Source organism: Strongylocentrotus purpuratus, unplaced genomic scaffold (assembly GCF_000002235.5).
Source record: "Strongylocentrotus purpuratus isolate Spur 01 unplaced genomic scaffold, Spur_5.0 spur5_scaffold_5, whole genome shotgun sequence".
In the NCBI taxonomy this organism is placed as follows: Eukaryota; Metazoa; Echinodermata; class Echinoidea; order Camarodonta; family Strongylocentrotidae; genus Strongylocentrotus; species Strongylocentrotus purpuratus.
The window spans coordinates 32903096-32975184 of NW_022145611.1; the positions used below are offsets into that span (position 1 = coordinate 32903096).

Consider the following 72089-nt stretch of genomic DNA (forward strand, 5'->3'; position numbering starts at 1 on the left):
TATAAATATATTTGTGGTTTAAGAATTTGTTCTGGATTTGTTTGCATGTTAGAGGGTTAATACATTAAAAGGAATATAGTGAGTAACATTTCTTACAAAAATTACATTTTTTCCAACAACCTTCAACAATGTTACCGAGTCATGCTATAAGCCTATTTCATGTGATTTTATTGTTATCTGAATGTAATTTAGCTAATTTAGCTAACCGTTCTCGTAAATAATCCTCGTCTGAATTCAGGTTCACCCCTCCCGCGCGAAGCGCGGAAACTTTTACGTTTCATTAAATAATTAGAGAAACAAGACGATTCGTTGTACAGTTCTCGACTCTTAATCCTCGTCTGAATACAGGTTCCCCTCTCCCGCGCGAAGCGCGGAAGCTTTTACGTTTCATTAAATCATTAGAGAAACAAGACGATTCGTTGTACATTTCTCGACTCTTAATCCTCGTCTGAATTCAGTTTTCCCCCTCCCGCGCGAAGCGCGGAAGCTTTTACGATGCATTAAATCATTAGAGAAACAAGACGATTCGTTGTACATTTCTCGACTCTTAATCCTCGTCTGAATTCAGTTGTCCCCCTCCCGCGCGAAGCGCGGAAGCTTTTACGATTCATTAAATCATTAGAGAAAGAAGACTATTCGTTGTACCGTTCTCGAAAATAATCCTCATCTGAATTCATTTTCACCGCCCCCCCCCCCCGGGCCCTCCTGCGCGAAGCGCGGAAGCTTTTACGATTCATTAAATCATTAGAGAAAGAAGACGATTCGTTGTACAGTTCTCGACTCTTAATCCTCGTCTGAATACAGGTTACCCCCTCCCGCGCAAAGCGCGGAAGCTTTTACGTTACATTAAATCATTAGAGAAACAAGACGATTCGTTGTACATTTCTCGACTCTTAATCCTCGTCTGAATTCAGTTTTCCCGCTACCGCGCGAAGCGCGGAAGATTTTACGATTCATTAAATCATTAGAGAAAGAAGACTATTCGTTGTACCGTTCTCGACTCTTAATCCTCGTCTGAATACAGGTTCCCCTCTCCCGCGCGAAGCGCGGAAGCTTTTACGTTTCATTAAATTATTAGAGAAAGAAGACGATTCATAGTACCGTTCTCGTAAATAATCCTCGTCTGAATTCAGGTTCACCCCTCCCGCGCGAAGCGCGGAAACTTTTACGTTTCATTAAATAATTAGAGAAACAAGACGATTCGTTGTACAGTTTTCGACTCTTAATCCTCGTCTGAATACAGGTTCCCCTCTCCCGCGCGAAGCGCGGAAGCTTTTACGTTTCATTAAATCATTAGAGAAACAAGACGATTCGTTGTACATTTCTCGACTCTTAATCCTCGTCTGAATTCAGTTTTTCCCCCTCCCGCGCGAAGCGCGGAAGCTTTTACGATTCATTAAATCATTAGAGAAACAAGACGATTCGTTGTACATTTCTCGACTCTTAATCCTCGTCTGAATTCAGTTGTCCCCCTCCTGCGCGAAGCGCGGAAGCTTTTACGATTCATTAAATCATTAGTGAAAGTGAAAGAAGACTATTCGTTGTACCGTTCTCGACTCTTAATTCTTGTCTAAATGTAGTCCCAACCCCTCAACCCCCTCCTGCGCGAAGCGCGGAAGCTTTGACGTTTCATTAAATTATTAGAGAAAGAAGACGATTCGTTGTACCGTTCTCGAAAATAATCCTCGTCTGAATTCATTTTCACCGCCCCCCCCCCCCCCCCCTGGGCCCTCCTGCGCGAAGCGCGGAAGCTTTTACGATTCATTAAATCATTAGAGAAAGAAGTCGATTCGTTGTACAGTTCTCGACTCTTAATCCTCGTCTGAATACAGGTTACCCCCTCCCGCGCAAAGCGCGGAAGCTTTTACGTTTCATTAAATCATTAGAGAAACAAGACGATTCGTTGTACATTTCTCGACTCTTAATCCTCGTCTGAATTCAGTTTTCCCCCTACCGCGCGAAGCGCGGAAGATTTTACGATTCATTAAATCATTAGAGAAACAAGACGATTCGTTGTACATTTCTCGACTCTTAATCCTCGTCTGAATTCAGTTGTCCCCCCTCCCGCGCGAAGCGCGGAAGCTTTTACGATTCATTAAATCATTAGAGAAAGAAGACTATTCGTTGTACCGTTCTCGACTCTTAATCCTCGTCTGAATACAGGTTCCCCTCTCCCGCGCGAAGCGCGGAAGCTTTTACGTTTCATTAAATTATTAGAGAAAGAAGACGATTCATAGTACCGTTCTCGTAAATAATCCTCGTCTGAATTCAGGTTCACCCCTCCCGCGCGAAGCGCGGAAACTTTTACGTTTCATTAAATCATTAGAGAAACAAGACGATTCGTTGTACATTTCTCGACTCTTAATCCTCGTCTGAATTCAGTTTTCCCCCTCCCGCGCGAAGCGCGGAAGCTTTTACGATTCATTAAATCATTAGAGAAACAAGACGATTCGTTGTACATTTCTCGACTCTTAATCCTCGTCTGAATTCAGTTGTCCCCCTCCTGCGCGAAGCGCGGAAGCTTTTACGATTCATTAAATCATTAGTGAAAGTGAAAGAAGACTATTCGTTGTACCGTTCTCGACTCTTAATTCTTGTCTAAATGTAGTCCCAATCCCTCAACCCCTCCTGCGCGAAGCGCGGAAGCTTTGACGTTTCATTAAATTATTAGAGAAACAAGACGATTCGTTGTACCGTTCTCGAAAATAATCCTCGTCTGAATTCAGTTACCCCCCCCCCCCCTCCCGCGCGTAGCGCTGAAGCTTTTACGATTCATTAAATCATTAGAGAAAGAAGACAATTCGTTGTACCGTTCTCGACTCTTAATTCTTGTCTAAATTCAGTCCCACCCCCCCCCCTCTTGCGCGAAGCGCGGAAGCTTTTACATTTCTTTAAATCATTAGAGAAACAAGACGATTCGTTGTACCCTTCTCGATGCTTAATCCTCGTCTGAGTTAATTTCCCCCCTTCCGCGCAAAGCGCGGGGGCTTTTACGTTTCATTAAATTATTAGAGAAAGATGACGATGCGTTGTACCGTTCTCTACACTAATCTTTGTCTGAGTTTTAAAGATGTTCTTTGTCTGCTCCTTTTTCTTTCTACGTCCTCTTTCTTTTCTCTCCTCTTCTTTTTTTAGGGGGGGGGGCGGTGATTGTTTGGGTACCGCTCCCACCGCCCCCCTGGCTACGCGCCTGCGGTCAGATTAACACATTTTGATACCTTGTCCGACCCTGAAGCTCAGACGTTTAAGGCAATAAATTACGGTCAGACAAGCATTCAGGGGCCCGCCTTAGGGCCCCGCCTTAGGGCCCCTGGTGGGGTCGAGGCGGTGGAGCCCCCGGAAGCTCGGGGTTTTTAGGCGTTTAATTACGGTCAGATGAGCATTTTTTTTATAATTCTTATTATTTTGTCACACTGGCAGGACACTTAGGCGTGGGGTCAAGGGGACAAAGCCCCCCAAAATCAGGGGTTTTAGGCATTAAATTACCGTCAACTGAGCATCGAAGGGCCCGTCTTAGGGCCCAAGGTGGAATCCAGCGGGCAGAGCCCCGGAAGCTCAGGGGTTTTAGGCGTTTATTTACGGTCAGATGAGCATTTTGTTATAATCCTTATTATTTTGTGTCACTGGCAGGACACTATTTGGCGTGGGATCCAGGGGGCGGAGCCCCCACAATCAGGGGTTTTAGGCATTAAATAACCGTCAGATGAGCATCGAAGGGCCCACCTTAGAGCCCTAGGTGGAATCCAGGGGGTAGATCCCCCGGAAGCTTAGGGGTTTTAGGCATTTAATCACGGTCAGATGATCATATTTTGATGCCTCTTTATTTGTTAACACTGGCAGTTAACTATTCTTTCTTTCTTGCTCTCTTTTTTATTTTTTTTATTTCTGTTTAATATACTTTTTTTGTTAAAGTGTGGGGGGGGGGGCTCGAGGCTCCCGATTCCCGCCGTTCCTCGGGCCCTGACATGTAGGAATCTCAAGAATCATATTTCTTGCCTGGCTGTAAATTTATCATTTGTCATTTTGTCATTTTCCAACAAACGCATAAAAAAGTATAATTTACTAAAAAGTGAGGAAAAATCTCGGAAATTATGTCATTTCAGCATTATTTGTAATCCACAATATTATGGAATTAGAAATAAAACACGTTTGAATTTGATTTCCCCCAAGCCCCCCCCCCCCCTCTATCAGTACGCCAATATCTCCTATTTTCCTTTTTTCTTTCCCTTTCCTTCCTTCTCTATTATTTTTTTGATGGGGGGGGGGGGGGGGGGGGGGGGGGGGCAACAGCCTGGGAGGCAAGGCCCTTTCGCCCCCCCCCCCGATCTCCTTCTTCTCCCTTTTCTTTTCTTTTCTTTCCTCTTCTTTCTCTCCTCTTTCCCTTTCCCTTCTTTTCCTTTCTTCTCTCTTTTTTTTTTTTTTTTTTTTTTTTGCCGGGGGGGGGGGGCCAAGGCCCGCTCGGCCCCCCCCCTGGATCCGCGCCTGGCGTATATACTATATGCTTTGTTTTGCATTTGTAATACACGTAGTTAGATGATGTATATTATCATTCTGTTATTTTTTTTTGTACATTGAAAGAGCAATAAAGTATCTTTCAAAAGAAAAAATACAACAAATTGAATTTAATTCAGTTTTTTTTTTTATTTATTTAAAACAAATTTAAAATGTTCCTTCCTGATACTATGTACTATGTCCCTTTTGCAGCCGACCTCAAATTCTGTAGAACTTTGCAGGAATTATGAATATGTCATGTATGTCCTATCTGTGACAAGTTCCTCACAGGCATAGGGTTCGAGAAAACTGTCCGTAGACTCTCACCTCTGACAAACTACCCTTAGGACAATTACACCCAGAGAGCTAACCCCAGACAAAAACTATCACTTTATTCAATTCCAACCCAAATAGTTGTCCTGGGGTTGAGGTGGGCCAATATTATTTTTGTGCCAGGGTTACTTGTCCTTGGATAGTTGCACAGTTGAAAATCTGGTGGGTTTTTTTTTTTGGGGGGGGGGCACTGATATTATCCTGAAACTGCCGACGGGTACGGATAGAAGTCAGTCTGCCGATAAAATAGCAATGGACGTTTCCAAAAATTCTACCCAATAATTTGATAATTTTCCGACAATTACCCTGAAAAGAAATTCTGACTCTGCTGAGTCTCCTCCATAAAGTCGCTCCTCCATTTTCGTATTTCAGCCTCTTAAATTCGTATCCGTATTGTACTTAAAATACAGAAAGCAACTGATACTATATTCATGATCTTGTCAATAGCAAGTTGTCTACTGCACATAGCTGTGGCCCAAAACTGATTCCGGATTGCAAAATTATGCTACATGTTTAACATTCAAGATATACAAAAAATGTATTACCTTTCAATTCAGTTGTGTATTATATTATATGTCTCCATTTTATGGTGGATAAAGAATGAAGAAAGAAATATGTAGCTTTATACAGATATTAACAAGTCGCAACGCAAAGTATATCCTAAACATATTGTAATACGTGGCGCTGCCAGGGGCGTCGCCAAAGGGGGGATGTGGGGGTGCGACACCCCTCCACCTGTCAGGATATTGTCGGTAAAATTGCGCTGCAGTCGGGAAAAAAGAGAAAAGGGGAAGGGGAAAAAAGAGCGAGAAAGGAAAAGAAAAGAAAAAAAAGAAAAGGAAAAGAAAAGAAAGAAAGAAAAAGAAAGGAAAGAAAGGAAAGGAAAAGAAAAGAAAGAAAAGAGAAGAAAGCAGGAAAAAAGAAAAAGAGGGAGGAGAGGAAAGAAAGGAAAAGAAAGAAAAGAAAGAAAAGGAAAAAAAAAAAGGAAAAAAGAAGAAAAAAGAGAAAAGGGAAACAAAAGAAACGGGGGGTGAAAGAGAGGAGAGAGAGGGAGGTAAGAGCCTGAGATAGGAGGAGTGGGAGTAAAAGAGAGAGGGGGGTTGTTGGGTGGACCCGGTGGAGTCGTCTCGTCGAGGGAGCAAGAAAGACACGGCTAAATATATTGCTGTGTCGGGTCAGCTGTGTCGGTATTCTTGCTCGATCCTCGTGTACTAGTCGGTGAGATGTACAAGTTTTTTTCCCTACGAACTGTGACTTTTTATCCGCTGTGACGACTTCGAGAGTGACTACAACTACATTAATTGTATTTTTCGAAGTTTCACTTTCCTATAATATCAGCTAAAGAATTCAGAGGTTTAACATTTTCGGCGAAACTAACTCAAGCAAGGATTAAGAGTCAACAACGGTATGAAACTCCAAAAATTCCGCGCTTCGCGCGGGAGGGGGAAACTTCATTTAGAAGAGTCGCGAACGGTACAACGAATCGTCTGCTTTCTCTAATAATTTAAGGGAACGTCAAAGGTTCCGCGCTTTGCGCGAGAGGGGGAAACTGAATTCAGATAAATGGGGCTTATTAAGAGTCGAAAATGGTACAACGAATCGTCTGCTTTCTCTGATAGTTTAAGGAAACGTCAAAGCTTCCGCGCTTCACTCGAGAGGGGAAACTTAATTCAGATAAATAGGGCTTAATAAGAGTCGAAACGGTGCAACGAATCGTCTTCTTTCTATAAGAATTAAATCAAACATCTAAGTTTTTCGCGCTTCGCGCGGGAGGGGGAAACTGAATTCAGACAAGGATTAAGACTCGAGAACAGTACACCCAATCGTCTGCTTTATCTAATAATTTAAGGAAACTTTAAAGCTTTCGCGCTTCGCGCGGGAGAGGGAGAAACTGAATTCAGACAAGGATTACGGTCGAGAACTGTACAATAAATCGTCTTCTTTTTATAAAAATTTAATGAAACGCCAAAGCTTTTGCGCTTCACGTGGGAGGGGGGGGGGATTCATTCAGACAAGGATTGACAGTCTAGAATGGTACAATGAATCGTCTTCTTTCTCTAATAATTTAAGGAAACTTTAAAGCTTCTGCGCTTCGCGCGAGAGGGGGAAACTGAATTCAGATAAATAGGGCTTTAAGAGTCGAAAACGGTGCAATGAAGCGTCTTCTTTCTATAATAATTAAATGAAACGTCAAAACTTGCGCGCTATGCGCGGGAAGGGAGAACCGAATTCAGACAAGGATTAAGAGTCGAGAACAGTACACCCAATCGTCTGATTTTTCTCATAATTTAATGAAACATTAAAGCTTCCGCGCTTTGCGCGGTAGGGGGAGAAACCGAATTCAGACAAGGATTAACAGTCGAGAACGGTACAGCAAATCGTCTTCTTTTTATAATAATTTAATGAAACGCCAAAGCTTTCGCGCTTTGCGCGGGAGGGGGGAAACTTCATTCAAACAAGGATTAACAGTCGAGAACTGTACATTAAATCGTCTTCTTTTCCTAATAATTTAAGGAAACGTCTAAGCTTCCGCGCACAAACCCAGTACATGGTAGGATGAAAAAGTCAGAAGATAGCAAAGGGGAAAAAAGAAAGAGAGAGAGAGAGAGAGAGAGAGAGAGAGAGAGAGAGAAAGAGAGAGGGGTAACAAGCTAGATAAATACATTCAGTGAGAGTCATGCGCAATCGAGAAACTTTTGAGATTACGTTTAAAACTGTTGTAAAATGAGATTGAAGTTATATTAGTTGGAAGCAAGTTCCAAATTGCAGGTGCATGATGTCTGCAAGAATATGATGCAAAATTTGTATTAACACACCATCGGTGATATTTCTTCTTATTTCTAGTATTATGGTTATTGTACTGTTTGTTATAAACATATCGGATAAGTTTTTAGGAAGCAGACTTTTTTCGTTCTTGAATATAAGTATAGCACACAAATATTCATTTAACTGGTATACATTCAATATATTAAGTTGTTTAAAAAGTGGTCTTGAATGAGATTTATAATGAGATAGCGTTATATTTCTTACAACCCTTTTTTGTAGAATATATAAACGATGCAGTTTGGTTGGGTATGTGTTTGCCCAAACGATGTTGCAATAACTAAGAAACGGTAATATAAGTGTATTGTATAACATAAGAAGAACAGATTGAGGTAAAGTATGGCGGAGTTTGCTGATGACACCAGTATTCCTAGACATTATCTTATTAATATGTGTTTTCCAGGATAAGTTTTCGTCAATAAAAATACCCAAGAACTTGGTATTAGCAACACGATTAAGAACATTATCATCCATTTTTATTTGATATGAATTGAGGAGCTCTGTAGAAACCGGTTTATATTTGGAATGAAAACATATAAAATTTGACTTTCCAGCATTCAAGATTAATTTATTGCATTTAAACCAATTTGATACTTTCCGCAATTCAATATTTAACGTGCTATATAAAGATCCAATGTCATTTGAGGTGTAGAGGAAATTGATCTCATCAGCAAAAAGAATGAATTTCAATTTATCAGAACAATATGGAAGGTCATTAATATAAAGTAAAAATAGAAGGGGCCCTAGGATTGACCCTTGGGGCACACCACATGAGATTTCCGAATAATCAGATAAAACACCATTAAATGATACACATTGAGTTCTTTTATGTAAATAACTTTTGAACCAGAGGAGTGGTAACCCTCTTATCCCATAAAAGGCAAGTTTGGATAATAATATAGAAAATCAATTGTATCAAATGCCTTGCTTAAATCTAAGAAAACACCAATCGCATGCAATTTTTTATTAAATACACTAATTAAATAATCTTGAAGATCAATAACAGCCATTTCTGTCGACACATGCTTTAAAAAACCATACTGACTATCATTAAAAATAGAATTTTTGCATAAATAGCTATATGTACGATTATAGACGAGCCTTTCTAAGATTTTTGAAAAATAAGGAAGTATAGATATAGGCCTATAATTATCAACATTATGAATATCATTTTTTTTATGAACAGGTACAACTTTTGCAATTTTCAATCTAGAGGGAACAACTCCAGTAGAAATCGATAAATTGAAAAAATAACACTATGGTGTAACAATAAAGTGTATTACATTCTTTATGACATCAGGATTGAATTCATCAATACCACAACTATTTGTACAATTCAATTTCTTTACTACATCAATAATTTCATTTTCAGATACAGCTTTAAAATATACAGAATTGGAATTTTGCTTTGGTAAAAATTTGGCAAAATTGTCAGTATTGCCTAAGGATAAGGAATTTTTCGGAGACAGACCAATATTTACAAAAAAATTGTTAAAATGATTGGCAATATCTTTAGAATTAGATATTTGTTTCCCATTTACATTTATGAAATTAGGTAAGGCATTGTGAGATTTACCCAGGATACCATTGATTAATTGCCATGTTTTTTTCTTCATATTTCCCTTTATTGCATAAAATTTCATCTTGTAGTAGTCTTTACGTGCAAGTTTTAATAACTTATTAGTGTAGTTTCGTATTTGAACGTATTTCCTCTTGTTATTTTCTGTAGGTGAGTGACAATACCTTCTACATACTTTATTTTTATTCCTTATCTTTTTATACAAGTCAAATGTAATCCACGGTTTTCTAATCTTTTTACGAACAGATTTAAAAGTTTTCTTTACAAATGCTCTGTTATAAGGAAAATGACCATTTGCGCATAAGCAATCACTATAGATAGTCCGTAGGAAAGACAATTTAGCCTTCGGCCCCGGGTATAGAGGGTTAAATTTGTAAATATTGGGACATTTAATTTTGTCGGTAATTGGGGGCTAGTTTTGTCGGAAATCGTTGGCCTCTACACCCCCCCCCCCCAACTGAAAAAGGTCTAGCGACGCCCCTGGGCGCTGCACTGTTTGTACTCTCGTGACATTGGACTTCGGTATTCCAACTCGCCATAAAGACAGCTCGACCCTGGACAAATCGACACAATACCCTGGACATCTCGCCCAGGTCGAGTTGTGCAGGGTGGGATGCCTTTTCGAACAGCTCGACCCACTTTTTTTCCCCTCATGATATCCCCGGATGATATCTAGATCTAAAATCCCTCATCTCTCAAAATACTCACAATTTCCCTGTTTTCTGTCATGGCTGTATTTATAAAAGCATAATGAATACATAAAATGACAATTTCATCTAAGATGAGGGATTTTAGATTTAGAAATCATGAGGTGAAAAAAGTTGGTCGAGCTACATCCGAAAACGCTCCCCACCCTGGACAACTCGACCTGGGCGAGTTGTCCAGGTATTGTGTCGAGTTGTCGAGGGTCGAGCTGTCTTTTTTGGCGAGTTGTCTGGGATTCGTCTCTGTAAACACAATGCCAAAATAGGCAAAGGAAATGTGGCAACAGACATATTTTATACAAGAAAATATTACGTTGACAATAATATCATCACATGCCATTGGACTCTTGGAAATTTAAAATTTAGACGCAATCCTTGAAAATTACTTTTGGGGAGACAGATTGGGGATATCTCTGTTTTTAGTGTAATGCCACTAAAAAATATGGAATCCACTCTCAAAACGGTTATTCAATCACTTTTTATAGAAAAGGTTTCAAATCCAAAGAATCGAGCCCAAATATGACTATTAAAAATATTGATTTCTACTCATCTGCACTTAATCATCCCTAAATCACTCACGTTTATGACTCGAAGTGTTAAAAGTTTTGAGATAAAACATTTCCATCACCTATAAGCCTACGCCAGAGGGGGCACCCGGAGCCTTTGACATAGTGTCCCTTTATAAAGGGACACTACTTTGACAAAGGGACACATCGGTGCTCCGTGGGTTTTACAAGTATCCCCCATTCTGCCCTTTAAAAAAACTCCAAAAATACTTTGCTTTTGATAGATGTAGAAAAAGAAGAAAAACAGAGCCAACAAAATTGAGTAAGATCGGATAACTAATAAGGAAGTTATGAATCTAAAAAACGTATGAACAAGTATGGAACTTAGGAAATCACTACACAAATTGCCAATTTGGTTATCAGTTTGTGACGTCAATGCCTCACTATTTATCAATTGCTTTATATATTTTATCCCATTAATTTCCCTTTTTATCCCCAAAACTTAATTTACATATGCCTTTGCCCGGGTTATATAGTTTGCATCATATTGGGTGCATGACATTTCACAAAATCTTTATGAACTTTGAAGAGTTGATACTAATTTCTGAATATTGTATATTCATAGTCATTGATTTTTATACAAATACAGTAGTTTATCAAAATTTCACATTTTCATGACTGAACTGACAAAAATTACTCTATATAAGTGCATTCACACAAAATATTACTATCAATATATAACTTGGATGCTGTTGTGAAGAAAACAGATTTTTAGGGGAAAATTGAAAATTTATATTATCAATATAAAGAAAACAATTAGTGGATAGTGAGGCAATGACGTCACAGACTCATGAGTTAGTTGCCAATTTGGCCCGGTAAATTGTATTTTAAAAAATCTTCCTATAGTCCTTGTCCCTTAGATTAAAAAGATGACGCGACTTTGCGGTTGAATAAGATACCAAAAGACTATTTTACTTGACAAATTGCGCAATTTGGGACGGTGGATAGTGAAAGAGAGAAATACAGAAACACTTGAAATAGCAACTTTCTAGAAATTCTATATAGGAAAGCCTGCTGGACCTATACGACCGCTCCCCCAAGAGGCGGCGGAGCGACTTCGAAATGGGGGGGGGGGGGAGGGGCACCTACAATAATTTAGACATTGGTATATATTGTGATTAAATTTATATCAGGGATGATTTCAATAATTGTTTCTCTTATACATCATACAAGATATTTTGCAGTTGGGAGAGATGGTATGAATATTCATTTGCGAGCGAGTGAAGCGAGCGAGGAAAATGTATTAAGAATTATGAGGTCGCAGTGCAAAAATTACATCTTATATGAAGAGGGGGAAAGCAATCCTGATGGGGGTGTAAGCACATTCTCATAACAGAAGACTGAAATGACCATTGATAAAGTAACATAAATATTTCATCTATACATGCGAGCAAGTTTTGGTGAATTTTCTGTTCCTCGCTTCAAATTAGGGGCACGTTTAATGATGAGAGGAAAAGGGGACACTTATCGAAAGGGATATTATTAGAAAAGAAAAGGAGCACGTGTCAAAGTACAAACGGTTACTATCAGAGGTGAACGTGAGGCACTTCTTACACCTGAAAAGAGGCACTGAGCAGATATGAAAATGGGCACTTATGAGAATGGAAAGGGGCACTTAAAATAAAGGAAAATCTGATTTTGTTGAAAGAAAAAGGGCACCGATAAGATTTTATTAGGGGCATTTATCGGAGGTGAAAGGGTGCTTTTATGAGAAGGGGGGAGTGGCTCTTATTAAAAATGAATAAAAAGAGGCACATGATAAAATAAACGGGGCACTTATCAAAGATGAAAAGGGGTAATTATGAGATGGACAGGGGCACTAATAAGAAGACAAAAGAGTTTATTAGAAAGGAAAAGGGGCCCGTGTCAAAATAACTGAGGGCAGTTATTAGAAATGAAAAGGAGTAAGCAAGTTCCTTACCTGAAAAGGGTCATTTACCTGAGATTAGAGATTAATAGAGCACTTATCAGGAGAGGAAGGGAATTGTCAAAGTAAAACGAACATCCCTCAGATTTGAAAAGGGGACAATTATTATCGGAGGTGAAGGGGCACTTATCTGAAGTGAAAAGGAGTATCTTCTCTTACCTGAAAAGGGTCAGTTACCAGAGATGGAAAGGTGCACTTATGTGAATGAAAAGGGATACTTTTCATAGGTGAAAAGGGGCATTTATATAAGCAGGCGCGCAGGAAGCAGTTTGGGATTGGGGAGGGGGGGGGGGCAAACATTCAAGGAGGCTCACCTTCCAGGGGCAGTGGCGTAATGAGCAAAAACGTTTGGAAGGGGGGGGGGGCTGAAGAAAAATCTGCATCACCACCACTCTTACATGTTACATGCAGACACCGCGGAACGTTTTTCAAAGTGGAGTATTAACGATCAGGTAGAGCGTAAATTGGCGAGGGGTCCAGGGGCAGAGCCCCCAGAAGCTCAGGGGTTTTAGGTATTTAATAACGGTTAGATGAGCATCCAGGTGCCCTCTTTAAGGCCATCGATGTGGTCCAGGAGGCTCTTCTGAAGCTCTGAGATTTTTAGATATTTAATTACGGTCAGATGAGCATCCAGGGCCCCGCCTTAGGGCCCTTGGTGGGGTCCAGGGGCAGAGCCCCCGGAAGCTCAGGTTTTTTTTTTTTTTTTAGGTATTTCGGTCAGATGAGCATCCGCAGGTGCCCGCCTTAGGGCCCTTGGTGGGGTCAAGGGGGCAGAGCCCCCGGAAGCTCAGGGGTCTTAGGTATTTAACTACGGTCAGATGAGCACCCAGGGCCCCGCCTTAGGGCCCTAAGTGGGGTCTAGGGGCAGAGCCCCCGGAAGCTCAGGGGTTTTAGGCATTTAATTACGGTCAGATGAGCATATTTTGATACCTCATTTGTGACATTGGCAGGTCACCTATTTTTTCTCTCTCTCTTTCTTTCTTTTTACTCTGTAACATACTTTTTCAAAAACTGAGGGGGGCTCGAGCCCCCGAGCCCAGCCGTTCTGCAGGCCCTGACATTAACGCTTCTAAATAAGCATGTTTTCGCCCGACTGTAAATTTGGGAATTTCTAATTTTCCAACAAACGCATAAAAAGGTATGACTTACAAAAAAATTGAGAAAAAATACCGGAAAATTATGTTATTTCAGCAACATTTGTAAATCACTGGTATCGAAAAAGAAATCCCCCCATCCGTACGCCAGCGTTCAGGGGCTCATGCGTTTTGCCCCCCCCCCCCCCCCCCCCCCCCCCCCCACTTTTTGGTTTGGGGCGAGTGCCCCCCTGCCCCCCAAGAGTTCCAATTAACATTATTCCTTGTATAAGCAGTTTATATAAGACCTTTATACACCCCTCCTCCCCCCTCTCTCTCTCTTTCTCTCTCTCTATCTCTCTATGTCTCTCTCTCTCTCTCTCTCTCTCTCGTAACTAAACCTACGGTACCATGGAAGGCTGTAGAAAATCCGAGTGTCGGCCAATAGTGAATTTACATGTAAATAATTGTACATCCGAATGGCTTGTTTTCCCAATTGAAGAGATGTGTATTGAGCGTTTTTTGACGGGTTCCATGGTAGAGCGACCAGGATAAAGCATGGGAGGTTTATAGTAACATAGATGTCACCATGCTACGATTGACACAGGAGATTTAGAGCCTAAATGATGATGATGATTGGATAAAATACAATAATGTTGATGTATGGACACCAAAGAAGATTCTACATGTATGATCGATTTGACGGAATCTCACAGGATTCGAACCTGTCCCATGACATCAACAAATTATGTGTATTTAATCACATGACAGAGAATTGATATTACTATTCTTTTAATTCGGAGTTTTCTATTTCAACTAAAATTATTCTTTGTAAGCAGTTTATAAGACATTAATTTTGTCCACTAATCATGTTTACAAGGCATTTTTGGCAACGACACCATGGCAATTTTAATGAGACTACACGATATTCCATTTTCGGGCTTTATTAAATATGGTAAATTGATTAAATCCTCACAGATAATTCATTATAACTATTCATATTGTTTTCTTACTATATTTCTCTTCCTTTATCCTCCTCCTCCTCCTTCTCTCTCCCCCTCCCCTTCTAGCCTTTGTCTCTGTCTGACCCTCTCCATAATTATTTCTGTCACATATTGTTACCATAATCGTTTATAACCAAGTTTTACCAGCAAGCAGGTCACTTCTTTATGAATGATAATGACGGGCAATGAGTAGGTACATCACCTATAATGTATCCAATAATTTGCTTGGAATGCATTCTTAGACAATGATGAAATGAATCTAATCTGAGAGTGAATAAGTCTTAGTCTGAGTTGACAATATCTCGAATGATGTTGTTAGCATCTAGGCCTCTATACTGAGATGATAATCATCAATAACATAGAATATACAGCTAAGATATAGCTCATTTACGCCCCCCCCCCTGGAATGGCGAAAAGAGGGATTAAAGAAGGAATTAAGAGGAAAAAGCAACGTGAAAAGAATATTTAAAAAAATATTACAAACATTACACTCAAACAGCATTGCCATGTATACTAGGAAAAATCCTACACCCTTCCGCTCTAAATAATTACCTAGCTTGTTCTCAATCCACCAAGGAAGAATGATGCACCCCTCTAAAATTAGTAATAGAACCCAATGGACAATCACCCCCGGAAAAATAACACCCCGGAAAACTACCCCACCCCCCCCCCCCGAAGACAATGCCCCGGAATATTATCTCCCCCCAGGACAATTACCCCTTAGGAACAAGACAGTGCCCTGTGGATGATTCCCCCCGAGGACAATTACCACCCCCTTAAAATTACCTCCGAGGACAAAATTAATACGCCCCATAAGGACAACCATCCAAGGACAAAATATGCACCACACGATTACCCCCCCCCCCCCCCCCCCTGTTCATTGCAGGGGAAGTCCACCCTGATAAAAGGTTGGTTTTTATAAAAGCATACATTTTTTCGGGGGTAATTGTCCTCGGGTGGGGGGGGGGGAGGGGGTTGTCCTCGGAGGGGGGGGGGGTGTAATTTTCCCGCTGCATGGTTATTGGCCGGGGGTGACTGCCCAGGGGTAATTGTCCTAGAATCAAACATAATTATGGTTATTAGACTTATTGGAAATAAGGCCAAATGAAAATTAAACCAAATAGCTATTAGCCTAAATGGTCATTAGACCAAATGATAAGTACACGAAATGGTTATGAGACCATGCATGTGGATAGTAAGGTGTTGACCGGCTGTGTGTAGACCATATGGGAATAGACTTATTGGGTAGTACACGAACTGATTGTAGACTAAACGGCAGTTCACTGTTTGTAGACGAAGACAGGGCTGACCAAGAGATCGTACAACTAGACCAACTTTGTTCTCCAAATGAAGAAATAAAGACTATCACTTCCTATACAATAAGTTAGAGAAAATTGAGATCGTCTTATCCCTGTTTTAGAAGCAATGTATTGAATATGATTCGTCTGTAAATTATTACTCTCTCTTTCCCAAAAAACAAAAATCAAATTTGACTTGAAAAACCATGGAAATCGTATTTAATTCGCTTATTATTTGCCTATTCGATTTCGAAGAAAATCAGTACATTATTTTCTTGTTTTGAATTTGTACTATGATTTTTTGTTCTCGACAAGCTACCTCACTGTAATCCTTGTTTTCCAAGGGTAATGTCACCATCCATGCTCAATAGCCAATGAACACACAGAACGCACATGGAATTGTTAACAATGATGACGTCGATTTTACAATCGCACACAGTATTCTCACTCACAGACCCTTATTGTGTGTATTTATTGAGTGAGTTAAATCAGTTGTGTTTTTCTTCTCTTAATCGATTTCTACGAAAAGGTAAAGTATCATCTCATCAAATTTCCCAATGATAGAGACAAAATATAAAATATAAAATATAGCATAATATTATTATTATATAATGGGGAAATATTACTGCACTACACAGTTGTTTCATCCAAAAAACAAAAAACAAGCGTCGCTTATTTTTTTTCAGAATTAAACTGAATAGGCTACTCTTAAACATTTTGATTTTCATATTTCTCCACAAAAATAATTGAAATTATGAGTTTTTCCACCATTCGAACACAAAATCTGCCCCATACCCTCTCCCTTTTTCCCTTTGGACTTAACCCCCTTCCTCTTCCTCTTCCCCTCCCCCCCCCCCCCCCCCCTCACTTCTACTTGTGTGGATATAAATATGCTCTTGCATTGTTGCCTTCGTTCCACCTCTACCTCGCTTTGCCTAAAACTTCCCAGTTTTCCCATTTTCTCAGATGCAGTGGAAATTTATTTTCATAAATGCCAAATTCTTTTCTGAAACTGAGTTTAATTTCACCCACGGCTATAGATGAACTCCTTTCTCTTCCCATGAAAATCAAATACTTTGCAAGAATTAAGAAATAATTTACCGATTGCTCCTTTCCTTGATCAATTAATGTCATTCCAATATATCTTCCCATATTATCTCTTCTTTATATGCGCAATGACCGATTGGATTTAAATTTATGAATCGATTATTACACAGCAGATGCAGTGTGTGGACAAGGAACAAGGGTTCATAAAAACTTGTTATTAATAATAAGTTACAATAGTTCTAACAATATACCAACACCGCTGCATTTGATAGATGAGACTAAATTTGTCATAGAAATTTAGTATTAGTTATTGATATCAAACTTTATGAAACAGAGCCTGTGTTGGAACACAAAATATATTAACCAAAAAAAGTATGTAAAATTGTAATGTACGATATATATATAACAAAACGTGTCATGAAAACGATTAATAACAGAAATGGGGCTTTTGTGAGCGACGCTAGCGGTTGTGAGCAAAGCGTTGCGTGGGCTGGGCACTGTACACTATTTAATTCCGGTTGAGAGTTGAGCAGTGCGTGGGCTTTACTGTTACGGTCATCAGGAATCTTTTTATTGTAATCTTTTATCTACTTTTGCTGCTGCCCCACTTGCCCATTGAATACGCATATAGCACATAGCAAAGTAGGTTACGCGAAATCTCTATGTTCTACTCTTTGAGATTTTTATTATAAACTTTATAGTACGGTCGATGTCTAACCTCTTCCAGATGTGCTTGATCTTCATTCATGACAATAGGACTTTAAGTGCATCTTTTGGGATCATATCAATTCTTTATGTAAGTATTTTGATTATTATTTTTTTTTCTTTTTAGTGTGAATAATACCGTATAAAAATAGGCTAAAATTGAAATCACTGATATCGACATCTTACCATCAAAATTGTGTGTTTAGTATACAATCACTTTCTGAATTATCTTGCATAATTATAGATACAGGTCTTAGGTCTTTATTTTATCCCTTCTCTTCCCCATTTCTCTCTTCATGTCTTTAAATTTTTGTTGATGTTTATTATGAGTTTAAAGTGCAAAATAATGAGCAATACCTTTTTACTCCTAATCACATTTTTGTTTCCTGTCCATTTTGGTGAATATATAGGATTCTTTTATACAATTTTAAACAGTTCAGCTATGTAATCTACGTACGTTTCAGTCTTTGGACTGTTCTTTTTTTACAAGGAATTTTCGTTATAAACCGAAATGAATGACGAATGAATGAATGTGCAATAGCTAATGTTAAATAATATCACGCTAGCAAATATGCACCAACTTGCTTTAACAAAAAATGAATGTGTGACTCGAAAAGAAAGCTAACACAAGGAACGCCATAGATTATTTTGTAGATGTCACACATCATTATTAATAAAAACGTATTATTTGGTAGAAATAACAGAATTCTGGAGATTTTTTTTTTCTTCAAGATTCTTTTATGTTTGTAATTTATTAGCACGAAAAAATGTAACCAATACTAGCTGTGTGATACAATTTTTCATATATATTCAGGATTAAAATAATTTTAAAAAATTATATATTATACAAATATTTGTAATATGTCCATTGCATTAGCTTGTACAGCTCAAACCGATAATGATATGGATAAGATAATAGTCACAATTTAACGAATGAAAATTGCATTGGAAAATTGTCCGAAATATTTATCACAGAAACGGACGCGTGCGAATACTATGTGCCTTCAAATTGAAATTGAAAGTTTTTGAAATCAATTAACTTTATTTTGAAATTAGTTTTTTGTTAACAATAATTATTCCAAATCATTACGAAGTATTAACACGGAGAGGCGTATCCATTACAGGTAGTGAAAGGGGGGCACGCGTCCCGGGTAGCAGTGGAAGGGGGCGCAAAAATGAAAAAGAAAGGGGATGCAATAATAATATTGCCCCCCCCCCCCCCCAAAAAAAAGAGGAAGACTTGAACTGAAGAGGCCGGAGAAATGGAATAAAAAGATCCTTGAAGGGCAATTTAAGCAGAAAATAAGATAAAAAGAATGGCGAAAATTTGAAATAAATCGGGCCAATAATAAGCAAGTTAAAAATGTTTTAAATATGAGATCACTAGGACTATGCGAATGCACTTAATAACCTGATAAGGCTAAATGATGAAGATGTAAATAATAAACTCATTATTGGCTATGGCGCCCTCTCTAGATATTGCACGGGTGAAATTCTGGAGGTTTTTTATTGGGGGGGGGGGGGGGCACTGATATTATCCTGAAACTGCCGACGGGTACGGATAGAAGTCAGTGTACCGATTTACAATAGCAATGGACGTTTCCAAAAATTCTAACCAATAATTTGATTAATTTCCCATAATTACCGTGAAAAGAAATTCTGACTCTACTGAATATCCTCCGTGAAATCATTCCTCCTTTTACGTACTTCAGTCTCATAAATTCGTATCAGTATTGTACTTGAAATACAAAAAGCAACTGATACTAATTCATGATCTTGTAAATAGCAAGTTGTGTACTGCACATATCTGTGACGCAAAACTCATTCCGAATTGCAAAATTATGCTACATGTTTAACACTAAAGATTATTATACAACAAATGTATTACCTTTCAATTCAGTTGTGTATTCCAATATATAATTGCATATGTCTCCAGTTGATGTTGGATAAAGAATGAAGAAAGAGATAGGTAGCTTTTTAGATAGTAACAAGTCGCAACGCAAAGTATATCCTGAACATATAACATGTAATACATGGCGCTGTAGTTTGTACTCTCGTGAAATTGGACTTCGGTCTCTGTAAACACAAAACCAAAATAGACAAAGGAAATGTGACAATACAGTTGGATACGTTGACAATAATATCATCACAATCATGCCATTGGACCCTGGGAAATTTAAAATTTAGACGCAATCCTTGAAGTTCACTTTTGGGGAGACAGAGTGGGGATATCTCTGTTTTGAGTGTAACGCCACTAAAAAATATGGAATCCACTCTCAAAGCGGTTATTCAATCAATACTTATAGAAGAAGTTTCAAATCCAAAGAATCGATCCCAAAATAATAATGACTTTTTATGACAATTAAAAATGTCGATTTTTACTCATCTGCACTTATCATCCCTAAATCACTCACGTTTATGACTCGTTTTTGTTTCAAAATTTTGTAAAAACACGTGATTTTTACCTTTTTGAGGGGTTGCCCCCCCCCCCCCCCCTGGCGCTCAAGGGGGGGGGTGCAAATTTTCAAATTTTCGAGGACCAAAAAAAAAATGTGCTCACTACACTACTCTTTTCAACGCTAATAAGTGCCCTTTCCAAAAAATAAATACTTTTCATGAAATTTGCCCATTTAAACTACCGAAGCGTGTCAAATCAAAATGGAGAGATGTGATGAGAGATGTGTTCTGAAGTTTTGTATTCACTAAATAACCGAAGAGGTTCATCTGGTTGGTGATGTAACTTGAAAATTGTTGATTTCTTCATGACAAAACGTATCTGCTCTCACATAATCATTGATTAAACATAAGTTCTATTATACTTATTGCAGCCATACAATGGCAACCTCCAAACATCAAGGGAGAGGCAATTCATCCCGTAACAGAAACAGAAGCGACAATAAAGGGAAATACAAGGTAAGAAATGAGGGGTGTCAAAATTCGAAGGATCGGAGAGCGGGAGGGTGAAATAATCCTACCAGATTCCAGCATTAGGAAGAGCATTAGTCCTTCGAGACTCACTTTGGGCAAGCCGTCGAGGGTTGGAATCGGGGGCGGCAGCAAATTTTTATTCGGGAATGTTTGAGAATCCGTGAAATCCCCTCAGCGCTCTCAGACTCGTTCAGTTATGGGGGTGGGTTCGCCAACACTTGCATGGAAGGAATCGTTTTGGGGAAAATATCCACGTAAAGAGGGGGGGGGGGTCTCTTATTGCCATTTAAATGCTTCCATATTGTTTGGTGAAAAAGTTGTCTAATCGTTTCTTAATTCTGTTTTGTTGGGCAGTTATATGTGAGTGGTCCCGGTTTTCCATACACAACTCACCCTCAATCCACCCAATCAATCCTCGGTGAAGTTTACAGATCAGCAAGGGAGACAAACAGAGATTTTGGTGGATGTCAGGTAAGATATCTGGAGAAAATGATACTCGAATGAATGTAAACACTCGAGATTAACTTCATGCAATAATACTAAATTTAAAGTCAAGGTTCGCGGAAATGACAAATAATGTTAAAACGAACGACTTGCTTGTTGAGCCAATATAATTCAAGGGGCAAAAATCAAAGCGTAGTTATTGGAGCAGTATCATTATCAAATCAAAACCAAGTTGTTAAATCTTAACTCTGTCATAATCATTATAGGAATCAGCTAATTACAGTCATGAATTGTTAATAAATCAATGATCATTATTTTGTGAAATTTTTAATACAAGTAGACTATTATAAAATTTATAATAGTCTATGATCATTCAGATCATTCAACGCAAATATATTTAATATATTTGCGTTGAATGATCTGAAAGAATCATTAATGCCTCAGCTAATTGCTTTAGTCATTCGATTAGAGGGATCTCGTGCCCCAGCCCTAAGTAATATTGGAACCTTTGAAATATTAAAATGATATGCATCGATCTCGATGATAATGTTCATGTCGTTATGTTTTGGTGTGGGAGCCTGTTCCGAAATAGTCACACATTGAGTCACACAATTTTACCCATAAGCTTTGACCCCTCAAAGTATGTAACTCATTGACAAAAAGGTTGTCAGTCTGACCGTAAGTGTCGGGTTCAGCCCCCCAGACCCCCCCCCCGGCTCCCACAAGGTGGGGGCGATGTTACCTTGCTAGGCCATGAGGTGACTATTTCTTAATCCCAGCTCATGACTTTATAGAGATAGTGCAGTTGTATACCATATGCGCCATTGCACCAAATGGATAACTGAATGAGATCTAACTCTTGGATTATTAACCTCTATACGTATAAAAAAATCTAATAATTTTTCTCTATCATTTCCATTCAATGTATTTAATTTTGTTGTCCAACGTCATTGCGTTATTTCTAGAACGTTCGATCACTCAAAGGAACAACATCATCAACCGGTGAGTAAACAATTGCAAAAACCTGTTAACAACCGCATGTATTGAGGCGGCACCCTCAGGGGGGGGGGGGGGGGGCACAAGTCCCCCTTCACTTTTTCAAATACCCCAAAAGTGCCGCTTGCCCCTATTACTTTGTAAAAGTGCCCTTCCCGTTCTCACCTCTGATAGGTGCCCCTTTTATTTTGACACGTGCCTCTTTTTCTTACTAATAAGAGCCATTTCCCCTTCTCATAAAAGCCCCATTTCTTTTATTATAAGTGCCCTTCTTTCATTCTCATAAGTACTCTCCTTTTCAGGTAAGATAAGTGTTCCTTTTTACCTCTGATAATTTCCTTTTTAACAATGATACGTGCCCCTTTTCCTTTCTAATAAGGGACCTATCCCCTTTTCATAAAAGCCCTTTTTCACCTCTGATAAATTCCTCTAACAAAATCCTTTGGGTGCACATTTTCCATTGACAACTGCCCATTTTCCATTCTCATAAGTGCCTTTATTCATCTCTGGTGAGTGCCTCTATATTCAGGTGTAAGAAGTGCCCCATTTTCACCTCTGATAATTACACTTTGTACTTTGACACAAAAAATGAGTTTAATCAATGTATTTTGCTGAGGGAATGTATCATGCTAGTGTGTGTGTTCTAGCTCTAATGATGTCTACCACTGATGAAAACTTCATCCTGGAGTTGGCTCAGTGTGATTCTTGATAATGGCACTTTTTTGTAATGCTTTCTTGAAATAGTGAAGATAATTTAATTTTACTGATGTGTACAACACGTACATTAGGAAGGGTCAGTAAAAAAAACTTAACTGGAGAAATTATTAGAATGTGGCATTACAAGAAGCTTCATCTCGGCAATGGTTTGTTACACAGCCCAATAGCACCGAAGAGACCGACACCATTAGTTGTCAGCTAATTACATAGGCTATAATGAATTTGAGCCCAGATGGAAACAAAAAAACAACATCGACCAGAATGGCTAAGGACCGCCATGTTTTGGAGTCGGTTTAGAGTCGGCTTGAATGAGGTATAAACAGGGGCGTACCCAGGGGGGGGGGGGGGTTCCCCCCCTTTGGTATTTTTATGTGTGTAAACCCCCCTAAAAAAAAAAAAAAAAAAAATTATGCCCACGGCTAACGTAAAGTGACCTTACCCCCCCCCCCCCCCCACGAAAAAAATTTCAAATTTTCAAATTTCGAGACAAAAAAAAAAAAAAAAAGTGTCCGCTTACCCCCCCCCCCCCCCCCCCCCCCCCCCCCCCACTGAGCGACTTTTCGGCCGGCGCGATTTTCAAAATATTTTGGGCCAGATTTTAAACCCCCCCCCCCCCCCCCTTGAAAAAATCCTGCGTACGCCCCTGGGTATAAACATGAGACACTTATTATCTCTGCAAATGAAATGAACATATCTCCTTTCCTTTCAAAGATACTGGGCAGCTTGAACTACCTCTAGCATCCGAAATGCCAGCCAAGCCACCAGAATACACCAAACTGATGCTCGATGTGGCAAGACAGATCGAATCTACTCCTGATGGACTCATGGACTTCAGAAACACTTGTCACGAACAGGGACACGTCGGTGCTTTCGATCTAGAAAAGAAAAGAGCATCTGACATCATCCAAAATCTTCAGAAAAAGATGATTGTACATCCGGGTCAGTATGAGAAGTTTGTGGAGTTCCTAGAAATCATCGGAAGAGGAGATGTCATCAAGATGCTTCCGGGTTACCAAGACTATGATTCTAAGGATGGAGGTATGATAATGTTGATGTTTGGTGTTGAATAGTGTGTCCCGATTGCAAGAAAAGAGAGTAAATTATTCTTGTATAACCAATGAACATAAGTGTAATGTTTAAAGTCTTGTAATATCCGAGTGACCTGTTCTTGAGGACTAATGGCTTATCAAAATACTGACTGAACCGACTTGATTCGAACCATGAACCATGCTTTTAAGGTTTTTATTCTTCTTATTGAGCCATCACAAGCGCTGTGTGTTCATTGCTAAACATTTCCTCTTTATTTGGCAGGGTTTAATACGAGTATGGAAACCTAGGATAAACATCAATTACTGTAATACCTAATTGAAGAGCAATCATGTTAATATGGGATGAAGGCTATAGAGAGCTTTGTTAAGCGGCTACAATCATAATTCTTTACATCAAATTACTTGGAAAATTGAACTGTGTTTGATTATGATAGTCAAAGTGTTGTATGAAAACGTTTGGTCACTTTGGTGCAACTTTACTTTACTTTTAGAGATAAAGGCTTAATTCGTAACAAAAAATTATGTTTGAATGTTGCTGTTTGCTAACGATTATGTGGCTACTAGATCTATAGATGAATTAAAGCTCCTACATTGCTTAAAACGATTGCATGATTAAATCTCATGTTTTCCTGTTAAGGGAATATTAACCAACCTCATTACAACACCATACTGGAGAAGGATGAAACCAAAAGTGGCACTTCACATTCTGCAGTTGATGGTAAGGTCACAGACATAGAAATCTCGAATCTCTCGGACAGCATCCCACCAGACTGCGTGCTTCGTCTCGGCATCTTCCTCGGCATACCCTATCCGGAGATTGAGACACAACGCCGACAAGGAGGAACTAGTAACATGCTGTTTCACTGGCGAAAAAATGTGCCTGAGCGAGACCAAATGCAACAACTTCAACAAGCACTGGAAGAGGCTAGCCTGGGTCATCTGGTGACTGATTGTTTTGGTGAGGATCCTCCTTACATATTCAAATTAAATTTTATCGTACGAATCTGATCAAATTTGGGACTGAACAGATCCACAAACGAAGCTTAGACACGACCATTTGGACACGCCTTACAGAATTGTACTGAACAAATATGCGTTGTTAGGATTTTCAGCAGGTTGATATTACACTGCCCAGCCATATACCAAACTGAGAGGGCACTGGATCTACTGGGGGCATCGGTCGGTGTTACTTCTAGTGTAGTTCTGGACCCTATATTGATTTTTGTTATTCGCCGACTATAAACGAGACCCCCACTAACCGCGCGGTTAGTGGGGGCTCGCAATCACTAAGGATCGCGCCATCACTCGGCTTAACGTTGTAGGGTCCAGAACTAGACTATGTTACTCCTAGAATTAAATATGAATTTACAGGTGCCTTCTTTTCTCATCGTTTCCCTCTTCTCTCTCTCTCCCTTTCACTTGCTTTCTCGCTTTTTCTTTCTTTTCAATTTTAGGGGCACATGCTCCCTGTAGCTATGCCAATAATAATAAAATAAGTCATGTTTTATCCTATGTTCATCGTTTTTCATGAATTTTATGGAATCATAGGAGATGGAAAGAATTCTTCACGCAAAGACACGGGACCTCTGAGCCGATCTTCAATTACATCTGACAAGGTTTTAAGCAAGCTATGTGGGAAGATTGGCGAAGGATGGTTACAGTTCGGCATCCAACATCTAGGCATGTCAATGGTCGACATTGATCATTTTAGGCACAACAGATCAACCGTAAGCAATTAATAATTGATTGAATTGGTAGCCCTATGCTGAAAATATTCAATTTACAAACTAGAATATACAGAATACATACAAATCAAGATGGAAATCAAGAAGTACCAAATATCAATCCTTATTTGGAAATAAAGGGATTGTGTAGATGAAAAAGGTCACACAGTCATGTATGTGGCAAAAATATAATGCACAGTTTTGGCATAGTCTCAAACATTTGCACAACTTTGGATGCACCTATGGCGGTTGAATGTTACCCTGTAAAGGCTCACTCTGGAACAATTATTGCATATTGCGATAAATTACATGATGAAATTTAATATTTTATCAAGGCTGATTAGGTCAGTAAAGTCACAGATAAAAACGAAATTTTCGGCTCAAATTACACAGGCAGTATATTATTAATACGGCCAAACTTAAAAATTTAAAAACCAATCAAAAGTGAATACCGTACATAATGATGATATCTAATTAGTCCAGGCAGCCCAATAAATCTAGGATGAACAGATTTTTGGCATTTGAAAATACAGGACTGGATAAAATAATTTAAAAGAATTACATCAGGCGCGTACGCAGGGGGGGGGGGGGGTGGGGGTTAACCCCACCCCTTTCATTTTTGTTTATGTGTGTGTTTTGGAGTAACCCGGCCCCCCCCCCCCCTTTGCGATTAAAAAAAAAAAAAAAAAAAAAATTATAATGGGTGACCCAGAAAAACCGACCTTACCCGAAATATCGATCGGCCCAATTTTTCAAATTTTGGTACCAAAAAAAAAAGTGCCCCCCCCCCCCTGCTTATTCAGCGGCTGGCTGAGTCGTTGCCCACTGAGTCGAAGAAACCCACCCTAACAAAAATGTACACCACAGTCTACATTCAATAGCTTATTTTCAACAATCAAAAACACGGCACTTGTTTCGTAAAGAACAAAATGGGTTGTTATTTTCTTGATCTGTATGATCCCTGGAATATATTGAATCATAAGAAAACAAAGAGTAATTGGTATAAAAATATACAAATCCAACAACGTCAAATTAAACCGATCCTCATTTATACGTCATAGAAAACAGCACAATTTCATGAATCTCTAGCATGTTAATTCAGAAAATAATTGCATGTTCAAAACAAGCTATCGGTTGTATGTTAACATCACGATTTTCCCCTTGTATTTTAAAACACGACTAGCTTACGTCAAATTTGACAAAATACTGCTATTTTTGGTTCTTACGATTTGGGAGTCATTCTCCTTCACCATTTATTTGCGTTATTATATAGGGGGTTATTTATTCATTTAATCTGTGTTCATTATAATACCGGGTAGTCTCTTCAGTACATAAAACCGATTTGCAAGTGAGCCCTGCAATACATAGTAAATTTAAAATGATATGTATTAATAAACAAATTTTAAAATATTAAAATACTACAATACATAATAGAACAAAACAAGACCAAGAACATAGATTGATAATGGAAACATGATTGTATTAGACTTTTGATCACGATACACAATTCAATTACAGCTTTATACTTCAGCTAAAATACACCCTTTTATTCTGGAATTTCACTTCTTTATGAAAATACAGATGGAGGATACGATATTTGGCATGTTGTATGAGTGGCGTCAACGTCACCATGACGATGCAACGATTGGTACACTACTCGATCTAATGGAGGAGAGTCCGAATATCTCACTGGACTCCTATAACTTTATTCTAGAAGAAATACAAAGCAGTGGTATGTTGTATTACATAACGAATGTTGTCCTTGTACAAGTCATGTATATTTTAAAACACGATCTTACGTTAAATAACAAACTGTTTTTTTGTTTCATTAAACAGTTTCCTTGTATTCAAATTGCGATATAGGCCTAATTATCAAACCTTTTGTAGAATGAGTGATTGAGACATTTGAAAATGTGCAAATGAACCGAGTCGGACACTTTCAATCATAAAGTTATTATGAATCAGAAATGACAATTCCATTGGAGATTGCACTGTACTCTCTATAGACTTTACCACTAATGGACACAAGCAAATTCATTTTTCATGGAGAGCATGATACATTTGTAGAATTGATTGTGTAAATTAGGCTCTGATGTAAATCTTTTAACGTTTTCTTAAGACAAAAGATATACAATCCATAACGAAAAAGTTTCATTTAAAGAAAAACATAAACTTTTTTGTATATTCTTGATCTTTTTTCAGATCTGCATCAGTGAGCATTGCGAAAGATGGCGACCTTAGTGACCATGTCATGACAAGAACGTCATCCAAGTGCTAAAAAACACAGGACTATTTTTTTTATTCGTCTAGTGAAACCAGTGGCGAAACCCCTTCCCTGGGGTGAAAAAACGTGTAAAAACACGTTAATTTTACTTTTTTTTGGAGATGGGCTCCCTCCACTGGCGCTCAAGGGGGGGGGGGGGGGGGGGGGGGGGGTGCAATTTTCCAAATTTTCAAGTAGTGCTGTAGTCAAACGTTTAACCGTCCGGTATCCGACCGCCCATGGCGGATTCCGTTTTCAATTGGACGGTTTCGTTTCCCCGATTTTTTTAAAAATTTTTTTTAAATATTTTTTTTTTTCTTTTTTTTTTTTAATAATTTTTTTATTTTTTTATTTTTTTTTTAAGTTTCGATTTATGCCCCTCCACCTGGCACTATGCCTGGCAATGTCTCCCAGCTCAGTAATCTGTGTGTTGACTCACCACTCCAAAACTAGAACAACACTCCAATTTGTCTGTCATCTTGGTTTGAAAGTAATCTTTGTAATAGATCTCATCATCTCAATATGTAGTTTATAATAATAATTCATCCAACTTTTACACAAGGTTCTATCCTAGGTCCTCTACTGTTTTGAATTTACATTAATGATCTTACACATTCTTCTAAAAAAAACATTGTTACTATTATTTGTGACAAGTTCACAAGCACAAATTGGCCCCTTTAAATGCACCTCGCAGTTAAATGAAAGTTGCCGACAGAGTCGAGTCGGTAAAAAAAAAAAAAAAAAAAAAAAAAACGATTTTTTTTTTTTTTTTTTTTTTTTTTTTTTTTTTTTTTTTTAATTTTTTTTTAAAAATCGTTATAAACCGAAAACCGTCCAGTTTTGACTGGCGGTTAAACGGAATTGGAGATATCCGTGATGTTACAGCACTATTTTCAAGAGCCCCCCCCCCCCCAAAAAAAAAAAAGTACTCACTACCCCCCCCCCCCCCCCCCCCCCCCCCCCCCCCCCCCCCCCCCCCCCCCCCCCCCCCCCCCCCCCCCCCTCTGAGCGAATTATCGGCCGGCTATTTCGCCGCTAAATATTTCCTCACGAATTTGGCCCCCTCCCCTGCCGCTGGCTGAATCTGCCCCTGAGTGAAACCTACATTCAAGTTCCGCCTCAACTCCTTGGAAATATCTCCCTTTTAAATAGTTGTATTTGTTATTTGTGTGCAAAGTCATCTCCAATCGAACTGAAGCGGCACGTGAAGGTCGTTGGCCATTTGTACATAATCTTGAGAGTTGTCTATATATAGTTTGAAGTTTGCTTCGTGTTTGCATCCATGTTCATTCAAATATTTTATTTATATTGTAAGTGTTGAAAATGGCTAGATCTTGAATGTGTATGCCAACTGCACACAGGGGCGGATCCATGAATTTCTCCCCGGGGGGGGGGGGGGGTAAATATATATATATATATATTTTTGGGGGGTCTCAAAAAAAATCGCAACGACTCAGCCGACCGCTGGATAAGCGGGGGGGGGGGGGGGGGGGGGGGGGTAAGAGGACATATATATTGTTTGTCCAAAAAAAATCACAACGACTCAGCCGGGGAGTGCCGCTGCATACAGTCTTGATTCTAAGCAATGGCCTCGTTACTGTGAGCCCCCAGGATCAAAACCGTGTTGATGTGCTATATTAGTGCCCTTTTATGAGGCATTAATTCCCATTACTGTCAATTATGACTGAAGGACAAAGGTCTCCTAGTTGATTAGCATAGTAGCACACACATGCTTTAGCAGTCTCGCAAAACAAACACTCCCCAATTGTCATTCAATAAAATCTGAGAATGTATACTGTTATCTAGATCTATTAGGAATAAATCATTGTCAAAATCATTCAATAAATTGGGGTAAAAATAATTATTCCACCATTATGACCAACAGTGTATATTAATGCAGTTTAATTACATTTTGTAAATCGTCACAAAGCAATGAATTGGCTCTATATACCATTCGTCATTCCAGACATTATTGTAAGCGTTGAAAGATTTTAAAAAGCCTGTCTTATGCCTTATTTTCATGGAAAAAACGGTTGAAAAAAAAATGAATTGGAAAATTTACTGTTAGAGTTAGTTGCACTGTGAAGCCTTCAAAGAAAACCATAAATATCGTTGTCGTTTGAGAATTTGTTCAGGATACTTTGCATGTTAGAAGGTTTATACAGTAGAATGTATATAGTAAGTAACATTACATACAAAAATTACATTTTTTTCACCAACCTTCAACAATGTTACTGAGTCATTTTGATATTGCTATAAACCTATTTAATGTGATTTTATTGTAAACTGAATGTAATTTAGCTTTCGGGCTGCTATTTTCAGTAGTTTTAATAAACCATTCAATAAAGACATTACCAGTACTAGACCAACTCAAATCTTTATATACATCATACATTTTAGTCATTCATTTTTTGATCGTTTATTGTGTTGTATATTGACTTTGTAAATTGAATAATTTCAGCTTCCCAGCTGCATGTTTTTTTTATTGCAAAAAACCGAATCAAATCAAATCAAATCAAATCCTCCTTTGGAGGGCGTGATCACCTTGAGTGTACATCTGCCCCGAAAATCTGGAACTAAATTCTAAAAGCTTTTTTGAAATATTATTCATTAGTAATAACTTCCAACTGTATGTTTCTGTGATAATTAGTAATTAAACGTATATGCTTTGTTATGCATTTGTAATGATTTGATAACGAAATGTAAGCATGGAAAAGTGTGATTTGTTATCATATATTTCATATGTAACTTCAATAATTTGTAATATTCTGTTAGATTATATATATATTATCATTCTTTTATTATTATTTTTTTGTACATTGAATGAGCAATAAAGTATCTTTCAAAAGAAAAGAAAAAATTATTTGTTTTCAACATATTGAATTTAATTCATTATTTTGTGTGTGTGGGGGGGGGGGGCAAAATAAAATGTTCCTTCCTGATTATATAGCAATGTCATACATAATAACCCCCTCCCCGAAAGAAAAAATCATTGAAATGTGAGCGAGTCTTATTGACTCCCAGTTGAAGCAATCAAACCCATCACGACAGCCGAATCGTAATGGTATAGCGCCAGCTTTGTATAAAGCTTGCGCCATAAAGCGTAGATTTCGTATATGCTGTATAGTCTGAACAGTGAAATATATCCCATTGCACGTAAACACAGAGTGTATAGAGCCGCGTTGTATTCTTAGTTGGATTCAAACAGTGATGTACGAAAAAAGATCAGTGCCCTCAGCAGGTGCATGAAGGGAGCAGCGCTTGGTTTGAGTTCGTTGAGCGCACCCCGCTTGGAAATTCACCTGCAAGTACCCAACTACCGTACCGAAGTACCGCATCGTACATTTCTAGCTTGCTAGCTCGGGCTTGCCATACGCGTACGTACCCAGGATAGCGATTTGCGTGATTTTCACTTCACTCGACGCTCTTCACCGGCCTGAATTTTCAGTCATGCTGTGATATATTTCGTGGAACTTTTCCGGAATATTACGAAGTACTTTTTTTTAGATACCTTGATGTGGTGCCATACACGGATCGAATAAATCCAACAATGGGGACGTTTCTATTCCAGTGTTTACTGGGTGAGTATTTCTGGTTGGACCAGTAGAAGGAAGTGGCTTACTGCACGGACGTGAGCAAAATGCCAGTCCAGCAGACAAGGCTTGCCTCGGTTTAGAGTTACGTTGAGTTGTATTAAGCCGAGCTCTTGTGAAGTTGTATGCTCGACGGGGAGTCTCATATCTATGACCGTTTGAATTAATTTGACCTGAAATTAAATTTTAAATGCCTGTATTTATTATCCTTATATTATTCCTGATATTGCAATGAGTGGATGAGAGAAAAATATATCATGTATGAAATAGGAGGCAATGTCAATGAGGTGATTTGGAATTAGGGGACATTGTGGACCACAGTGTGGATGGGGGGGGGGGGGGGGGGGGGGGGGGGGGGGGGTTGTGGGCCTTGCATTTAAAATTGCAAACTATCACAACATATAGGAACTTAATGGACTATTTATCCTCTTTTGACCAAGTATATATTACTTTAAATATTTTCACAAATGTTTCCTTCACATTTTAATATTTTGTATTTTGAGATCTATCAATAAGTTTTGATAATTTAAACATGGTAATTTTAAAGTCTTATCCTTTCTGGATTTAGGGATGATGAAGAAACGTCTTTGATGGATGTTGCCATTCAATCCTTAGCACATTGGCACAGTGAAAAAAATACTTGGGGGCTCAGGGCGAATTTGCCCCCGAAATGCCCAAAAGAGCCCCCGTAATTTGCATAGAGTTCAATGCAATACAAATTTTAGAGTGTTATTTTATGCAGGCAAGCTTGAAGAAAAAAAAACCCGAAAAATAAATATGAATTTATTCCCTGCATTGGCATGAAATCAGTGAACAGATTGATCCTTTTGTGTGACACCTGACAGACATTTGTCAAAAAAAAAATGCAGCAGTCCAGTACCACTTTTAAGAATTTGACAACGTATGTGAACGTTGCCGGAATCTAAACTATAGTTTCAACCTTTCATTATGCATTTGGCAAGGCTGAGCTCTGTACTGGCTTTTTAAAAAGAGGGTCTGGATTATTATTTTTTTTTAAATTCCATAAACACTCTTTGTACAGTACAGCATATACAGTATATGTGTAACTTGCCTGAACAGCTGAAGCTGTATACTGGATTTTTGGGAAAGATGTCTATTCAGCTGTTTAAGCTTTAAACAAATTTAAACATATTTTGTTAAGAGCACTGATCTGAGTTGCATTCATTGTATTACTGGTAGATATCATTTCATTTAATTTATTTCATATTTCTTATGTTACATATGTGCATTGCTCTGATCAAGGGCACAAAAGTGTTACATATGAGGTGAATTTCAAAAGTCAATGATAGACTGGCAACATTATTTTTGTAATCTGCAAACATTATGCTACACATAGCTAAAAAATCAGACCTTAACAAATTGCCATTAAACGGCAATCAGTAGCCAAATATCACATCATCAAAAATGTTATGTACATAACTCGGTGTCCAATTCATGCCGATATTTCTCTTTTAATTTAAATTTTTTTCTGACAAAGTACATTAGATGTTAAAAAATACCGTAAACAAAACTTAAAACCATTGCCATATCAACTTTTTTCAAATTAGTTATTAGAATATGGCCAAAACAAATGTGGACACCGAGTTATGTACAGTACATCTTATTCTCTACATGCTTTCTCTTAGCCTTATTGTCAGATATGTTTTTGCATTAGTCTAATAACGACTTCAATTGAAGGAATGATGTGTTTCTTGAATGAAACATAATTTGCAATGTGTAAATAGTTTGTAAACTACTTTTTCAGGAATGAAATGTAAGATTTCTGTACTTAATCGTACATAACTGTGGACACCAAAAGTAAGTAGTTTTACATTCAAATTATAACTTCTTGTTCCTTAAATTCAATAAATGTTTGTTTAAATGAAAATGCAGAAGGGTGCAATTCATGCTGAAAGAAATAAATTGATTCATTATGATAATTTATTTCAAATTTTGATTGGTAGTAACGTACATAACTCAGTGTCTTTCTGAAACTTGTTTGGAGCTTCCCCCAATGGTATTTTCTAATATAAAAATGCTAATTTGTGTCTGGGTCTCATGGTTTTGGATAATTGAACAATTTCCCAGTGTTCAATCTAAGTGTACCCTTGATCTGAGCCATGCACATATATACATTCAAATAAAGTGCAAATTTTTTTTTTTTCAATGATACATAATAAAAAACAAAGATAAATGGTCAATATCAATATATGGAGTACTGATTTAACTAAGAGAAATATGATTAGACCTACATGAAAGCAAGCTTGTATAGCTGTAGGCACCAGTGAAATAATTTGTGGTAATAAATCCTGCAATTGACAGTGAAAAACATAGTTGGTAAAAAACAAAAATCAGTGATAGTGCATGAGAAGGCCCATTTACACCCTTTACACAGCCACCATAACCATTTTGAACATTTTTTTTCACTGTCATTTACCTTACTGGGAAAACCCATCAAAAACGGGTCTGTGTTTGCACATTCATTTTTTTAGTGTGTGGGTGTATGCAGAGCTGCCAACCATTCCGTTTTTGCCGGAATTACTCCGTTTTTTCCTCCAAATTACAGTATTACGTTTTGTCTTCATAAAATACGTTTTTTATAATTTTTTTTTTTTTTTTATAATTTTTTTTTTTTTTTTTTTTTTTTTTTTACATACCACACGTCTTACAACTGCCCTAAAATGGTGATTTGACCACAAATTCGATAGAAAACAAATTTTAAAGCATACTTGAAGAGAAAAATATTCTCAAAAAGAATGAAATGCCGATAATACCAAAATAACCAAAACAAAACAAAACCTGCTTGTATAGAAAAAAACAGCATGAGGAATGAACATTTCTGCATTGGAAGTGTGTCGCGCGTGGTTGTAAGTTTCGTTTTTTTATGAATTCCTTTTTTTGGTCGCACAAGGTTGGCAGCTCTGTGTATGCGCAACTTGTCACTGCTCTGCATGCGATTGCGTGGAAGTAAGGAAAGTCAAAAACTGGAATCATTCATCGATGTTTTGAGTATGTACATTTACAAGTAACAAAACTAGGTGAAATTTCTGTCGTTGCTTAAAAAAAGAAAAAACCAAGATCTTGATTAAAATGAGCCATGGTTGACGAGTCTGTAGACTGATAGATGATTTGGAAGGTGTTCCATTCCCAATCGAACATATTAACTCTGCGACGTATCCTGCAAGCTCCTCTCCCATTTGCTCTCTACTGAAAAATCTAAAATTTCTGATTTTTCCTTTAAGAAAATTTACAATCATGCATGTACCCTAAATATGATTATTGCAAATATATTTCTATACAACCCTTGTATGGTAAAAATCTATGCAATGATGCAAAAAATGTAAGTTAATAAAGTTTTCTGTACAGAACTTGCGAGCTATGCTGAAGCGCTGCCAATTTTTGTCTCGCCTGCATAGCAAAAAGCGAGACATAGGCGGCTTTTCCGGTGCGGCGGCGGGGGCGGCGACGGCGACGGCGTCAACATCAAAAACTTAACCTAAGGTTAAGTTTTTTAATTTTTGATATAATTTTGAAAGTATAAGTTCTTAGTCAATGAAACTTGGACTATAGGGTTATCAAGTCTCCCCAATCATGTGAGTAGAATTTCAGGTCACTAAGTTAAGGTCAAACTTCAAAGGCCATTTAAGGCCAACAAACTTAGACTTTGTTGTGACATCAACATTAAAATTTTCAAAATGCTTCTTCTTTGTTATTTTTCAACCGATTTTGATTCTGATTGTTTCATATGATAGGGCTAGGAGGGGATTTAAAAATTTCTACACAGAATCGTGAAATTCATTATCTATGCTAATTTATGCAAATTTATTCGAAATCACAAAAAAGGCTTCTTCTTCATTTCTCGACCGATTTTGATTTGGTTTGCTTTATATCGTAGAGCTAACTTTGGTACACTAAACTTCTACACAGAATTTTGAAATTGTTCTTCATTAATTAATTATGGTAATTTATGCAAATTTATTCCAAAAATAACAAAAATTGCTTCTTTTCCCTCATTTCTTGACCGATTTTGCCTTATCTGGTAGAGCTAAATTTGGAACAATAAACTTCTACACAGAATTGTGAGATTTTGCTCCATTGATTATTTATGGTACTTTATGCAAACAGGCAAAAAAATTAAGTTTTTCATTTCGGGGGCTCCATTTCAAATTTTTGGGAAATTTTCGGGGGCTACTTTTTCACTTTTCGGGGGCTCTTTTTTCCATTTCGGGGGCTCTCTTTCTGGGGCTACTTTTTCATTAATTCATAAAAGGATAGGTCTACAGTTTGTTAAGATTTGTTTAGTAGGCTAAGGTTTCGGGCTTCCTGCTTCATAATTGCCTATTAAAAAAGAAACCCCTTTTTCTAGTTCAATAACTAAGTTTTCATGCATTGATTTGATGCAAGAACTGTAACATAATAGACCCCAGATTGTGATTATTTCTGGCCATGTATTTCGATAACCATTTTTCAAAATAAAATTTTCACAAGAAAATCAGACAGTCGTTTAAAAACGTAGACATTAGTAATACTTTTACTAATTCTAAGCTCAGGTTTCGTACATCTATTCACGTAACTATATTGAAATCGCGGCAATAATGATGCAAACCAACAGATAACAATTCCAAAGTGTCAAATCTTTTCGACTCGAGCTCAGCTAGTGAGCTAACTCAGCTCCGGGAAGCTCCATGAAACACCGCCGCCGCAGCCGCAGCGGCCGCGCCGGTGTTGGAGCTTCCCGGAGTTACTAGCGAGCTAGCTCAGCTCAAATCAACTCACACGCACCGCACAGCGGCAATGCACTGTATTGTATGCGTGTCAGTCACGGTGATTTTGTCTGCGTTTTCTTTACTTTGAAGAAATGATTATCAAAATTACGAAAACATGGCGAGAATAATCACAAAATAGGATTTAATTTCATACCTCTATTAATGAAACTTTATAAAATAGCGGCAATCGTGAATTCGTGATGGAAATTGATTGCAGTTTTAGCGATGTTTAGTGGTCTAGGTTCCGCTAATAATATTAATCTACCAAAACAAAATCGACCACCAAAAACTCGACCCCTACGCTCCGTCTCGATCCCTCGCAACTGCGAAAATGTACCTGTTTTGGCGTACTTGCGTACGACATGGTAAGCCAGGTAAGGTATGGAATATGATTCGAGTTTTTTTACGACTGATTTTTGTGTACAATTTTACACGGAGATTCAGCGCACACAATGAATACGATGCTAGAAGAGAGCGCGCGGCCGCTCGTAATCGTTACGGGGGCGATTTGAGATCATTTCACTTTTTGATGTCGCCCCCGAAATCGGATTTTGAGCCTATTTCGGGGGCTGTTTATGGTGTTTCCAGGGCGAATCTGCCCTCCGCCCCCGTGTATTTTTTTGGCTGTATGCAAATGAAATGAAATTATGTTCCTTCCAGGGCATCAAATTTCTATTTTTTGACCAGTTCAAAAGTGTACCACATAAAATTTACGATATTTGTTGTTGTGAGATGCGGATGAGCGCTACGTCATTGACGTTCTGGTTTATCATAGTGAATTGCGTTATGCAGGCGAGACCGCCGAGAGCGTTTCCCTTGTTATTTGATTGATTGCAACCTCAAAACTCTCTTATTTTTGATCAGAATTTGCTAAAACTTTAACTGACCCATTACTCCCATTTTCTGCTTCTATTATTTAAAACCAACATAATATCAGAGTGGACCTCCCCTTTAATGTCCTTATTATATTCCTTGAATGTTTTGATCAAACTCTTGCAGACCATTTGCACTTTTTTCAGACTTTTGTTTGACTGCTGTTTTGATCAAACATTCCTTCTGGAACGCCTTCATTGGTGAGCCGTCATTGGTGAGCCAGCCAGACTTCTAAGCTGCATTGATTAGCAACACAAACACTCACTTATGTCATCAATAACATCTTGCCTTCCCATTCATCCACCATGCCTATTTAGGGCTCTCAGCTCAGTTTGACAAAGAGCACTGTAGATAAATGGTCAAGCAGAACCACTCGTAGGTTGACCAACATGGTTTACAATGTACTGTCCAGTACTGCTGAAAACTAGATGAAAAAAGAGGTGTTGCTTGCCTCTTCCTCTCTCTCTTCGTCTTACATGGCTGCTGTCTCTGTTGCAGTAGCCAGTTACTTATGTTATACAAAGGACAATGTTTCTCATAGATTGGCCTTTCTGTGGCACATATTACCTCTCGTGTATTGTTGGAAGCTAGCTGGAATGGTTGGGTATGGGTGTATTGTGGGGGTGTAGTATGTCCTATTGTTCACCTGATTGAGGCTCTGTGGTTTGCCTCTTTTGTGACCTTTGTACCCTCTATTCACAGACTGCCGCTCTGTCTGTAGGCTTAGGATTGTACAAATGGGATTTCACTCTTTCTATTTTGTTCTGAATTGCTAGATTGTAAAGTACAATAGGAAAGAGAGAGAGAGAGAGAGAGAGAGAGAGAGATGGAAGGAAGGACAAAAGGGGGGGGGGGGGGGGGGTGGAAGAAAAGGAGATACAGAAACGGATTGATAAGTTGGATTTGATACAGTTAATACATTTAATGATATGCTGTAGTTGAATAAAGAAGGCAGAAATCAGAGAAAGTGAAAAGTAATGATACTACAGTAGATTTACAATTAAAGCTCAAGGAGTGAGAGTCAAAAGATACAAAACCAGTATTCATACAAACATTTTGTTTTTTTCATCTTGGTTTAAAACCCTGACCAATTTGGAAGAGTTGATCCTCTAGTCATCAAATGCCAAATTTTGCTATCCTGTAAAATACCTTAGTAAAACAAATTGCTAAATACACAAAGCCAATTCATCATGACATATGAAAGAGATATCTTTTAAAAAGTTAAAAATAAACAGACAGTTGATTATGGAAACAAAAAATTGTTATGGTGTAAAATACAACATTTTTTCAACTGTGTTTAAATGTGTAGGCCTTCTTGCAAGATGGTATTCCTCATGTCCGCATATTCATAGATGGGATTGCAGCAATGACAACAAGTAGTTTAATCAAAAGATCCCCCTCCCCCCCCCCCCCCAAAAAAAAAAAATGGATTAAATTCAGTTTAATCAATTTTCATACATTTAGATGTTAAATGTTGAATTCTTTGTTTATTCATTTTTGTAAGCAGTCACAGCTTTCCAACAGCTACATGTATAGATGTTCATGCACAAATTGAGTGCATAAAACATGTTAGTTAATAGCTGGCTTTAGATTTTGATGTAAATGTAATCTGCTGTTTTTGTCTTCACTCCTATTTGTACATACATGTATCTTTACACGGCTTACATGTACTGTCATGTCTTCCATAGAAAGAAAAAAAAAAACAGCCTAGATTAGAGTTTAGCATTTATGGTTTTGCTCCCTTAATCGTAAAGATATAATCAAGTTGGTCAGAGGACAAAGACAAAGAGACAAAGTCACAAAGACAAAGACACTATCTGTCAGGAGATAAACTATTTGGACTGGTCATCACTCATTCTTTATATTGACTTACAAGGAGCTGAGTGCTTCTTTGTATACATCTTGTAGAGATAAAAGCGTGGGTCAGAATAGATGGTTTGTGCGTGGCCAATAAGATTGGGTTACATGCACAGTAACTGGGAGTAATAGTGTAGCCATGATAATGAAATGCTCCACAAAGCTATAGGCCTACTTATATGTACGCATGTACCCAAACGCCACTGTAAATTGATAAATGTGTCAAATGTTCATTATATATTTTGTCAGTGGGTTGCAATGTTTAAAATCAACTACATGTAATTATCATGAGTGTATGGTTTTTGTAAATCTAAATTTGATTTAAAAGTTAAAACATATCAAACAAACAGAAATATGTCCCAATATTCTGTTAAGTACGATGATGTATACATAACATCCATAGGAATCAGAATCAACTGTTTTTGGAGAAATTGCCTCTAGTAGGTGATATTCGCAGCAGGCCAAAATCTTAAATGTATGTTCATTGTTGTTGTAAATTGTAATGTACTTACGCTATGACTGGTCTAAGCCTTCATTTGCTGAAAATGTGCATTTTTCTTGTTTTCTGTCTTCCCATTAGTTGTATGTGTGCTATGGAGTTGTGAAGCCCTGGTATTCACAGTCCAGCCAATGAGTATGACGATACCGGAAGGAACCAGTATCATCTTATCCTGCGAAGTAGACCAGGCTGAGAATGTGGCCTTCTCTTGGACCTCAACAATGTCCCTGTCGAGGATTCATCTCGGATCTTCATGGATACCAGTAACAGTCTCAAGATCGGTGATGTATCGAGGGAGGATGCGGGGCAGTACAGATGTGTGGTGGAACCAAGCTCTACTGCTGAAGCCCCAATGTCTAGTGATCCAGCCAACGTCAATGTCACATGTAAGTATACTCTTTACAATCCCAATCCTGTCCTTAAATGTCTCCTTTCATCTCCATAATAACAATTATTTGCAATTTACATATGATGCCCTTTCTAGTTTCCACTGGATACAATGTGTCTAAGACTTCCATTTCTTCATGTGATAAACTTAAAAATATACAGGCTGGGCCACCCAAATCTGTTAGGAAGTGGCTGAAATATCAACTAGAATGAACGTGACTACCAGGACCTAGCACCAGTTTAAAAAGAAAATTACTGATTATTTCACAGCTTGTATGTATGTATTTAGGTACATTTATGGTCTACATTTAATAAAAAGGCGGAAAACAAAACATCTTTGTCTGCCCAGGTGAATACCTAGGTAACTGGATTATAATTGCCTGTTCCTGAACTTCCTGTTCGGCAAAATCAGCTCTTGATGGATTTGGTTGGGATACTATGGATAGTGTACCCTGAAGTAGCCCGGGTCTTGTTAGAACTTTTCAGCTGTTTGACAAGGTTAATGACTTAATTTGTCCAGTTTCATTTGGCAAGTTTAGTCAGAAATAAATGAACTTGTCAAAGAGTAATCATTAAACATTAATAACACGAAGAAGACCTTCTCAATGATTATGTGCTAACTTTATAAGCTTATTTTTTTCCCTGCATCTCTTTAAATTCTGAGCTCATGATTAAATTCATGAAGCAATTGAATATTACATAAATGTCAACAAAGAAATTGTTACTTAGAAGGTGTTCTAAATTGTCCTCTTCAAAAAAATTGATTTGTTAAGTAGCTTTTAATTTCTCAATCTTTGCTAAAACAGAGGATGTGAATTATGTTAACAGTTAGTTAATTCTTTCAGAACCAAGGCCTTGTTTCTTCAAACATATTTCAGAGAGGAAATTTAGATTCAAGTAGAAACTAGTTGTGATTTTATTCATTCAGATTTTCGATACAATGCCTTGATTTAACATCCTAACCTGGACTTGAACTCATGTCTGACTCACTAGAATAAGAAGGTCAGGTATGCTAGGCAAGAAACCATCGTTTATTTATCCAGTACTCCACAAAGAAACCAAGTCAGGCAGTAAAATGGATGTGACAGTGTCCAGTGCTGTGGGGTCACGTTTGGAAATGTGTTCTTTCTTGATGGAGGGAGAGAGAGAGAGAGAGAGAGAGAGGGGGGGGGGGTGAATATATTAATTTATGATTCAAGACTGTTTTCTGCCTAGAAGGAATCCATTAGCAATTATATTTGATTTATTTGAGGATGTACAATGTATATACTTGTACATCACTTTAGAAATTGGGAATATTAAACCATTTACTTGTTATTTTGATAAACATAAATCTTGCCCATTGGTTTTTATGGACCTTTGCTTGTGTTGGGAGAAAAGATTAATTTACTGAAAGTTTATGAGAAATCATTAGAACCACTCTTTGTGTTGTACATGTACCGGTAGTTCATGTTTTGGTAGTACACTGCATAGGACTTTCATGTACATGTATGAATGTTTTATTTAGCTCCACCATTAAGTTTTTAGACCAGTTCTTACAAATCATTAAATGTAAAGAAGTTATGGTAGTAAATACTTTTTGAAAGAAGTTGAATTGGGTACAGTTTGCCCCACTGCAAGCAATGCTGTGAAGTTCTAAGATACATTTTAGGCCAAATTGTTTTAGCAGAGAAAGTATGTACGACGGGTACATGTACCTTATGAATTCATGAATTATGGTTATAATGAATTCAAGTGTGCAGCCCTAGATCATTTGTAGAATTGTGAACCAAATCTGATGCAGAAAATTATTATGTTAGTCTCAAAGTAGACCACAAATACATGTACATGTTGGTAGTCATCTGATTGATTGTGCTGATCCTTTTATATTACATAGTGTTGGGAAGGAAGTCAATAGTGAAAACAAAAATTGGAACAAGAGTGAGACAAGAAAATCCAAGACTTGAAGCTTCAGGTATCCGTCTTCTTCCTTCAGCTTTCCACAATATCAAGTTGATAACTCGTCCACAGGCACTGCCTCAAGTTCACAAACATCCATATATTGCAGAGGATGAAACACAAAGATCCCTCTAATTAAAATCAATACGAGCGGACTTCTCTGAATTATTCAGTGTTACTTGAATCCGGTCCCTGTCCCTGTAGCTATCGCAGATTAATTTCGGAACTTTACTTTATGCTCTGAGAAACAAGATAAGAGAATGATGTCTACTTTTCATAGGAATGACGTTCAAAGAGGCTTATTTTACTGCCTAAAATACATTTCACTGCCTCTAGATTGAGAAAATAGCTAGGAGGGAGACAGGGCTATGCTTTCTTTAGTTATTGATTATCTTATTGGGTGTGAGTACGGTGAGGGTGGGGTAAGAACCATGAGATAAAACTAGAGATGGACATACTATCGTCTCAGGTGTAGGAAATTGAATTCATATCTTGCTGTAATTGATGTGACTATCTTAAGGCATCTGTTTACTCAGTGACTGCAGAGTTCTTTATTAATGTCTCCTTCGTTCCCACTCCTTCTTGCTACATGAACATGTACATGGTGTATGTTCTGTCTCAAACTCATTCAATGTATGATAGACAAAAATGGGATGAGGTGGGTACTCTGAATATTTATGTGAAATGTCCATGAATATGACCTACCTGATTAAAGTACCGATAATGAAACATTCTTTCAAAGATGAAGAAACAAAAAAGATATTTGACTGAGAAGATACGTTCATCAGATTCTCTCTAGGTGTAATTTTGCTCTGAATCATTTTCTTTTCGAGGACATTAGACTATCGTAATTAGAAGTGGAGTCAAGAGCGCAGCTCCTTCATTAATTCTCAAGCAACGTAATAGGACAAAGTATTGATGGGGAAAAATGAAAAACAAAAAAAACATTATAAAGAAGATCAAATGCAGCAATAAGATGTCATCTTATGAGTGTTAATGACATGTGGAACATAGCAGCAGGAAGGCTGTAGCTCTAGAGGAATTAGGGCTTCAAGAATCAAGTGGAGCGAATGAGACATGAAACGTCAAACTGTGCTACGCAGGTGAACTTCTCACTAAATTTCATTCCAGTCATTTGAATCTCAGCAAGAGTAATAGCATGGGTGCACAGAATGCGTTCATACGAATTTAAAACCTCTTCACAACTTGAAATCTCTTCACTGCATGAACATTAGCCTACATGTAGGTGTAGTCAATTTGAATATATTATTTTATTTTAAACTGTCACGATTTGTCAGTGCATAACAATTTACAATTTTTTTTAGTAATAGTACTGACCGATGAGAATCCATAGTTTAGCTTTGTAGAAAGGCATTTTCAGGTCAGATTTTCCAATTTGGTATGTATTACCTACATGTTTAATGTAAAATGTAACAACATATGCACAAGCTCCACCAGAAACGAACTAGGTCATGTCAGAAGGATAATCTACATGTGTATCATCGTAGCCTTTCATTAAGATGTACAGAGTTCTTCCCGAAAAGGTTTCATTTAAACAAAACTCAAAATTTGAGGCCAAGTCTGCTGTATATATTGCCTGTACTATAGCTTTGATTCAGACTTACCGGTATTTTCTTCTTTGCAGATGGATATTATAGGCCCTATTTGTATTTTTGACATCCAATCTTGAAGAATTAAAGCTGGGTATAAGTCTAAATCTCTTCCATTCTTTTGCCCTTTAGTACCCATCTTCCTTGTGATTTGTAGAGATGAATCTTGTTTGTCCATTCCACTCTACTGCAGCTGTCTGAGCACACAAATCAAAAGCCAAGTTCATGGCTGACACCTCTTTTCCCCCCCCCCCCCCCCATTCAGACTAGCAATATTAGGGGTACGTTTATGCTCAACTTTTTCTGGCCAGAATGAGGCATTTGTTATGCTTTAGTTCAAAACACGGTTGCGTCCTTTCTCATTTTTGTAGAATCACTGAAAAACGGTGATCATAATCGCCGAATCGTAAACTCACAAAAAAGAGCGTTTTGGATCGGCGATTTGGGGGAAGCATAAACGCACAATCATTTGTAAACGCGTTTAAATGGGGTCCGAATGCACAGTGCAGGTTTGCAAATCCAGCTGCAGAGCCAGAGAAGTGAGCATAAACAGTACACCATGGAACTGCAATTACGATGAGCGTTTACGATGAGCATTTCAAATCGCTCATTCTGCCTTCAAAATTGAGCATAAACGCACTCTTAGTACACGGCATATCCTGAGCCTGATGGCACCCGGATATGAACAATGTTAGCTGTTCTTTCATCCCATCGAGCAATGCCCATGGATGATGTAAACTGAAACAAAAGATATGGTATAAGCAGCCATCTCCAAGACATCATTTCCAAGACATCATTTCCTTATTGCATGCTATTTTATTCGACAATTGCATCATGCATCCCATGTGTATCGGTAAGCTAAATTTCCACTATCCATAATTCTTTAAGTTTAGGCCAAGTAAAAAAATATATATGTTTAGCGTCGCCTCCCGCTTCCTTTTTGGGGGCTCCTATTTTTTTTTTTTTTTTTTTTTTTTTTTTTCTTCAATGAATTAAAACATGAAAAACATACTGCTAAAAGGATCTATTTCTGATTTAAAAAAAAAAAATTAAAAAAAATACCGGCGGCCATCTTGAAAAATAGCCAGACTGTCCGGAAAAATGTATAGAGCGGTCATTTTATTATTTCATTGAAAGAAAGAAGAAAAAAAAGGGCCTCCTCCTTCCTATTTTTCAAAAAAACAGGAAGCTAAACATGTTTTTTTATTTATTTGGCCTTAGACCTTATTTTTCTTTACAAAGATTTTGTATGAATTTCCTAATGTGAACCAAATGTATTTCCTAGTGTAAATGCCCATAACACATTCCAGATTCTTTCAAAGTTCTTTGATCATTATCGTCCACCCCATGTGACTTATGTGTGATGATTATCAGTTTAGGTGAGAGAGGGGTCAAGAAGAAAAAAGAGAATGAACAGTTGCAAACTAATGCCAAATTGTAAAACTGTAGCATGGTTAAAATGAATGCAGTATATACCGGCTAGGCGTATACAAGAAAATGATAACAACTTACAAGATTTACGATGATTTGAAGAATAAGAACTACATTGTAAAATACATTTCTACCTGAAGGTGGATTGGTAGCCAAATAATGGTAATATAGTATTATCCTTTTGAACAGACAAACTCCATTGTCGCTCTCAACTGATGATTTAAATTAAGAGACGGAATATAGACCAGACAAGAGTGAAAAGGGATGCTGCTCAAGAAAGACCTCAGAATGAGAGACGGGGAGATAAGAAGTAAAAAGAGAAGTAATAAATAATGGGGACTGGCCAAACAAGATGTCAGACTTTGTTGGTAGATGATAGATGACCTATTGACATGGTTGTTTATAATCCCAAGGTCTAAGATATTCTTTGTATCTGTGGGTGGATCCTCCCCAGAAGGAATTTGTCACTGCTCAACTTCTCGCTGGAGATAACATACATGTATACATGTTATAAGGCAGTCCAATATTACCAAATTTTGAACATCCTACACTTGCTCTAAGGTGATTTATATTTAAGCGTAACTTAATTTTTAGCATAGATTTTAACATATTTATTTAGAGGCATTAAGCTACTGATGTTGATCCTTCAGTGATCAAAACAAGTTTGGTCAAATGTCTGAGAAGAATGCTTTGAAGGTAAAGTCATTCCAGTGATCTGAAGAGATAAACGCTTTGACAAGCAAACACTAGATGAGCTGCCATGCATACCTCTCGTACACCAATTGGGCAGGAGGCTTTTCATTTCAATTATCATTCCAGTCTGTTGATTTCTATGGGAAGGAACCAATGCATTAGATAGATAGGTGGCTGCCTTATCAGAAAAGCTAGTTAGTCAAAGCTAGTCGTTATCCTCCCAGACCTGTCTATTGCAACTCCAGTCGGCAAAAGGCCCACTACAAATTACAAAATTACAAATCAATCTAATCTTTATGGTACAACTGTATGTTGATTTGAAGTAAAGCAGAGAAGCAGAGAAAGCAGAGAAACATCATATCACTCTATACACCACCCAAATACCTGATTTGAGATCTTCAGAAGACAAGTTCTTTTTAAGTTAATTGTACTTCAAAACAAGTCCATGTACATGTAGGTCTTGTAGGAGAAATGAATGAATCATTTTACAAATAGCCAAAGTAGCACAAAAGAACCACACTACACTTTAAAAAAAAAAGTACAATCATGAGCCCTGTTAAAATTTGCTCCCCCCCCCCCCCCCCTCCAGCAAACCCTTACCGGTACTTTGTCCACTATTTCTGAAGCTACTGGAATTTCCTGATGCAAGATTTGAAAATGTTTTTTGTGGTTGTTTTCGCTAGAAAGCCAGAGTCTTGCTGTAATAGCTTATACAGCTGTAAGGCAGGCAGGTTAGTGATTTAAGCCCGGCATCAGTCAACGCTTGTTACCTGGTCATCCATCATCATGTCCAGTCAATTACAAGAATCATTTACACTCATTAATCTCAGGTGGATGTATAGACAGGTCATTCCCGGCTGAAGTGTGAATGAATGGAGAATGAATTGGTGAGAATAGAAACCCCTGCAGATATCTGAAGTTCTTCTGAACAGATCGTATGATTGATGATTGAAACATGTAGTTTGACATTCATGTTCTTACACACAGACAGTTCAAAGCATTCCTTTCTTTGTCATCAAAGCTATAACTTTGAATTGTTTGAAAAGCTATTCATCCATTGGCAAAACAGAGTAAAGGTTATTGCTACATTCAATTTGAAATATTGTAGGAGACATGCAGTAAAATATCAAATCACTGCTGCTCGAAGTCAGAAAAAAAGGGAGTTCAGAAAATGAGAAACTTAAAAATAATGGAGTTATAATCACCTTCTCCCCCTCCCATTATCATCTATGTTAATAAATTATGGCAAGTTCAAAGATAGTTATTTTAAGTGGAATCATTTAATTCCACTTATCAATCAATTTTCATATCTGTCAGGAAACGAATTTCCCAGCCCCATTTCTGGTGTCAAATTGAGCTGACATAATGCATGGTTAAAGCCCTCGGTATCCATACGATTGCCCAATATTTCATGCTCCATCTCAACAGATATAAGCTAATGGGATGCAAGGCGATCAACTATTCCCTAATCACAGGCTAGTCTTATTATTCTAAGGTCTCTCTGACAGTGTAGTTGTTTGCAGATCTTGATCAAATATTGATGGAATAGTTATGGTATGCTAGAATAGACCAGTAATGAAGATGGACATGGCATTCCAATACAATAGGAGAGTTCAGAGAGAATATAGAATTGGATTTCAAAGCAAAATATTCCAATATTGGAAGTATGAAAAAAACTTTTATATTGAAGTTGTCCTGCTGATGTTTGGCTTGTCATAATATATGACACAGTTTTGAGGTATTTCAGAAAATTTCTTCAACGTGATTAAATAAGCCGTAAGTATTTTTTTGAGAAGAATATGTTGTGAATTTGCAGTTAGTGAAGATAACAAACTCCTATGAAAAAAGTTCAAGAACATAACAGAAAGATGGAAAATCTCTGCGAGCAAAACGGCAAGTAGTGGCAAGAGACATCAGAAGTAACGATGATGAAATATTAGCTGTCTCGTCCATCTGAACTTTCTCCCAGATGCTATTCCCATCTCAACATTCTTGGTTGGCAAACATGGAGTTTGAAGCCAGTCTCTAGCACATCTCCTCCAGCCCATACAGACAGATTTGATTAGGGGTTGAAAAGTTGTTTCCTTTGTCCGAGTAGACTCTGTTTCCAGCCCTCTCCCATCCAGTCCTAATTCCTGGCCCTCCTTTCCACTTATTAGTTTATTCGTAACCTGAAATGTTATGAGGACCAATGTCATTCACAGATGTAGATGTAAATCTGTTAGAAAACCCACAATAACAAGGCATAAGCTGAATATCATAAACATATATCTTCTTTGTATCACTGATAGGAAAGTTGTTTTTCTGTTCTGGTACTTGTACGTATATGAAAAAGAAAGATCCTCCACACTTTTGGCCAAAATGATCTTATTATAGCCAATGAGGTTTAGGAGTTGCCTGTAAAAAAACTGGCTGGACACCCACTGAAATTTAACTTGAAATACAACTTTTTTTAAAGTGGTCCTTGCAAAGGTAATACTTTTGAATAAATGACACTGGGATGCTACTTGTACCAAAAATCCAAAATCTATACCTGCTTTGTGGAATCATTCTGTCACTTCTGTGCCTTATTTCTCACATGAGAGAAAATAATTGGAGTGGGGGGGGGGGGGGGGGGGGGTTAAACCGGACCTTCAGAAGGAAGATTTTAAAAATTTGTCACTCCGAGATATTAGATTTTTGTTCTGGTACAGTATAGTTGCGGGATTACGAGTGTAGATGGAAAGAAAGATGGAGATGAACGGACAGACAGACAGACATTGAGACAGACGTACAGAGATAAGTGATACGCACAGACTCGAGGTTGGCTTGCGGGTCGGTCGTAGAAACATTCCAGAGGATTTGCCATATGTTGAAGCATGTATCATCATGTCTCTCATATTACTGATGCATGATGGTATAGATGTACCCAAGAGGAACATCATTGATCACCATCTCACTCACAGAAATGATACATTGGTCTTCCTGGTGCTCTAAATCTTCCTAGATTTAGATGAAGGAATGCATAAGGTGATTTATTTCTCCTTCAAAAGTCGTATATCTGACAGACAAAGACTGAGGCTGTTTGTGTCATTGGTCTTGTAGAAGTATTGATAGTTACTGAATGTTTAAACCCTTTCATATAACTGGTATGATGATTGTGATTTGCAATTTAAATGGACAGATCACAATCAATCATCGACAAGACTGCTATCATCAATGAAATTTAAAATTCAGTTTAATAATTAACTTTAAAAAAAGTACATTTTAAAAGCCAGAGCAAACTAATGCTGAAAATTTATGCAAGTATACATGTAAGTCCTATAAAAATAAGAGACTATAAAACACTTATTTCTTTTTCATTTATTCCTATATATTTAATAATTTAGCATATATATGTATCATGGCAATACAGATACAAAGACATATTTGACCAAGATGTCAACTTACATTTATGTAAGTTCACCGGAATCAAAACAGTAGATTACATTGTATCTTTTCCTATTTTGATGTTGATTTTCAAGATACACAAGGCAATGTATCAATATTTCATGCAGATTAGGTTGATTCATTGCAGTTTATAGCGATCAGGTTAGTAGGAGAACTCCTTGGTGTTTTGATGGTTATGACCTTGTGACCTATTGGCTCAAAATGGGTCCCCAGAGCTCCTGCACAATAAATGATTTGTACATCCTGCTTCTTTTGTCTCAGAATGTTGTGTCTGGCTCTGTTTCAGATAAAGTTCATTCAAAAGGCATGCATAATTTCCTCTTGAACTGCTCTTCATATTGATGGGAATTAGAATAACGATAGATGATAAAAGAAGAAATATTGATGTACCGTTTTTTTATTTTTTTATCTTCAAACAAAAATAATGTAAAGATGATTTAGATAAATTAGATTTAGATTCAGAAAAAAGATCATGTCAGTATCTGTAGGGACATTTTGTACAATAATCAATATCAAGATCATGTATTTTTGCTTTTGAAATTAAAAGATGTATCTTGTAATATTATCAGACAAGTGCTTCAAAATTTGGAAGTTATTTTAACTTAAAATTTAGGATATGTCTTGTAGGCTTATAAGAACTTTGATATTGAGAATGCACAGTAATCTTCTTTGTGAAAGCGAGATAGGGATATGATACTGTACATATTGTGGATTTAGGCTTTCATTTATAGGTATTTCATAATTTCCAATTTTTTTGATTGAATTACATGTAGCTGAAAACATATTTAAGGTGACATTAACAATACAAAACCATCAATATATCTTTTTTTCTCTCTACACACTTGGTCTAGAAAAACAGACTTCTGAAAAAGATGAAACAAAAATAGATATACATCTGTATAAATCATGGCTAATTTAAACATCTCAAGGGAAAAAATTAGGGCCTACAGTGTATGTACCGATGATTGCCATTGGTTCAATATGTTCTGAGATCTTAAAGGTATGGACCAGTTCTGGTCATGCGATTGCATTGTGAAAGAAACATTATGGAATCGATCAGAAAAGGTTAATTATCTAGCATTTAAGTATTGGTGTATACTGCAAGGTTCTGGAATCATCAAAATGATAAGGACTTTGGCCCAGTCTTGGTCAAGTTAAAAGCACTGTACACAGAAATATGTACATGTATATGAGACTACACAATATCCATCCAGTATGGATAGATAATTTACCAAATATATCACTTAGTAGGCGGTTCCCGGCGAAATTTGTATCATCACATATTAGTCAAAATGTATTCTTTCACGTGATTGGTAATAAGAGCTTCCATTTCATTTTTTGAGAGGGAGGCATTTCCAAAACTGGTCTATACCTTTAAGAATTTCATCTCCAGACTGTGCATTTTATTACAAGCATTCATTCTACTATCAAGGTAATCAAAGGAGCTGTGTGTAGTGGAGGTAAGGGATTGAGCCTTGGGGGTGTTTGCACCCATTAATCAATTATGAGGTCAAGTTAGCAGGGTCAATCTGGGTGCATGTGAGGTCACATCGTAAGGCTAATGTTACATTGCGTTGACCATGATTGCTGGTTTATAATTACATGCTTCATTCAACTCTTACAAGGTCCTTTGTTGGCAGGGTTTGTGCTAGACACATAAAAGAAAATATTCATAATAACAGTCAAATTTAATGTAAATTGGTTGTATTTTGACTTATAATGACCTGTAATAATCTATTATGCTAAAAAAAGTCTGTGTTAGATAATTCTAAAATAGTTCTATAGGTATGTGAGAATTTTTATTCTCTTAATACCTGCTAAAAACTGATTCGTTTTCTTGGGGTGTTTTCAATTGTATTGAAATAGACATTTTTACATGTCATTAGAGCATTGCTGGTTATTTTCATGAAGTTTTGATTATTAGATTATAAGAGGATGATGTGGATCCTAATCAAATGATTGGTTGAAAGCGTACACGTGACCATGCATTTATTTGGCCTAACAAGTAATTTTGATAACGACCGGTCATTATTAAATGCTAATGACCGGTCATTAGTAAAATCATGTTATAAAACATCATTTTATAAACAAATAAAATATAATCTTATAAAACAAATAATACACATCATTTTGATCGGGCATTAGTAAAATTACCCACACTTGGTACCTTCAAAACAGTCCAAACACCCTCGGCTATCGCCTCGGGGTGTTAGACTGTTCCAAAGGTACCTTGTATGGATAGTTCTTACTAATGCCCTCACTGCTGTGTATTATTTGTATACTACCCGGTAATCAATATTTCTTTTTCTGAATAATTGTAAGCCTGTCAACATGACTTGTGTCGAAAGATACTTGTCATAATTAAAATGTATTTCTTTCGAGTGAACAGAGTTTCATATGTAACATTAATTGCAAACATGAATGCATCGAGACTGATATAAAGATGGCTAATATAGCACATCATGTATTGATTATAAGAATCCAATATATGACATGACTCACCCCATTCAATCCATGTACATACCCCCCCCCCCCCCCCCCCCTGTTCGTGTAGGCAAATACCATTTCAACAATTATTAATAATGAATGATTCATCCACTCATGTATCACAGTCTTCTAATGATCAGACATCAATATCTAATAAGTAGCACATGCTTGCTGTAGCGCTCTCTCTCTCTCTCTCTCTCTCTCTCTCTCTCTCTCTCTCTCTCTCTCTCTCTCTCTCTCTCTCTCTCTCTCTCTCTCGCTGTGGTTTATCCATGTAACAGTACTCTCTACTAATCAGCCAGACATGAATAGATTGTACTACTTAGCAGAATTGATTGTGGGATATTTAATACATATTTTTTCACGCAAGCACATGAATATAAATAAACCTTTTGTCTGCTGAGAACCAAAAAAGGGTGATATGGCTTGGAGCAGACTGTATTTGTTAATGAAACAGACAAAAATGTACACTTTGTATTTTTTAAAGTGCATATTTATTTATAAAGAACATTTGTTTTCTTTCCAAACTAAATCATTCCTTTCAGTTTGCATGACGAATACTTTATGAGATAGACAACTAAATTAAATCTGTTAATTCTATTTGATTCGCTTCTACAATGTAAGTCAATATACTGCAACCATTCCAACTTGAAATACCGGTAGGCTATAAATCCTGTGATTATTCACCTTGTAAAGGGGACCCATATGTCCTCTTGCAGCAGGTGCCGAACCACACATCTCCGCCTCTGTCTAGATTGATTTGTTGGTACGGTACATGAAACAATATGAAAGGCTTCTTACAAATGGAAGCTATCATCAGCTAGACAGCATCAGATAAATTTGATAACAGAGGTGTGCTACAGATGTACCACAATCTCCTCTCTCAGATGAGCAGCGGTGAAGAATGTCGCTTTTACGTGGGTCGAAGGTCACCACTAGGGTCTGTATATGAATATTTCTCCTTTTTATGATTATATTAACCAGCTTTTAGAGAGAGGGGTGACAGGGATGGGGGGGGGGGGATCACCCTCCCAGTGGTCATGTACATGTGTCCCTCCCACCTCCCTGCTATATACATGTATATGTCTTACAAATATGCACTATTTATCACAAAACATTTCCTTTTTGTTGTTCAATAATTGCTTTATGACAGCCCCTTCCTTGATAATGTAGCTCAAAAATACGACTGAATTGCAAATGTACCGGTAGTCTCATTTTTAGGCAAAGTGGAACTGATTCATTGAATTAATTCATGTACAGTACATGGGCCTGGTGTTTGTATATTTGCTGTGATAACAATAGAGTGCAGACAGATCAAGTAAAAGCAGATGTCCCCTAATATATCAAATCTACAAACAAAGGAGGCCTATACTGGATCAACTACTACTCCTAGTACTCCTAGGCTGAAGACAAAGCTGTGCAATGAACGGTATCAAGCTTGTTTGACTTCTTTACATGTATGTTGGTCCCACTCCCTAATAAGAACAAACAAGCCCTACCATACAATATTGTACAGACTACAGGCCTAATGAATCAGCCAGACTCATGACTACATGTACAATGTACATGAACATGTTGCTAGTGCTTCTACAATGAAAGAAAAGTATAGGCCTACCTAACAGACAATTAGACTTTCAATACTGATGACAATATGAGTATTTGAGATGACAAGATCTGATATTTAGAATGGCAAAGGTTGATCTATATATGCAGATAAACTTGTTTTTCATTAGCTGTGTGTGAAAAATATAAGTCAATCATGAGTATTGAGTAAAGGGGCAACTGATTTATTGAGAAAATACCACCAGGAATGAGTAAAATATAAGTTGTAGACACAAATTAAAGAAATACATAAGAGGGAAACCTTTCAGAATATTATCAGTAGGGATGATACACTTAGGAATATAGACGTCATGAGCTTTTCAGCAAATGCGGAGCATGTAAGAGGAAGGTGAAATCATGGACTTCCATGGTGAAATCAAGAGAGACTTTTATCGGTTAAGAGGAATCTTTGCTGCTCGGGTGAGGAAGAATTGGATTATCGTTGTAGCTACTTGCGCTGAGCTACTTATTGGATTTAGTCAAAGTATGAGTGGACAAGTGTGTCCATCCTAAAATTGGCTTAGAGCACAAATTTCACCCCAACGTAAATGGAGAGAAGGAGAGTGTGATGTCTTGTCAGTAGTAGATGTCATAATACATGAAGTGGATCATGACGCAAAGTCGTAAGGGCTACACAAAAGCTACGTACTATTTAAATCAGTTTTTTTTAATTAAACATCCTCGCAAGAATGGAGAGATATTAAAGGTAAAGACCAGTATTGGAAACGATTCCAGAACCTTGCAGTACACACCAATACTTATATGCTAGATGATCAACCGTTTCTGATCGATTCCACAACATTTCTTTCACAATGCAATCGCATGACCAGAACTGGTCTTTACCTTTAAGCTCTGGTAATGTGCAATAAGTTATATTGAATTCAATCTACATGTGGATTTTGCTTGGTGGTAGTAGTCATCTAAAATGACTAATAAAAGACAGGTTTATTTTTGCATTAGCAAATTGAAAAGAGCTTTAGGGAACTACAGTACAAAGACACCAAACTATTTTCATACATGTAGGCCTACCAATTTAGGTACATGAATCTTTCTTAGTTGATGCACCATGTAGTATATTTTCATTATTTTGTATTAAACATTTCCCCAAGAATTAGTTCAAAGGCCTATAGAATTTCTGAATTTAACAAAAATCTAAACAATGCCACAATGTGATAAAAGCTCAGACTTTATATCTTTCATATAATGTATGTCTTGCTTTCCTGCTACAAAAACACAACTTCTTCTAATCTTCTTTGAAGAGATCCTTATAGAAGAAAACAGTATGGGCAAATTTAAATGCTAAGATAGTATGTAACATTTGTATGCAGAAACAGAAGATCATACCTATTAGATATCATCCTGGGTTAGATCTATTATGAGTATTACCAAGGATTACTCAGTACAAAGAAATGGTTGCTAAATGTGTGATATGATACAGTAGAAGTTGAAGGACGTGGGATTGAGCATCGAGGCACAAAACAAATAATCTCTGCAGGGAGTATTCAGGAGGAAGAGATTGAGACTTCAAAAAAGAAGGTGAGATTATGCATGTAGAAAATATCGACAACGCCAGAGAAGATTATTACTTGCATTATGAGCTGTATCTGTGTGTTGTCATGAGGCAGGCCCTGTGTGGTGGAATTTATATACTAGAGTGTCATAACTTGATATTATTTTTAGTTTTCATTTATATTCTATAGAGCTTGGTGTCATTATGAGTACCGGGTAGTTATATGTAGGCCCAATTTGGTTTGCAAAATGGGAAAATACAGGTTTAGCCTATAGGGGCCTATAATTTATATAGGACTGTATAGCTGAAGGCATTGCAAAAAATCTTGCAAATAAATGATTGTAGAGTCGTAATTTTTTCATCTACTGTATGTATTGAAGCGTTCATCTAGTATCTATCTTTCTGACTTTCAATCTGCTTGTTTATCTTTCTATTTGTCTTGCTTTAACGTTGTCTATTTTTCTTCTATTTTTACTTGTAATTCATTCTGCTATGTACATGTACTGTAGAGGTGTGTCAGTAGGCCTACATCATGATCTTGGTATGATAATACATTCAAAGGAAGGGCTACTACCCTGGCTCTATCTCTTGACCTCACACATTTACTCTCTGTCCGTATTGATGAGCCTCATGCATGGTTCATCCGCCCAGCTAGAGCTCGCTTCCTCCTGGTTTGCTTCATGCAAAGTAAAGAGCTCGTGGATGCTGGCAGAGATAGAGGAGAGGAGAGTGAAGAACTCCCCGGTCCGTACTTCATGCAGGCAGGAAGAGCTCATGCTTGCAGAGAGGGAGTGGAGGTGAATACCATTCTAGGGTGAAACAAGGAAAGGACTATGGAATGAGGAAAAGATACATGTAGGAGAAAGGTGGTCATGAACTCACTTTAACTGAAAGGAATATAGAAAGACTTTGGGAGAGAGGGATAGTTGTGCATAAAATAGGATTTTTTAAAGGTTTTTGTTGTTGCAATGCAATTGCATGTGCATTCATGAAATGTTTATTTTATCACGATTTATTGATAAAAAGAGATTTTGAAGGGAGGTTTGAAATGAGAGAAGCAAAGGATGACGTACAGATACTTAATAATAAACATGGATAATAGTAGAGGAATGTGGATATGGAAAGAAAGAGAGAGAGAGAGAGAGAGAGAGAGAGTTGGGGAGATGCTATCAATGTCTTGGTGATGAAGAGAACCCGGTATAGAGGAAACTCTATGAATCTTATACTATTTCGGCACACCTTAACCACTCTCTCTCTCTCTCTCTCTCTCTTTCTCTCAATGTCTATATCGATGAAGCCTGGTAGTGAGATGATATACACACCAGTAAGGACAGGTGATGAATCATCCTTTTCACATCCTCTCTCACTCTATCTCTCCATCCCTTCCCTTTTACTCATCCATTTTACATTGATCTAAACTCACAGTTGAAGTACCTTAGTATACATGTGCTTGGTATATTCATGACAATGATACAAAAAAGTTACCCTTATACAAGAACTGTTTAAAAGGTTTACTCATGCCTTTCATGGTCATAATTATTGCTCCCCCCTTCCTTATAAAAAATTGAATAGACAAAAAGAAATAGCAAATAGTAAAATGGTTTGAGTCCTGGTTAGATTCATAAACATGCACTAGTACATACATTGTACATGGCCATGGAGCTACAGCTAAGCTGTATACATTTATTTTACAGTTCTTAATTACAGCAAATAGCATCGGCTGTAATGCTCTGCATGCCTGTCTAGGCATAATAAGATTAAACTAGATGTATGTACATATATTAATGTGATTGTAATGTTGTTTTCTTGGTAAAAGACTTGTATGTACATCATCATCTGTAATGTCATTCAAGTCAAGTGAATCAAAGAATGTTTGGAAAGAGAGGCGGGTGGGGTGGGGTGGCTGAGAAAGGGAGGAGAGCATCACCAGAGCGAGATGGAGATGATTTGAGTAGAGAGGTAGGGAATTCTCCCTTCTATTTGTCAGTGTCACTCACGTTTCAATTTCATTCAAATTTGTAGGACATTTTGTAATGCCCACATTTTGAAGTGTGTGTTATGCATTCACCAATGCTTCTGGAATGGATGAAAAGCGTGACACTTCTATCTCCAACTGAATTATAGTCCAAACTTAATCATTTGTAAAAGAGGAACGGGATGTAAATTGTCTTGGGCGTGATTCATATATGATATATTCAAACTGTCCTTCTACATTCTTGAACAAATCACAGAGACATGTTGAAGTACATGTATAGTAATGCTCTGGAATATAATAAGATTGCTCGTGACTGTCCACGCTGACTTTGTTGGAAATGATGATGACTGTATCGACCCGATATTTCAATGCTACATGTACATGTTCCATTAATGGAATCAATGGATACACACAATAATAGGCTTACAACTTCTTATAGCCTATATCCATGTTACATTTTCATGTTACAATAGATTTCATAATTACTATCTTTAAGAGAACAAAATTGCTTAGTATGTTCTAAGTTTTTTTTTCAGATTCAATGGAGTCAGATATTCCACAAACAGATGATTCAAACAATAAAAACTACAGTTTCATCCAGAAATGGGTGTATCTTTATAAAGTGAGTCATTAAAGTATTGAAAAGGCCCACAGTAATACTAATAAAGCTTGACCCGAGGTACATGTGTCTGCTTACACTTCTAGTGAAGCAGAAATAATAGATGTATGATGAATACAAATCACAGACAAGAAGAAGAAGGTGTGAATGAATTATAAAATACAGAATAGCAAGAAGAAATTGAAAAGGAATTTGAACTTCTTTTGACCCAATGAGGTGTGATTTATCAATTTCACAGCTAATTTGGCAATGCAAATATCTTCACCCAACTCTTAGATGTTTGTACTTCTTTTGTAGCACAAAGTGTCTTTGAATAGGAAGTAGGATTATCATGGCTCGGAGTAGGTCTATGGGATTACCGTGGGGTCTGTATTTATAGGAGAAGCTAGTACTAGTAGTAAGTAGTGCAGAGGGATAATCAGAATTATGCACATAAAATTACTGAACATCATGGCAGGCAGGATCTGCAAGACTATTGACTCATTCATTTTATGCCAATTAATGGAGGAATTGTAACACATGGACATGCATGTGACAAGAATTTTGCACTCCCATGAAATACGCAGAAGTTAATGCCTGTGAAGTTTCTAGGTTTTTCAGTAAAGGTGTGATACAAGCTCTTATCCTCTGTATCGCATGTCATCATAATAAATAGATTATCATTATTAAAAACTTCCAAAATTAATTGACTGCCATAGACTTGTCAATCAAAACATATTGATTAGCAAAAAGACAATGATTGTTTACTATGGTTTATGATTATTCCCCGGATGAAGTTGTTTACATAAATCTCTCATGACATTTGTTTATGTACATTGTATAAAACTTCTGTTGCTTAATTTTCCTTTCATTTACAAAATGGAGGAAGGCGGTATATCAGAGGGGCCTTTGAAGGAGCATATCCAGACAAGGTATTACTAGTCAGCCCATCTTTATTGGTGTTTTTAGAAGACCGGTAGCTATCCTGTCTTCAGGGGCTTTACTGCATTATCATATAGAAAGGATGATTCACCCAGCCTGGATCAAATTCTTTCAAGATATCGTCTCCCTGCTCCGCGCCGCACCCTGCTTCTCTCTCCTCTCTCTCCTTCTCAAGATTTCGCCTCCATCCTGTTTCTCTCAACATCCCTGACCCAAATGAGACCTTTACATGCACTTTCCTCATCCAGGAACATCTTTACCACAAGATGTTGAGATGCAATCCCTTTATAGATATGAATATCAATCAAGGAAAGACTAATTTGACAAGGTTGCGTGCAGGGAGTCTAGGATCGGTATATCCAGAAATCCACCGTGATCGGTTGATTTAGCTTTTTTGCTTAAAAGATGGGAAAGATGGTGCAAGTTTAAGACTAATGAAACAAACCAAATAGCAGAGTGACTAATATTTTTATCTTTCCCATAAATATCATGTAATAACATAATATAAAAAATGAAGTTTGTAAAACCTTGATACGTTTATTTTCAAAATTGAAACAAAGAAACTACTGGTACATGTACATCTTCAACTTTGAAGCGCATGCAGATTCTTCACATATTTGTCAGCAATATAAACAATCCATAAACAAGAAGAGACGAGTCAATAAGTTAACAATAGGAGAGCTGTTTACTTCCATAGAGATTGCATTTATAAGAAAAGACAGGATACAAACACAATGAAGACTACCTGGGATTAAGAGGAGGTTTCTTGCATGAGTGAATGAGAGGGTGAGGAAAGAGATTCTTGCTTTTGATTGTCTTTTCTTGTGATGGTCTTTCTTCATGGCGTTTAGTATCGTTCTGACAGGATTACAGAGCAGAGACTCATTTATAGGGCTTGGGGATTACTTCCTTATACCAGTTTGTGGTTATTACTGTGTGCTCTATTGTGAGGGGTCATTGCTCTTTCCTCACGGAGGATTTTTACCAAGGAGATAGCAATCGCTCCTTGATTTACTTGCTCATTCAGAAATATCATGTCAGGTGTAGATTTCACAAGAATATAATAATGATATTGGCTCCATCTCAATACATTCGCAATTTTGAATAAAACAATCTTATGCGAAGAATACCCATATTGCATCTCAAAATCTTGATTACATTTTCAATTGCTGTTTGATGCATGTCGCAGTGCATGTTTCCTATTTGCTATAGTAATTGAAAGAAATACATATCATATCGTGATATTCAATCCTCTTTTAAACAAGAGAGTGAGATAGAAGTATTTTCTATCCAATTGCTTGTAAGGAAAATCTGGTGTTTTAACATTTCGTTGGCATGAGTCATTCATTCCTTGTATTTCAAGTGATGTACAGTATAAACTTGAGATGCTGAAATGTCAGATGGAAACAAGTGCTTACTGATGAGGAATTCGCTGGGATATATTTAGATCAATCCAAATGCAACATTTTTGTTCATTTTCTGACAAGTTGAAGTGATGAAGAGAGACCTGTACAACTGAAATAGAAGCAGCCTTGATTTAGCATTGAAATGCATTGTGAAATGCATTGTGAATGGAGTAAAGGATTTCATTAAACTTGAAATTAAAATATATATTGGAAATTTCAGTGAACCTTGAAAGTCAACCATAAATTCTTTCTTATCTTTTTGACCAGACAAAATGAGATTCTGCTCCCCCCTTTTTTTAGGAGGCGTGTGAAAACTTATATTGATCAAAGTTTAGCAAAACTATGAACTATTTATTCCGTAGATCCCACTCCCAAGTCCTAACCATGCACAATTCATTTCAAATCTGTTGCAAATCCATGCAATCAGTGATGATAACATGTAATAGTTACAGATTTTGAGGTCATGTCCCAAATAAAACAATTTCATATTCCCTTTTTTGTTTGTTACAGAATATAATTTTCATTACTTTTATGTGGTTCAATTACATAGAGCTTTGGTGAGGTTTCTTTTCTTTTCTTGTTGAAAGTCCCTCTTTTATCTTTGCTCCTTTTTTGCCGCCAGGCATTTTTATGCTCTATTGAACAGGGGCAGTAAGTCAGAGATTGGATACAATGCAAAAGAAGAGACTGAACTTCTCATCGAACACTTCATATCTCTACCGCCAACAAATCTTTGTGGGGGGAAGCAAATTTGAAAACATGTTGAACACAATGAAGCTATTTTATTGAAGCTTGTTACTGTATGAAAAGATCATTTATAACCTATAATTGTGGTGGGAGTCTGCTAATAAGTACCAGTGATAAAAATGTAGATATGTTTGCTTGAGACTTTTATTGACATAGTGTATTTGAATTGGGCTGGGCATTGTGAACTGTACTTCTTGCAGTTACACGAGAAACCCATCTTAATCAATGAGGCGACAGTCTAGGGAATGTGGTTGTAATTAAAGGCTACTACACATACATTGTAAGATTTCTCAACTAATAATTTCTCATGACTTCATGAAGAAATGCAGTTTTTAATGTTTGATATAATTCTGCTGCACACGTATGTATGAGCATGCATGTGAAGATGATGCTATTGAAACAATGAGATGAAAAGATGAGGATGCTCATCTCCATGGTAACCAGATTTTCCCACACTGAGCACACAGTGATCAATAGGTAAAGATCCAATATTTATTAGAGTTAGAAAGGGAAACGCTGGAGAGATTAACGAGCTTGCTTCGAGAATATAGTCTGTTGAGAGCAGAAGGGTATTAATTTGTTGAAATCGAGTTAACATCTTTCTGGTACTCCAAAGAAGATATATTATGAACGAGGAAATGTTCTTTTACACATCAGTCAAATCATGTTTTTCTCACAGTGATGTATAGAGACAATTCTATAGATTGTGTATAACAAGAACGTAAGATCAGTCATGCCATGGCGGAAGATACTGTTGGGTGTTCACTCTTCGAAGAGGCCGAGATGTGAGTCATCTCTAAGGTGTTGGCTGGCGTTGGATGAGGGATGGATGGGTGTGAAGGGAATCACACCAAGGCAAGAGCAGTCTTTACAAACACACTCTAATGAATAGGTACCATGGGCAGTCTCAGATTTCATATACTCTCAAATCAAGTTCATAAGACGAAGGTGCTCCGAGTGATATAACAGACCCAACATATCATTCATAGTGTCAGCATCATATTTCATATGAGATATGAAATATTCAGAATTTATATTACATTGGGCCAAGCCAAGCCAGTTATAACCCGGAGCAACGTCCGTGCATAGACTGCACAATATAAAGGCAGGTGCACCTACCTTAACTGTATATACCTCTAATATATTTCGCTTCACTAGATAGAGGAGAGAATCTGTGGAAAATGAAAAATTAATATAACATTTCCATATTTTGTAATTCCAATGAGAAAATGATATTTTTTTTTTCTTCATTTGTCATCGATTATTTTTTCCCTTTGGTTTGTTATATTTGAGCCTTCTGTAAATTCATTTTGCTTTACTGATTTACATGTACAGGTATAGTCCATTATATACAATGATTTATCATATTCATCATGACATTATACACATAATTTTAGGTTTATTTAACATGGATAATTCAATATTGTTCCAAGTTTGAATTTGCATGAAAAGAGAATGGAAATTAAATTCCGCTCAATTCTCCTTGAAAGATCATGTTCAGAGAGCTAGAGTAACATTATACTGGGATAGTGTATATGAGATCAAAGTACTGGTGGCATATCTGGAACTACTAATGTATCATATAATACCACCCTTATCGTGATGGAAGATTTCTAACAATGTGCGTGACACATGTTAATACTTGATGAGACACTACTGACTTCTGTTTAGGTTATAATGGTATTGAGAGTGGACACTTTTTCCTTCAGACTGGAAACAATAAACCTTCAATATTAAAACAGTTGTTTAAAAAAGCCTCTTACTAAGAATTTACCCAATACAACATCATTTGCAAGAAACCTGTTTGGAAGCTGCCAGTTGTTTGTATATTACATTTATCTATATTTTTATACAAGAATAGCTGTCGATAGTAGTAAAGAATTAAGTTTACTTTTACTTTTAGAAAAAAATAAAATAAATTTATAAAAGAATGAATGGATAAAAGAATTGTTCCATAAACAAATATTTGTTTTACGATCAATTTCATTGAGGAAAAGTTTATGTTTGTTATCTTCTTTTTATATTGTTTTTAGTCATCTCTGCAAATGTGTAGCCAACCAAGGCAATTAGTTTAAACCATTTTAAAGGTACAGTATTGTAGCAGTAACGCTCACTTTCAGATGCTGAGTGTTCAAATATGAACAAGTACCGGTACAGATGTAGACCTAGATACTGTAGCAATAATCATAGTTGTTGTTCAGTGTCCCTTATCTAAGGTGACGCAGTCATATCCCAGCAGAGACACGCTTCAACTCTAATTGAGTTGTGAAGCAATTTCCATTAGAGCAGTAATGACACTCGTAAGACGCTCGTTCCTTACCGCCTTCCATCACCGGTCGGCAGACTGGGAATCTCGTTTTTGCATCTGTGTCTCCCAGAGATAATCTTGGTGCATCCTTTCTTCAACTTAGCCATGTGCAAGGTGTCCCATCAGTCTGTCGTTTGCATCATTTCTGATTGCTTTCGCTCGCTGCTTCGCCTCTCCTAACATCTGTTTATTAAGCCGACTACATGTGCTCATGTACATGTAAGGTGTTTAAATAGTGTATTCCATCCAGTGTTTACCTATAGAGGTACAGTGTGTGTGTGTGTGTCATTTAATTAGAAGCATCAGTCATAAGAAGAGCTGATTAAAGTTTTATTAATGAAGGTGATGAAGTGTCCGAGTACCTAATAGTAACACATTTGCATCTCGTAGGTGGACTGTGTAGCATGTTGAGTTTACAGTCAGGCTATACAAATATTTATCAACCCTTCTATTTTGGGGGAAATTAAAAAAAAATATGGACTAAATATCACATAGTGCACAATATACTTAACAGAAATAAACATACATGTGCAATTCAAATATATTCAAATGTCACAATGAAACTCGTTATTGGTGCCATCTTGTCATATGCAAAATATGTATCAAGTCAAAATGCAAATGGTTTTCTTTTACCATTTAGAAATTATTACTTTTGTGATAGAAATTTTAATTTTGGGGTAATGATCATTCTCTACCTTTTTACCGGTATTATTTTTCCTAAAGAGGTATTAGGTTGTCTTGCATGATAAAAATAACAAAATCAAGTAAACATATTACTTTGACTCTGCAAAAAGGCCATTTAGTAGCTTTCCATAATGAATTCACCAATTCAGACACACGATTAAATATGTGTAGGACTACAGGGCACATTTACGAGCAATCTTGCTTTCATTTCATTCACCTAATCAAATTGATTATTTGGATTGGAATGAGACGTTCCAAACATAAAAATACTGCTTCCTACATTATGGTGTGCTGGAAGAGAAAATTCCCCAATTATCACTAATGAAGCAAGCTGGGTAATATGCCTGAGCATGTCGAATTCTGATCATCTTGTTTGCTTTCTACTAAGAAAAGGTCATATGACTCACTGAGCATGCTATAGTGTCTGCCTTTGTCTTCTTTACAAATATTGAGTGAGAGAGAGAACATGCAGCTTTGGATGGCTACATGCATGGATTGATGAAAAATTCATGTCGGTGTTATATCAAAGTAGCATTTTTCACAGTATATGATTTCATTTAAAGATGAGAGGGATATGCTCAAACAACAGTACCGTAGCTGAACAATTGGGTAAATTGATAATGACAGAAGAAAAAAGATCATTAATTACAGAAATAGCTTTTCATATAGTTCATATACAGCATTTCATACATGATAGGATCGGCAGAATGAATTAAAGAAATTAATAACCCAACAAATTGAGAAATTGATTGCGTTTTATTCTAGTATTTTGTTAGCCTTCAAGATAGCCCACTGTCGTTGTATGCTTAACTGAATTAAGTACAAAAAGCATTTTAAAAAAGGGGAGTGAAGAAATGTAATACAAATCATTTATCACATCATGAGATATGTTGTTGAATTTGTTCACCATGCACACAATTTCAACAATCATTTTGACCTATGATCTTTACAACTATATTTGTTTTTAATGTTCTTTTGATCTCAATAAAGGGTTTTATATAAATCAAGGATTATGGTCTTTAATCAGGCTATTCAAGATTATAAAACCATTTAAGTATTGATACAAAGTGTTCTTCAACAATGACAATTAGATATCATCAGTAAATATTTGAACATGACACCTCTTTATAGTTTAAAGTGTAAAGATTATCAAGTATTTGAACATGACACCTCTTTAAAGTTTAAAGTGTAAAGATTATCAAGTACAAGATATTGATTATCATTTTCTTGTATTAATTCAAGGCATTAATGAGACACGATTTGTCCTATGAGTATAGAGATATTTCATGTTATAAAAGCATGCCTCTTATTAGTGTAATGAGTCCATTTTTCTCAATGATTTGGTTAACTGCCATCCCTGTGTAGTCAAAATATCTTGCCAATAGAGGACCTCGGATTTGGGACATATTTCAAATAATACTTTTTTATGAAGTATCTCTACCACATACATGTAGCTGTTCTGAATAGTCTTTTGGTTGTAAAGCAGATAAAAGGGTATATGTATTATGTAAAGAAGGCAACTCAAACAAAGAGTACTACTAGCATGTGTCATTGTGTGTCTACATTGGCTTAAAATGATAATTACTCTCCCCCTGTCCACACACAACATTTTCGGTGACTAATCATGATTAGCTATACCGTTTCGCGATAGTGATACCGTTTCGCGATAGTTTTACGACCAAAATTGTAGGTGTGGACGCTCACTAACGATACGTCGTATAACGAAACTAGTCTAACGAAACGCAGGTTTGGGCATCGTTTCGAACTGAAACTCGATAAAGAATCACGCCTAATCACGGAAAATGTTGTGTGTGGACAGGGGGAGTGTAACTAGTGTAACTAACTGGGCGGGGCTTAACGTGACCTCGAGCGAAATGAGACCAGACCTCTTATCACTATCGCGAAACTCTATAAAGAATCACGGAAAATGTTGTGTGTGGACAGGGGGCATTTTATACGATGATTCTTTAGTGACGACGTTTCCTGTGTGTGGACATCCTGGAATTTATACGATGATTCTTTATACGACGTATCGTTATAGAGTTTCGGGATAAATTGTTTTGTGTGTGGACACGCTGTCTGTTTTTACAGCGTGAATTTTGATTTATCCAATATTGAGGTTTAGCAAATAGAAATCCATGTAATGAATCAGGTTATTCCCAAATTTTCATTTGTTAATAGGAAGTCACCCCCAGTTAGCTTTTGTCCCAATTTTATGCCAAAAAAGGATAATAGAGTTTTGTTAGTTTTTGTGTAGACTAGACTATTTTACACGCTTTGAATCATGCAGATGGCTGAGGAAGCTAGATGGAACTAATGGTTCAAAGCTTGCCGCCACCATGGATGCATTAGACACACCAACAACGTCCATGCTTGCCCTGGCTTGTTAGCTGCCTGCCCTCATTGGCCGCTTTGTACTGCCCTGCTGAACTTGGAACCAGGCCGAACAATAGATGCTTAAAGGGAACCATCAGGCATTATTAAACTGCTACTGTGCATGAACTTGGGTTATTGTTACAGTGTAGCCATAGGGAAACAAGCAGCAGTTCACAGTGATATAGGATTTTGAGGGAATTCAATCTTGTGAATATACTTTCTGTGTGATGACAAGAATCTGAACAAAACTTAGTTTATTGCATATGTAGGTCTGTTATTACCAGGTTTCATCAAACTGATGCTTAATATTTCACTGAACTAAAAATAGATTTACTTTGAAGTAAGATGAAAGTGATTATTCACTTTTCTTGTTTTAATGACAGTCTGTTGAAAAGTTTGGTCCTTTTATTTTTGAATATGCACTAACATCAATGCCCATAATGTGTACATATGCAATCAATTTCATTATCATGTAATCATTTAAAAAGAAATGCAATGACCATGGTAATTGAAATCAAAACATTCTTGGTTGGTCAGATAAAATCTGTCTACATGTACCTAGCCTAGCTTCTGGTTTTGGGGAGGAAAAGATCTTTGGGATGGTCATGAATGATGATGATATACTGTCATTGAAAACCCCAGAGCTAGATTAACAGTCATTAAGGCTCTCTAGACTCTCTGGAGGTTGAAGTAATCTTTCAGAGCTAAATCCACTTTCCATTAAACACTCCAAATTAGGACACCATGTACTTCAAGAGGAGTGCTCAAGTACACTTGTTAAAAGTGGTTAACATACGACTGTGTAAACATGACAGTGGAGGCATTATATGTGGTCTTATTCGCATAGCTACAAAACATTTTCCCCTACAAATTTAATTTCTGAGTGCTTTACATTCTTATATATTTATTCAAGTGTAGGAATTAAAAAAAGGAGAATTTCTAAAGAATGAAATGAGTTCACACTGCTCTTTTTTAATGTTTAAACTAAAGGGAAAACTCTTCTCCACAGTACACTTTACTTCCGAGTTCAGAGGATGGTTTGTATCACAACCAAGGATGAAGACAAGGAGGAAGAAGTATGGTAGAATTCAATCAACCCTCAAAGAATTTGTTTGCAATTTCACATACTCTTTTATGGTTTTATGAAGATTGGCCAGCTGCTGTTGGACTCAATATAAGTCATACTTTGGGCATATGATTTATGAGATGGGCAGAGATATGTGATGGTCTGCTATGCTTTCAGGGGTGCCGCTCTGTGGCTGGCCAAGTCTCTTCCAGGTTGAGACAACAAAGCTATGCAGTGGAAGTGGAAGATAATTCCAACAAGAATTGGACAACCATAAAAGTGTTATTAATGTACATCAGTTGCACTTCATGAATTATACAACCTACATTGCGGACATATATTCATTAGCCTGACTTTGGAAAGGATACATTCTTATGGCCTGTTGGGAATAGCATATTCTGATGATGAAAATGTAGCATGGTAAATAGCTATTAAGTTACCTTTTAAATAAGAATAGGTCAACTGATCTTTCTATCAAATGCAGGTTATCTCCTTTCTTCAGGTGATGAGTTAAGGGATCGGCTGCTAGACAGGGGATTGTAGGCTGATTTATCATTTAGCTTACAAGTTTTGACATGGCATGACTTCTTCCAGTTTATCTCTGAGATAATGAAGATGTAAGACAAATAAGAAATATGTTACTGCAAATACCAGTTGAGGATTATACAAGGCAGGATTTAATTTTCATTTTTGTTAAGGAACTATAAAATTAACCCGATTCAGCCTATGAAGAGATGACCTTGTTTTATGTGGAGGACTGCATCAGAAAGAAGTTGGTTTGTGTGTGAGAGGTGAGAAGCTTTGTTCTCTGGAGTATATATACCTTATAAGGTAATCAGTAAACTAACACAGGTCATAGTCGGAGGGGATAAGGGGTTAATCTCTGTCCTATGGGAAATTTATCCCACTTCAAAACATGTAATCCTCTGTACTCTGTTAAGATCTAGATAATGTATATGATTAATATAGATCTTTATATATGTATTTTATCTTGTTCTCTTTTTTTATCCGCTGCATTATTTTTCTTTTCTTTTTCTTTTTACTTGAATTTCATCATTTTTTGTCTCGCCTGCGTAGCAAAAAGCGAGACATAGGCGCCGCTTTTCCGGTGACGGCGGCGGCGACGGCGACGGCGACGGCGACGGCGTCAACATCAAAAACTTAACCTAAGGTTAAGTTTTTGAATTTTTGGTATAATTTTTAAAGTATAAGTTCTTAGTCAATGAAACTTTGACTATAGGGTAATCAAGTATCCCCAATCATGTGAGTAGAATTTCAGATCACAAAGTCAAGGTCAAAGGTCATTTCAGGTCAACAGACTTGGACTATGTTGTAGCATCATCATCGAAAACTTAACCTAAGGTTAAGTTTTTGAATTTTTGATATAATTTTGAAAGTATAAGTTCTTAGTCAATGAAACTTGGACTATAGGGTTATCAAGTCTCCCCAATCATGTGAGTAGAATTTCAGGTCACTAAGTTAAGGTCAAAGGCCATTTAAGGTCAACAAACTTAGACTTTGTTGTGGCATCAACATTAAGATTTTCAAAATGCTTCTTCTTCGTTATTTTTCAACCAATTTTGATTCTGATTGTTTCATATGATAGGGCTAGGAGGGGATTTAAAATTTCTACACAGAATCGTGAAATCATTATCTATGCTAATTTATGCAAATTTATTCGAAATCACAAAAAAGGCTTCTTCTCCTTCATTTCTCGACCGATTTTGATTTGGTTTGCTTTATATCGTAGAGCTAACTTTGGTACACTAAACTTCTACACAGAATTTTGAAATTGTTCTCCATTAATTAATTATGGTAATTTATGCAAATTTATTCCAAAAATAACAAAAATCGCTTCTTTTCCCTCATTTCTTGACCGATTTTGCCTTATCTGGTAGAGCTAAATTTGGAACAATAAACTTCTACACAGAATTGTGTGAGATTTTGCTCCATTGATTATTTATGGTACTTTATGCAAATGAAATGAAATTATGTTCCTTCCAGGGCATCAAATTTCTATTTTTTGACCAGTTCAAAAGTGTACCACATAAAATTTACGATATTTATTGTTGTGAGATGCGGATGAGCGCTACGTCATTGACGTTCTGGTTTATCATATTGAATTGCGTTATGCAGGCGAGACCGCCGAGAGCGTTTCCCTTGTTTCAACCAGCTATTGTCTTTTTCTTGAAAAGACCCCTTTCTCAATTCATCCATTATTTTAATGCAGTAAGTTCTTGAGCAATTTGTTGAAAACAAATTATAATTATTTAAGACTGCTGCGATTGATAACAAAGGGACATTTAAAAATACATATTTAGGCCTAGGTCGAATCGAAGCTAGTTGAGTTTGATATGTACAGTGTATTAGTAATTGAAGGTGCAGCACAATTTTCTTTACTCCATCTATGCTTATTAATGTAAGTTTCCATCAAACTTTATTTTCGTCTGACTTCATGTTCCCTGATTTCCAAATAAAGTCTGTCCACCGAGTCTAGTATTCATGTAACGGTCCATTAGGATTCAGTTTGCATCATCTGTTCTATGTGGTATATGTGCATATCTGTCTGCCTCGTCAAGGGCACCTATTATTCCTGATAAACCTCTCAAAGGGGTCTACAATCTTCTTATTTGAGTAAGGTCAATAACTGTATTGTATATTCACATTGGGATGGAGACCTCTAGGGGATTTCTCAATTATAACAAAATGAGAATTAGATTTAATGGTTTGGAAATCGATTTATAAACTACCTCCCTCACCTTTTCTTTCCATGGTAAGCAAGATAAATTGAGATGAATAGATATTATTTTCATCTCAGATTAAAAGGAAAGGCTGCTGTGATTAAAAAGTCAATCCCGAATGACCATACATTCCTTGCAGGAGTAAAGGCCATTGATCTTTCTATTCCCAAAGATTTGTTTTAAAGAAAATAATAATACAGAGGTTGTTTGTCAAAATGGTTTCCTGAAATTCTCATTGTGGTTCTATGGTCTGGCTAGATGTGGTTAAATCAACACATTCTCCATAGGGTTTCCCATGACTGCAATGTCTGCTTTCATTTTCCAGTCCTGTGAATATGATTATGATTCCATAATGCAGAATAGGTAACGAGAGTATGCAACATATGATATGATAAGTACAAATGACTGCTACAACCATCTTTAGCAGTAGACTGTCTAAGTTTTTATTCTCAAGAAAACTCTTTAAAATTCAGACATAGTACATTACTTTTTCAAAATTTCTTTCATAATGGTTTTCAGAGAAAAATAAATATATCAGAGCTCGACATGAGCAGGTGCCCAGGACACATGGGGGCCCAAACAAAATATCAGTCTGGACCCCCATTATTTCAATTTTGTGCATAGAGCTTATGCATTCAAACTCTAACAATCTGAATTCGGACCCTTTCTTAAAAAGTGAGTGTGGAGCCCTGAAAATATTTATAAATAATTTGCATACCGGTAATGGTTTTGCCCTAAATGTAGAGAAATTTCATGAAAATTTGTGGCCAATAAGGCAAGTGTGAATGTGAATGTTTTTTTTTCTCATTAAATCTTTGTGAATGCTTGTTGATGTGATAGTGCCCCATTCACACCAAATGAAATATCCAAATTACCTGTCATAACCAAGAATCTGTCATTTTGCACTCGGTGTGGAGTTTGTTTGGCAGTGTGACTGAGGTTTTGAGTGTGAATATAGCTGATATGATGGTGATTGAATTTCGAGGAAGTAAGCAGACTGGAACTATTCTTTGGTCCATTAACTTGATGGGTTGGATGGAGACTTGACTCTTACTCAATCATATCATCATGCTTCATATACCATCATTAACCTCCTCCATTATATTATCATTCAGAGTTACTTTGAGAAACTGAAGATCGATCAGTAATGTAGCATTTTCTTTCTGTTGCTGTGAGAGCATTTGATTTATGGCTTAAGCCTTAAGCGTTTGTTATCCTTTTTGAAAAATATGTTTCATAAAGTAAAGTAGTATGGGCGTCTGACTACTTTCCTTTATTTCATTTCAGACAAAACATTTTGCCTTCAATTATTATCACTTTCTGCCTGTGCCCTTTGTAAATCAGACTGTATTGATTCAAAGGCTATTCTCCCATAAGTATTCAGGTTTCTATACCCTTCTTCCTACCCTTGAAGTAATTTGATATTTTCAATTGAGCGAGTATTTGAGGGGTGAATTTGGTGATTGCATGTGTAATTCAATTGAAATGACATCTCTCTGCAAGGGACCTTATGGTAGCCTCAGCCTGCTGATGTTTTGCACGCTTACTGCTCAGTTGCATACCCTTCAAGAGAGACTGCGTCTCTTCTGTGATATACATATATTAGGCTTATACTGCTTTCGCATTTGCCGAGTCTGGACTAAGTTTGTTTTTTTGTTTACCAGTCTGGCACTGAAATTGACTTGATAGATGATGAAGTGACATCCAATGTACATGAATATATATACAAAATAGATAAGATTACCAGTGTTTGGCATTTTCATTGTATAGCAATGATAATGCTCTTTGTTTGAAAAACAAGCTACACGTACATGTAGGTAACACAGATATAAATCTGATATTCTTTCTGGACAGTTTGGTCCAAATGAAAAGGACCCATTCCTCGATCTTGACATACTGTTTGATTTGAAGAAGCCTTGGTAGTGAGAGGTTAAATAAAGAGATTGGTCATTACCATACCAGAGCTGATGAACATGTCATCCCTTATTTACTCCGCATCACGTACATAGGACTTTGATCCTAATTTTCAGCCAGGTCCATTGTTTTAAATTGATCACGATCAAAGAAAAGAGTCGTAAAATCGGTCTAAAAATGCCTGTATGTATGTCCATTGGTTAATTACCTGCAATTCATCTACTGCACCCTTCCCTGCAATCGTCAAAAGCATCCTTTTAATTTTGATCCGTTGCAGATCATTTTCCAACCCTATGCTACCGTTTCGCTCCTAATTTATCTATGATATGGCAATGATTACTACTCAATGTCCACATGGGACATCATAGTAATCACATTGTCCTTCAGATAATGTGATCATTTGTGATGTGTTCCAAAGCTAATACTCAGAAGTCCAGAGAATGCAGTGACATGTTTGTAATGTCATGCAATCAATGGGAGATGATGATTAGTTTTTTTATCAAATGAAAATAGACCTTGATAAATGTAATGGATTTTGCCAAGTATGTGATGTGATGTAAATAAACATGAGGTCATCCCCTTTGACCTTTGATCGTTGACCTTGTTTGCAAAGGTCGGTAGAAGTTTTGTAATGGAATGTGATTGAATAGATATAACATGCTGTCATTCTTAATCATTGATCAGCATTGAGATGTAAAAACTAGGCAAGGGAAGGAATGTGGAGTTAAGCCTAGGGAGGGAAACAAGAAATGTATACGTATATTATACTTTTATGAATTCCATTAGTGGCCGAGATTTAAATGAAAAGAATTCAATTTCATCACACAATTTTCATAATTCACAGAAATCTCCTTGCTGCATCTCTAGCAGTCATCAACAGTATCAGAGCAAGTTTCGTGATGCAAAGTCTTCAGGTTTTACAATTCTCTTGATCTAAACTAAATAACTGAAATTACTTGGTCATTCAGAAAAGTAAGCAACAAATT

The 72089-nt window shown here is 37.1% G+C and overlaps 2 protein-coding genes across 2 annotated transcripts; both read left to right on the plus strand.

Moving 5' to 3' along the window:
* The first annotated feature begins 23381 nt into the window (after nucleotides 1–23381).
* On the plus strand, nucleotides 23382–27726 carry LOC115929617. The gene is made up of 5 exons (XM_030999176.1): nucleotides 23382–23673; nucleotides 24322–24642; nucleotides 25233–25411; nucleotides 26990–27140; nucleotides 27611–27726. Exons 1-5 carry the CDS (start codon nucleotides 23382–23384, stop codon nucleotides 27622–27624), a joined length of 957 nt encoding a protein of 318 aa, XP_030855036.1. The 3' UTR covers nucleotides 27625–27726.
* A 3229-nt stretch (nucleotides 27727–30955) lies between these two features.
* Nucleotides 30956–39783, plus strand: LOC115929684. Its single transcript, XM_030999496.1, has 2 exons — nucleotides 30956–31252; nucleotides 39341–39783. Exons 1-2 carry the CDS (start codon nucleotides 31222–31224, stop codon nucleotides 39766–39768), a joined length of 459 nt encoding a protein of 152 aa, XP_030855356.1. The 5' UTR covers nucleotides 30956–31221; the 3' UTR covers nucleotides 39769–39783.
* Nucleotides 39784–72089: the final 32306 nt, after the last annotated feature.

What these genes read in the sequence shown, in the direction of transcription:
- LOC115929617 (XM_030999176.1), top strand. Translation starts at nt 23,382, where the DNA reads ATGCCAGCCAAGCCACCAGAATACACCAAACTGATGCTCGATGTGGCA. An exon ending in CTATGATTCTAAGGATGGAG is followed by an intron (nt 23,674 to 24,321) that starts GTATGATAATGT and finishes TTTCCTGTTAAG; the next exon opens with GGAATATTAACCAACCTCAT. An exon ending in TTAGGCACAACAGATCAACC is followed by an intron (nt 25,412 to 26,989) that starts GTAAGCAATTAA and finishes ATGAAAATACAG; the next exon opens with ATGGAGGATACGATATTTGG.
- LOC115929684 (XM_030999496.1), top strand. Translation starts at nt 31,222, where the DNA reads ATGGGGACGTTTCTATTCCAGTGTTTACTGG. An exon ending in TCTATTCCAGTGTTTACTGG is followed by an intron (nt 31,253 to 39,340) that starts GTGAGTATTTCT and finishes TCTTCCCATTAG; the next exon opens with TTGTATGTGTGCTATGGAGT.